Here is a 72,089-nt window from a genome sequence, read left to right as displayed (position 1 = left end):
TGTGTGCATATTTACGCGTCACTGGTCATTTGTCTGATGACGGTGATAGTGTAAATATCGTACTAGTCATCGAAACGTCGCATAGAAAATCTTATTGGTTGAGTAAAAAGTAAAAAAAAAAAAATGCTCTGTATGCTAACCTTATTTATACAAAAAAAGCACACCGTAACTCTATATTTGACAAAAAGTACAATATAGTCACATATGATCAGGAGCTCATATGTAACGTTTACATTCCATTTACGACAAAACTACGATTCCAAAAAGGTCTGCACCACAGGTTGAAATTTCCACGGCTTCTGAAATACTGTTGTTCATTTTAGCGGCATTTTCAAAGTTTTTTTTTTTAATTGCAGGTTTGTGTCAAGGTGGAGGTCACAATAGCCAAATAATCACCACATAACTGTATTCTTTCTCTTTTTGATGACTACAATTCATTGTTGACGAAAAATCCTTCCCGCACAGACCAGACCGCCTCTAACGATCCATCTTATTTGCAGTGTCAATCACAGGGACCTGAGAATTCGTTACAGCTACATTTGGACCTTACGCATGCTAGAGGTTTAGATAAACTTTTGTATATGTAGTTATCACTTTATTCGGGTGGTAATTTTACCGGAAGTTCGTATATGACGTCACTCAGAGTGTCATTTTACCAAACCTTGATCAAAACCCCTAAAACTTGTAAAAATTACTCTAAACACCCCAGTTTAGGTCCAAATATAGCTGTTACAATTCTCAGGTCCCTGTGCTTCAGACACGGATGTTCATTTCGAGCTTAAACACCTGTGATGAGTCATAAATGTCCTTACGGTGTAATGAAAGTTTAAGTTGTTTGTTCAAATGATGTGAAATCAGATATTTTCGTGGGGCCAAAATTTCTTGGTTTCCTGACAAAACATCATTTCGTGGGTAAATACTTGTGGAGACAGTGTTATGGCTCCGATTGTGGTGTTATTGTTATTTATTACATACTTACTAATAAATACGGGGTTTTTGTATATGCGATACGACACAATTGCTGTTACCCATATCAGCCCTCGCCGTATCACACCCCAAAAATAACAGCCCCCGCCGTATCACACCCCAAAACCCGTATCAGCCCGCAAAACCCGTATCACACCCCTTTTGGAAATTTTCGTTTTCAATATTTCAAAAGAAAAATATATCATAATATAGTAGCTTTTATTAGTAAGTATGTAATAAACAGAATAAAGCATGTCTTTTTCCATATCACACCCGGTATAAACCCTCGACCTATATCAGCCCTCGGGCTGATATTGCAGTCTCGGGTTGATACTGGGTGTGATATGGAAAAAGTCATGTATTATTCTCTATATCTTAGGATGTGATACCAATGTTACGGCTTCTAGGTCATGATGTCATTGTTATGGTTTACATCATGGTGTCATTGTTATGGTTTACATCATGGTGTCATTGTTATGGTTTACATCATGGTGTCATTGTTATGGTTTACATCATGGTGTCATTGTTATGGTTTACATCATGGTGTCATTGTTATGGTTTACATCATGGTGTCATTGTTATGGTTTACATCATGGTGTCATTGTTATGGTTTACATCATGGTGTCATTGTTATGGTTTACATCATGGTGTCATTGTTATGGTTTACATCATGGTGTCATTGTTATGGTTTACATCATGGTGTCATTGTTATGGTTTACATCATGGTGTCATTGTTATGGTTTACATCATGGTGTCATTGTTATGGTTTACATCATGGTGTCATTGTTATGGTTTACATCATGGTGTCATTGTTATGGTTTACATCATGGTGTCATTGTTATGGTTTACATCATGGTGTCATTGTTATGGTTAACATCATGGTGTCATTGTTATGGTTTACATCATGGTGTCATTGTTATGATTTACATCATGGTGTCATTGTTATGGTTAAGACTGTGGTGTCATTGTTATGGTTTACACCATGGTGTCATTGTTATGGTTTAGACTGTGGTGTCATTGTTATGGTTTACACCATGGTGTCATTGTTATGGTTTAGATCATGGTGTCATTGTTATGGTTTAGACCATGGTGTCAATGTTATTGTTTAGTTATGGTTTACATCATGGTGTCTTTGTTATGGTTTACATCATGGTGTCTTTGTTATGGTTTACATCATGGTGCCATTGTTATGATTTACATCATGGTGTCATTGTCATGGTTAAGACTGTGGTGTCATTGTTATGGTTTACACCATGGTGTCATTGTTATGGTTTAGGCCATGGTGTCATTTTTATGGTTTACATCATGGTGTCATTGATACGGTTTACATCATGGTGTCATTGTTATGGTTTACATCATGGTGTCATTGTTATGGTTTACATCATGGTGTCATTGTCATGGTTTACATCATCGTGCCAATGTTATGGTTTACATCATGGTGTCATTGTTATGGTTAACATCATGGTGTCATTGATACAGTTTACATCATGGTGTCATTGTTATGGATAAGACTGTGGTGTCATTGTTATGGTTTACATCATGGTGTCATTGTTATGGTTTAGACTGTGGTGTCATTGTTACGGTTTACATCATGGTATCATTGTCATGGTTTACATCATGGTATCATTGTCATGGTTTACATCATGGTGTCATTGTTATGGTTTACATTATGGTGTCATTGTCATGGTTTACATCATGGTGTCAGTGATACTGTTTACATCATGGTGTCATTGTTATGGTTTACATCGTGGTGTCATTGTCATGGTTTACATCATGGTGTCATTGTTATGGTTTGCATCATGGTGTCATTGTTATGGTTTACATCATGGCGTCATTGTTATGGTTTACATCATGGTGTCATTGTTATAGGTTACATCATCGTGTCAATGTTATGGTTTACATCATGGTGTCATTGTTATGTTTTACATCATGGTGTCATTGTTATGGTTTACATTATGGTGTCATTGTCATGGTTTACATCATGGTGTCAGTATCATTGTTATGGTTTACATCATGGTGTCATTGTTATGTTTTACATCATGGTGTCATTGTTATGGTTTACATCGTGGTGTCATTGTCATGGTTTACATCATGGTGTCAGTATCATTGTTATGGTTTACATCATGGTGTCATTGTTATGTTTTACATCATGGTGTCATTGTTATGGTTTACATTATGGTGTCATTGTCATGGTTTACATCATGGTGTCAGTATCATTGTTATGGTTTACATCATGGTGTCATTGTTATGTTTTACATCATGGTGTCATTGTCATGGTTTACATCATCGTGTCAATGCTATGGTTTACACCATGGTGTCATTGTTATGGTTAACATCATGGTGTCATTGATACAGTTTACATCATGGTGTCATTGTTATGGATAAGACTGTGGTGTCATTGTTATGGTTTACATCATGGTGTCATTATTATGGTTTAGACTGTGGTGTCATTGTTACGGTTTACATCATGGTATCATTGTCATGGTTTACATCATGTTGTCATTGTCATGGTTTACATCATGGTGTCATTGATATGGTTTACATCATGGTGTCATTGTTATGGTTAACATCATGGTGTCATTGTTATGGTTTACATCATTGTGTCATTGTTATGGTTTACATCATGGTGTCATTCTTATGGTTTACATCATGGTGTCATTGTCATGGTTTACATCATCGTGTCAATGTTATGGTTTACACCATGGTGTCATTGTTATGGTTTAGACCATGGTGTCAATGTTATTGTTTAGACTATGGTGTCATTGTTATGGTTTAGACCATGGTGTCATTGTTATAGTTTATACCATGGTGTCATTGTAACAGTTTAGACCATGGTGTCAAATGGCTCTCTGATCATGGTGTCATGATCCCTTGTGGTCCCAATGTTTCTTCCTGTAGTTCCATTGTTATGACCCCATCCCCCCTCGTTGTTCTAATGTCACATCCCAAAGAAATGATCTGATCTGGCTTTTTCCTCAAAGACAATTTATCTTCTCTGATGTTTTGACTGATTATTGTTCAGTTTCGTAATGTAAGATTATGTCCTATGCAAGAACCAAAACAGGATGTAACAGGTGTTTTTAACTGTCTATGCACATACCGTAATTACAGAAAATAACAAATACAGACTCGACAAGCTTTTATTATATACATTTATTAAACATCCATCACGACCTGATCAATATTGTCCTGACCATAAATAAACTGTTACTAACAGATGTATGAACACATCAACACTGTTACACTGTAGATGATAGTGTACCATAATTGACCTCATAAGCACCCACTTAACATTTTTTTATTGTCTGAGCACCACATTCCTTTACAATATTTACCATTTTCAATTACTGCTGATGTTCTGCAATCATTGTATTTTTCCCCATCCATGAAATTCTAAATGTTACACTTTCTTACATTCTATGCACCCCCAGAAAAGAATCCCGAGGCAGCATAGCGGTAAAATTCTCTGGCTCTATAGCAGGATGTAGCTCCTTTGTAATCTTCAAAGGACAGATCTGTATTAGCCTAGCTTTCGTGCCTTCAATTTTGTCATGACTGATTCCAAGGGTGCTGAGAACAAAAGTGAGTGAAACCCATGGAATTTTGAGGATGAATTTTCTCAAATTTCTTTGCGTGCAGCCAGGGTGTTTTTAGATCAAATATGGTACGTAGTACAGTTAAGTTTCAATCTGAATAGACAGCGACTCTTACAAACTACAAACATAGAAATTTCGGCAGTGGTACAAATGTAGCTATAAAACCTTAAAGCTAAACTCATATATATATATATAAACATGTATCATAGTTTACCAGTAATAAGCCCACTGCTCAAGTGTTAAGCCCATCCAAATTTTCAACAGATTGAAAAACAATCATGCCTTAAAATGAGACCCTTTCACCACTGTAGAACATAGTTGACTCATCCAGATCGATGCATGGTAGAGTCTACTTATGTCGCATAGGGGGTGTAAGGGTTAAAGTGAATAACATCATTAGACATTACTTATTTTATTTTGTAAATAACGCAACAAGGTTATTATCTGTAAATTATGATATATCTATATAATTATTAAATTATATAGTCAGAGCCCTTGGACATTCAGACCTGTACTTAGCCAAACCAGGAATCGTCACAGCTGTATCAAAGCTTGCTGTGGGAACCATAGCTTCTACGTCTGATCATTTTATTTTCATTTTATTTTTTTCTTCTTAAAAATTTCAGAATATGAAAAAATTCAAAATTAAATTAAATCGACCAGACCTAGAAGCTACGGTCCCTGCAGCCATATCACAGCTTGGTGACAGAGAGGGTTGAAGTAATATTGAATGTTTATGGCTAGATCCTTTATGGAAATATTCCAGACAAAACAGAGTCTGATCAAATAATTAATAAAAAGCACACTTGTCTGCATATTCCACAAACTAGGTTTTTTCTCTTTCTGATGCTATATATAGGCTGTCTCACTTGGTGTACCTAGAGAAAATTGATACACATACTTTTTCCATGTCCAATCAGGGGGAAAAAAACCACCCGAACAATCTCGGTGAAGGGCAAGTTCACTATCCACTTCTAGCAAACAAACTTACAGTATTGACTAATCTTAACAAAATTTAGTAATATTATAAATGGTAAAAAAATCTAGTCAGCGGAATAAATTTTAGAAAAGAAAAGGCAAAATGTTCTCTTAAATTTCTTTACCTTTCATACCAGGACATCATCTACACAATCAAAACCTTTGCGTTTATTTCAGAGTCTTGGATCAGTACAGTAAAACCTTGATATAATGCCGAAGTTTTCATTGGCCACCTTGTTTACTTGCAGCATATTTCAATGCTTCTTTTTGTTTCCCTAAGAATTCCTTTAAACTTTTCCTTCAATTTATCGCCAAACCTCCTTACAACACCAAACTTTATCTGGACAAACGGTGGCAGTATAACGAGGTTTACTGTATAATTTTAATTGGTATATATATATATATATATATATATATCATTGCAAGTGCCCATTCTGCCAACAGTTGTGTTGGTACTGTTTATTTATATAAAACTTGCAGTCTTCTTTATTGATATATACAGCACGTAAAAACCTACACAATAACATGTAAATTATGATATAACGTATGCAGCCGTACATTATTTATCAGAATGCTTCAACCCTTTCACCCCTATGTAACTTCTGTAAACTCTACCATGCATTGATCTGGACGAGTCCATTAAGGTCTACAGTGGTGAAAGGGTTAATTACGGCAGAAATTGTCCTGATAAACAAAACATGACTTGTGTAGATTTTTTTTGTAAATGATCCTGATTTGGTCACTATAAAGCATTTTAAAGACAATTTCAAATCTTGCGATACAGTTTCTGCGTCAAGAAAAAAAAATGAAGGGTTCTCATTATGCAACAAATGAAAGGTGATAAATACATGGAATACATTTATTGTTGAGTAATTATAAGATATCACATTAATCACAACAGAGAATGTACGATGTCCTTATTAGGGCTGCAACAATATATCGTGCGAGGATACAGTGTATATTGTTATATGTTGTATACGGTACGATTCACATTTTTTTTGGAGGTCACAATACAACTACTACTATATTTTCCAGATTTTGTTATTTCTGAATTTAGTCAACTCATATCCATTCAGACATGGCGAGTGACAGCTCCAGCTCGGCATGCATGTTGAAAGTTGTAATTTTGTAAAATATCTTGTCTCTTTGCATCTACTTACTGTTACTATGTATATCGTCAAACATATTGTATCTTGACCACAGTATCGTCATACGCATAATACTAATGTATCGTCATGTTCATGTATCGTTGCAGCCCTAGTCCTAAAATTGTATACTTTCTCCCAGTCAACTTATGCACATTTTCGATAAATTCCATATTCTCCCAGTGTTCATTTTCGCCCTTCAAAAGTTATCACTTAAAATTGTATGCTGTATATCAATATTCCCCATCATGGTAAATTTGAAAACCTTAATACAAACAGACCATGCCATGTTTTCAAATATTTTGTTATTGCCATAACATGAATGATGATGCCAAGTTTCATCTGTGTGTATATTTTGTAAAACAGATAAAAATCATCTTTAGCTTATTACAATCTGTATTTAATAGAATACTGTATGCTGGGAAATTCTTCTGGGAAACTGTGACATCTGAACAACATGCTAGCAGCACAGATAGAGGTCAATTTGCTGATTAAATATGAGGCTTGAGACACTTTCACACAATTAAGGACACACAAAATGGAACAAATAAAATCAAAATTTTGACAGCTATGACACAATGTTTTAATATCACACAATGTGATATTTTCTAAGAGGTAAAAATCAATAACAGGTAGAGGACTTCAAAATATGATGAAAATTACAATATTTATGTGTAATAATTCACTTTCATAATTTCTGCAATGTGAACTGGAATCTGTAAAAGTATCTCATGGTTCCATAGCCCCCCCCCCCTCTTCCCACTTCTTCATCACAAAAAAAAAGAAGATTTTTCTCCAACAATACATATGGCCATGCCAAAAGAGCCAACATCAGCCTCAAATGGACGCTTTCTTTGAGATGTTGATAAGTCCCATCCCTCGGCTGCCCGAGTCTAAAGTCCACACAGTCATCACCTTAAAGTCCGAGTATAATGATACAATATAATCCATGGATTTATTTCGGGTGTCCCGTCCTACGACTGCCAGAGTCCTAAGTCGTGCGCACCGTTCTCAGCTATAAGTCTGAGTATAGCGACGAATACAATATAATCCATGTCACCTGTAATTAAGAAGGATATATATGTATACTGAAAGGATTCATGTCAGGCCAAATACAATATTGGTAGGTTTCAGGTTATATTTACATAACTGAAAAAATAAGGTATGCCATGTGAGTTTTTTTTTTGTCTTTTTTTTTTATTTTGAGGGGTTGGGGTGCGAGTATTGGTTGCTAATTCAAGAAATAACAAAAATCACCAAACATTGTCATTCAGACCTATTGTATTCATTTTTCATACTTTTTTCAGGTGTTTTAAATAATAATATTGCATTTAAATTTGGTTTCGATACCTGCCTGTGAAATAGAGAGGTGTCATAAAGACGCTTACGAATTTCGATGCGTTCAAAAGAGATGTTTAAGAGCATTAAATTGTTAGTGTCAGAGGTAAAAACTAGGATGGGTAGCTTAAGGGTGCCTGAAACAGACATTTTTTTTTGGGGGGGGGGGGGGGGGGGCTTTCATGTAGGACTTAATTTTACAACATATTTCAATGATGCACAACCTTTAGTTTAGGAAAGACGTTGAAATTTATTATAGTATTTGTTCAAATAAAAATATTCTGAAAACATTAATTTTGAGAGTGATGACAACAAATTAGGTATATATTATAATATGAAGAGACACAACTTACTACAAATGTGGAAAATGAAGTCATCAGGCCTTCCTTTAGTATCTCGGTGGGTCCTCCATATTCCTCATCATCAACTTTTTGGAAAATTCCGTAGTATATATAAATTACTCCACAATTTATAGCAAAAAATCTGCAAATAGAGAAAATATGTTTAGCTCAGACTATAATATGCAGGTTTGAAGTTTGTGTTTTTGGTGGGTTTTTTTGCAACAGTTATTTTCAGGATAATTGCAATAAAATGAACCTTGATTTTTAAATGCAAGCAAATACATATAGCGTTCCCATTAGACAAGCAATACAGCATGAATGTTTATTTACTAACTTTGTTTTCTGGTTCATTAGATACAGATAGTACATGTACATGTATCATTAATTTAATTACATAAAAAAAAGAGAGAAAAAATTGGATCATTAATTTAATAATGAAAAGAGAAAAAAATAAGCAGAATTCATTCGTAACATAAACAGACACATGGTAAGCTATATGCATCACTTTCACTAAGTATTGGTACCTGTACAAATAGCTGGTGTAATGTCAATAGAATTTAATAATTATTAAAATTAAAAATGGTAAACAACATTTTTGTATATACTGACCAAATTTATTGTTCACATTGTCTACCACTATAACCAGGAATATTTTGATAACTTTTAAAATGTACATAGTAAGATGTACCATTAACAGAGGTAATTATTTTTTTCAAAGCCTCTGCTAGGAGTCCAATCCTGTACCTCTGATTTACTAGTCTTATGCTCTATACCAAAGGAGCTAAAAAGAAACTTTCCCTAGCCGAGTTGGTAGGAAGCGACTTTTGTTTTACTAGGGGGACAGGAAAGAGCATCCGCCAAGTTTTCCAGGGGTCATATCCCTTCTTTTTAAAGTAGATATATATTTGTCAATATTTCCCGGGTCCCTATGTGGGCACCAATATAACAGAGGTCATTGTTTTTTTTCAAATCCTCTGCTAGGAGTGGAACCCAAGGACCTCTGGTTTGCTGGTCTTACATTCCACTAAATGAGCTTAAGAAATTCCCTCTAGTCGAATCAGTAGGAGCTTGCGTCTAGTATTTTATCAGGGTGACATGCATGTATATGTAGCTGCGATAATGTAGCTTTCTGACGAGATTTTTTTTTTATATATTGCATTGTGTAGAGGAGGCCGGGTATTTGTATTAGTACTAACGTATATGTAGCCTAAGCATGTCTCCTGAACATTTGGGGGCTCCTTTGTACAATAGACTTACATAACTAAAGCTATTATTCCTTTGAGTGGAAACAGGCCCCATATAAGACCTAAAACCATTCCAATAATCTGTCTCATCCAATAGATAACATCCAGGAACTCATCCTAAAACAAAGACAAAATAATCATTATACAATATGATAGTCATAGCTTCACAAAGGGACCAGTCGGTCTTGAAACGTTGTGACAAGTTTAAAGGGGCTATTTAGTCAAATGACAACCTGAAAATAGAGTCAATACTGAAAACGTATATCTCCTAACGAAAATTTACGTAGTTGATACTGACATGACCTGAAGCCAACATCCAGTGTGGTCAAATTCATCTTTTGGGAAAGCCGTTGATTAAAATATAGCTACAACAAAAATAGCGCAATATCTGGGCCTTTCAGTGAGAAGTTAACAGTCATGTACAGCACTACGCTGTTGACCGACATCACAGTGTCAGTTATGAGTCTGATTTCACACATAACACATTCTTGAATTTACACTTTACATCGCAAGCAAGAATTATAAGTATCATAATATATACCTCTAATCAGATATTTCTGTTTACATTTGGATATGAATAAAAATGATGAACAAGTTTAATAAGAGCATGCATGCACCGAGAGGGTTCCGATGGGAGAATTCCAAACTGCAGAAAGTACGATATTAATAGGTTTAAACCTAAAATAGATCACTCATTTATAATGATGTTTGTGATGCTGTAGAAGGTTGATTTTGATTCAGAATGAATGCAAGCGCATGTACTTGTATTCCAGACAGGCTAGGTGAATAAAGCGAGAAGTTACTTTCTCTCCCCGGCTGGAAAGATATTTTTGCTGGCTAGAAATTCATGAGATCAACGACAGCTGCCAAATTTTGTGACAAGGTTATAAAAAAAAATACTGCATTAAATTGTCCCACTAATATCTACATTGTTTGTGTATACGGTAAAATTCTGTTATAACAATACATAGTTCCAAACTGATGAATTTTATTGAAAATTATCATATAATTTACAAACAATATATTACAGTACAAAGTTTAATGAATAACCACAATCATTTTCAGCCCAATAGCTCAGAATTATGGTAGTAGGTACATATTAAGCTGGTACATATGTTACAGGAAAGACAATAGTGTGCTTCCACCAGTGATTGAACTCGCAATCCCTTGGTTCCTAGTCAGATGCTCTACCACTGAGCTAAAGGGAAATTCCCTAAACTCAAAGCTAGTAGGTGACGCACTCCCCCCTCCCTTTTTTTAATGTGTTGAACCCACCCCAACCCAGGTTATAAGTTATAACTGTTACCGCAGGGAGGGCCAAGGACACCATTTGTAACAGGAGTGCTTCTATCAGGAATCGAACCCTCAATCCATTGGTTCCTAGTCGAATGCTCAACTGAGCTATAAGGGAACTTATACTTTTCTCTTTCCTATTATCATGGAATTAGATTAGTTTTGTTATCTAAGTCCATGCTATGATACAGATATATTATTTAAGCAACGAACTGCATTCAGTTGACATTCATGATCAATGTGAATGCCAGCTGGAAATAACAAATTCAACATGAAGTTCAACATAAAGCATAAGCACTTAATGTTGAATATGTAACTGGTATTCCCAGTTGGTGCTGTATTCAACTAGCACGCTCATGCATGGAATCTGTCATCTACAAACGCCCAAGCTGGCATATCCAGTCTCAGATTGACTTTTCTTCATTTCCCTACTCTTATAACCGAAATATCAACAAAACAATAAAGACACCGCAAAATGCAATGCAAAAGTGGGGCATATTAATCTTGACAACCTTGTCGTCCCAAGCGGCTTCAGCAACAAACGCCTTCGAAAAAGTAGCCATCACACTGCCATTTCCAGTCGATCCATTCGGAATTTTGCTTTCCACATTGCGTTTCTTTGGAGACGAAGACATTTTTTGGATTGTGTTAATGAATGAATGCAGCCTCTTTCTGTTAAAACATCATACAAAGTGAAACTTCAGTTTGACCAAATTTTCCACGTTGATACAGGTTAAAAGCGTCGTTATAACTCGAATCAAAGTGAGAATAATGTTTGAGAAAGAGTGTGGTAAATACTTGCACGGAGAAAAATATATGAATCCGGATTGCATGACGTGTGGTCGTGATTTTTTTTCAAGTATGACAATATATCATTTTATAGGAAATATTCTTCTTATAGTTCTGTTTTTTACACAATGCCAATGGTCGAAATGTGTTACGACGGACTAAGATAATCCCGTGGTGTTACATAATAATTATTGTGGTTAAATTTTAATGTATATGTCTCTTGTTGTACCTCCGCAGCCTGAGAGGGACAATTATTTCTTGCACATTTTACTTGTTATGTGTGTCAGAATTGTTTCTCTTATTATTTTAAATAATTATATTAATCTCTTGTTTATATATATATATAGGAAATCTTTGGGCAAAGGATTAAGTAACAACGACAGTGCAGACAAAGAAATGTGTCAAATTTTCAGGGCGATCTGCCCCTTTATCAAGAAAGGAAAACGAAAATTTACATTTCACAACATAAAACAGAGAAAAGCAGTCGATCACCATGTGACAATAATACAATACAAAATACATAAACAAACAGAAGCTACTAATATAAAATATGCTGTTGTAATTGCATATCCCCTCGGTTAGCTAGTAACCGAAGGCTAATTATAGTAAATAATTAATCTTAAATACGTGAGTTAAAGTGTGTAAACACGGCGCTAAAAAACTTTCAGTGACGCGGTGTAATAGCGGACGGGGTCAGGCCAACTCGACCAGGTATAAAAATGAAGTCAAAGATGGAATACCTGGGGTAATATGATAAAAAAATGGATACAAAATATTGGTTCCCGGGTTATAAATACGAATAAACATCTTATTTAGATTAAAAAGCCAGATAAACTCACAAACAATTTGTGCCGAAAATGTCGTGTACAAAATCAACTTGTCAAAGACAATTTCGTCCACAGAAACTCGCCCCAAAAGGACCACTAACAATTTCGGTCATACAAACACTCGCCCTAAAACTGAATTAAAAGAAATATGACAGAAAATCAGAAGATTGCTAACTTATAATTAAATAAAGATTTATTGCAGGGTTGTACTTGTTAACAGTTTAACAAGAAATATGAAAAAGGATGATAAAAGCAGTCCCGGTCAAGTTTAGGGTGCAGGCTCTGAGCCAACGATACTGTAATTGCTGCAGGGGCTCCCACATGACACGCCTCAAGGGGTCAAGTATATGACACAGACAGTGAGCCAACGATCTTTCAAATAATTAATTAGATGTTGACAAATAAACTGAAAAGAATAAATATGATAAGATAAATAACGTCCCTTAAAGTGAGTGAGTGGGACCTTCGGTAGCCTATAATTGTAACATACTGCAAATTTTGCTATATATAACAATGCATCAGAGTTAGCCTGAAACTGTTTTGTATACATGTGGCAGATCATTTTTCGTTCATGCAAAGAGGGTAGCTGGTCTGTAGCTGGTTGATCCAGTGTCGTTCCCTCAAGTCGAGGCGCTGTTGGTCATTCAAACTTTGGCAATGGTCGACGGGAACAACCTGCATGGCCTGCTAAGTGTTGAAATGTCTGGCTACCGGCAGGTCCTGGCGTTTCTGCTTGATGGAACTGCGGTGGTTGTTGATTCTGAGATTAAATGGAGTTTGGGTCTCCCCGACGTACTACATCTGGCATGTAGCACAAGTGATCAAGTAAATCCCATTGGCTGTCTTACATGACAGTGACTGAAGTATGCGGTACCTCTGTCTGTTGATTTCACATCTGAATGTGTTGGTGGTGTTGGTGTGCGGACAGAGTCTGCACACCTTACTGGGACATGTCTTGAATTGACCAGTGGTAGCAGTATAGTGGTAGACGTTGGTAACTTACCGCTGACTGCCATGTCTTTTATAAGTTTTTTTTGGTTTGTAACAGTTTTCCAAAAAATGCCAGCAAACTCTCCTCTGGATCTGCCTACTGTATATCATCAAACTGTTTGAAAGTATATATAAATATTAAAAGTACAACTTAATATAACAAATAGATCATTTCGATTATGTTTGAGTAATTATAAAGGGCGACCCAAGATAAGCTTGACGAACAGAATATCACCCTTGCGCTCTATATACACTGGTGTATGCTTTTGATTTAAACATATTTTGATTTGTATCTAATATACAAAAGGGATTGGGCACAAGTTGGTCGATCGATCGATATTCTTGTTAACGCACGTCTTCTGTAGTGGACATAGTCCAGTCACAAATGACTCTGGGTGATGACCAGTCACTTGAATATTAAACCATGGACTCGAAACATACAAAATCTTAATTACAAAATACACACAAACACCATTTTCTTTATTGAATTTTTGACAACAGTAGTTGTTTGTCTGTTATTCGCAATTGCATTCACTGGGCTGTTACTTTAGATGTGCTTATGTTGAAGTTTAATTTCGTCTGCTGATATTTTGAAATAAAGCATTGTGTTATTTTCAATAAGAGTAGCATCTGATAATGAAGTGTTAGGCATGTCGTTCACGAGGAACAACACAGGTCTAAGGACACTCCCCTGGCGGCCACCGCTGGTAAAAGTTTGAGTCTAGTCTGTTATTGATCCGTGGCGTCATATTTCTGCAAATTCGACCGAAATACTTTGCGTTGTAATCCGTAAGGTTCTAGTATGTAGGCGGGTAGTCCGAATTATTCTGACGTTTTATCGACTTTTATATCGGTCTGTCGTCGGTTAATCGACGACCCACCGATATAAAAAGTCGATAAAACGTCAGAATGATTCGGACTAGTAGACGAGCAGACCACATGAAACCTCTTCGAACGCCTTACAATAAAATATTAGCAGATAACGTCTGATGTTTGGATGAAAGTTGTCAGGTTCTACCTTCCTGTCATTCGCGATATCCAGGGGTAACATTCACTTTCGCTCTCTACATCCCTGGAATATGTCATCGAAAAATTGAAGGCACGAAGATAGCTGTTTGATTGGTCTCGGGTAAAAAAAAACCTAACCAATCGCTAGATTGATACCTTGAAGATTACAGAGGATAGACGCCCGACTTCATAGGCTGTCAATTTTACCGTTACATGACCGCGAGATTATTTTGATATACATCTTCTCGTCTCGTCCACAAGGTGGTGCACATGGGGCCTTCTATTTTGCTATGACATTTCCCAGGGGTGTAGAGAGCGAAAGTGAGCGTGACTGCTGTAAATCGAGGATGCCTTCCTGTACGGGTTGAATCATTTTATTGTTATGGTGGCAAATTCATTTACTATATTGTGGATTTTGTAAGACCACTTCTGACTTGGGGCCCCTTTCGCGTATCCAGTTCAACCAGTTTATTTGTTTTTAAAAGTAACATTTGCGGTTATACATCCTAGCGGATCTACAAAAGTTTATGCAGGCCTTGCAATGCTAAATGTCAAGGCTCGTCTGAAAGCAGCATCAGATTACTAGGTCCGACCTTATTTCATAATTATCCCGGACTGATTTTATGGATAGATTTATACCGCCGTCTTTTACAAACATACTTCCAAAGTTGTATAAGCGCTGGTCAGTTATCCCGTTTTGCCAAAATACTCTGATAGTGTCCACTAATGACTTGGTGTAAGATATGATGTGTTTCCTGATTGGCTTCCGGTCCGCTGTTTTTAATATTATCCACGGTGCTCTGTTCGTTGTTTGAAGTGACAGATGTTCTGTTGGTGTCATACGGTTTCTGGCTAGTTTGAAGTCTGGCAGTTGTTCAGGTCATATAGGTGCTTGTATCTTGTATTTCTTACACTTCGAATTAAAGTCAGATCTACAACGTATACAATGTTATATTTACATTTCCACTGCAAGTTCCTCTATTAGCATTACCATACCAATTGGATCAGCGTCATTTCGAAGCTTCTCTTCTCGCCTTCAATAGCACAAGACAACTGCTAGAAGCAAACTTTTTGATGACGTTTGGCTGTTCCATGAACCTCGTTTGAAATATAAGGGAACATTTGTTTTTAGGTCAATAATAAATAACATTTTAGAATGTAAATATAAGTAGTTTCTGTTTCTGTAGATTACTGGAAGACCTCAAATTTGAGTATATATTCCAGGGTTGGAGGAGTGCGCTTTTGGTTTATATTGTCTCAGTTTGTAGTGATGTCTTCAAGCTGTTAAGTTCTTGCGTTTTGACGAAGTCTTCTGGTAGGTTATTCCACTCTGTTGTTGTTCGGGGGAAAACTGATTTTTTGAAATGTCCGTATTACACTGGAAATGTCGGTAATTGTCACTAATTTTTGATCTGGTACGGGTGTTTGATGAAGTCAATATGTGATCTACAGGTATGACCACTAGCCCCTTTACGATCTCATAAAAAAAGGCAAGCCGATTGGCTCGCCTGCGATCCTTTAGTGGTGTTAGGTTTAGAGTGTCCATCATTTCTGTAACACTGCTGTCCCTTCTATAGTTTGATGTTATAAAGCGGGCAGTCCGGCGTTGTACCTTTTCCAGCGAGTGGATGTTGTTCTGCTGGTAAGGGTCCCATAGCGTGCAGCTGTATTCCAGGACGGATCTCACCAACGATTTATATGCGGTTAGCTTCAGTGACGCTGGGCACTGTCGCAGGTTTCGTCTTAGGAATCCGAGAGTGGAATTTGCCTTGTTGGTTGTGTTACGGATATGAGAGTCCCACTTCATGGAGTTGTGAATAGTCAACCCCATGTATGAATTTTCTTCCACTTCTATGAGTAATTGGCCCGACAGTTGGTAGTTGTAGGCACTAGGCGACTTGAATCTTGACGTTCTCAGAATATAACATTTCGACGCGTTGAAAGACATAACCCATTTCGTTGTCCATTCTTCCAAGGACTTCTGGTCTTTTTGGAAGTCCAGGTGGTCTTGAAGGCATCGAATTGGGCGGTATAACAGACAATCATCAGCGAATAGACGTACAGTAGATGTTACGCAGTCGGGCAAGTCATTGATGTGGCAGAGGAAGAGTATAGGTCCCAGGACCATCCCCTGGGGAACCCATGAATCTACCTTCACTCGTGTTGAATGGCTGCCGTCTACAAGTACTCGTTGGGTCCGTGATGTCAGGAAGGCCTTGATCCATTGTAGGATGTCGGGGTTCACACCAAAATTCTCTAGTTTGTACAGGAGTTTGGAGTGGGGAACCTTATCGAAGGCCTTGCTGAAATCCAGGATGGCAGTGTCCACTTGTAGCTTCATGTAGTACATGTTGGTGATGTCATAGGTGGTAATCAGCAGCTGGGATTCACAGGTGTTTCCTGACCTGAAGCCATGTTGTAAATGTGTCAGTATGTTTTATTCCTCGAGATGTTTCCTGAGGTGGCGGTAGATAATATGCTCAACCGGTTTACAACACACACAAGTGAGCGACACTGGCCTGTAGTTGCTGGGTTGATGGCGGTTACCCTTCTTAAAGATTGGGGTAATGTTGGCATTCCTCCAGTCATCAGGAAGTTCACCGGTCAGAATCGATTGTTGGAATAGTAAGTAGTTAACGGCATTTTCAATGTTCATGTCAGTATGAACGCAAATCAGTCACACATATATATACACATTTTCTGGAATAAATCCTGTCGCACCTGCAAATTAATATGAAGTATCATATACTTATTTGCGTTCATAACAGCATGAACACTGAAAAAAGTCCGTTCACTAGTATGATGTATGTGCATCGTGGAGTTTTGGATGTTATAATTCAAGGTGTAAGAAATACTATATACTAGCGCTTCTCGATCATGAAGGCTAAGTTTGTTTTGAACAAAAACAGGAATAGAATACTTATTTTGCGAGCTTTCGGAAGTGTCTGTTTCCTTTGTCAAGCAAAGAGTAAATGACAGATGCGTGTCTCGACTCTAAACCGCCGAAAACAACTCACTTAGCCACAGTGTGCCTCAGTAAAGTCAGCCGTCAAAAATTATAGAGACATTTCGCCCAATTGCACTGTAATACTGCGTAATGAGTCATACAAATGTTTTTGTGTTTCATCGCTGGCCTTTTTCTGACAGTACAACAACATTTTTAACCAAGATTTGTCTTTCCATACACTAACTATCAGTGTTATTGAGTGTAAAGAACGACAACTCTTTGTAGAAATTGGTACAAAGTTAACAATACAAATACACCCCATCCCGACCACCTTGAGACACACGAATGTTATAGGTCTATTGAATTCATTTGGATTAACAGTTATTTGTTACTATAAAAGTCGGCACAAACTAAATAGTTTGTTACATATTATCAAATAATGTACACTATCAATGCATATGGACACATTTGTATTAAAATATTGTAGGAAAAGGGTTTAATATAAGTTGTTAAAAGTGTGCCCAACTCCCATTGTATATGAATTACAATAAAATATGTTTAAAAAAAATATGGAAATGCACTCTTCCCTATTGGCACAGGATACGGAAGAAGAACATACGATAGAGGTAAAATAATACAAGAATAAACACTCACACAGTCATCACATATGTGCTATTGCCTATCGATTGAATGTTCCTACTATTACATTTTAATGAGTACACGATAGGAGCAGGCATACGGATAACTTTTATATCCCATCTGTAAATTAGAATCTCCGTGCGTATGAACATGTGAAAAGTAGTTCTCAAAAAAAATATTTCGCTATGCAAGAGAACATGCAGTTATGTTTTCCATATTGAATCAAGTTCGATACTCACAACTCACCTTCTCTTATACTAACAATAAACAGGCCTGATTGAAATAGTTTACAAAATAAAACACGAACTATTTTATTCGGATTTATATATTTGCTGATAGATGTTGTTCGGTCAAAATGGCTGCCTGTAGCCGACGTGTACTGCTCTTCAGCGTAATACTGTCATTTTGTGTAATTAATGGAGAAGAAGCTTATGTCAAGAAGAATGCCGGTGACAAAACATTGGAGAGATTCAAACGCAGAAATCTTGAACCGGGGCAAAATAATGTAATTCCTGCTGGAGATGCTGGTCAAAGATTTCCATACGTTAAGGCTGGTGATGGAGATCCGCAAAACCATATCCCAATTGTAAAAGAGAAACTAAAACAACTGGGTGGTCAAAGACCGGGCATGAAAAGCATGCTATTGCAACAAAATCCACAATTGGGAGCACAAATGGACCAAAACAACAACGGGAAAAATCCGGCAAGGCCGTTAAAGAAAGCGTTCAAACTTGCAGAAACTACAGAGTGCGCTGAAGACATCATTACGCACTGCAGCCGGAAATCAATGAAAAATAATTTTGCCGTATTAGATTGTTTACAAAGAGATCCAAAGGTTAGGATAAGTGTTGTATAATTGTAACTTGTATCACAGGAGTTTAATCAGTACGATCTGTATATAAAAAATACCCCTTAAACTACCAGGTATAAAAAAGTATAAGGGGTATTTTTATAGTTATATTGATTAAACGTTAGACTCCTTTGGCTATATTAATTTCTTCATGTATTTCATCCTGACACTAGGACCTATTTTTTGTTTAATATTTTTTTCTCAAAAAGGTCACGGGTTGGTTTAATATCGTGTAAATAACAATGTGAAATGTGACCACTTTGGTGGAAAATCAAGCCTCAAGGTGAATACTATTTGAAAAAGATCATGCAAAATGTCTTATTTTGTCAATTTACCCATTTCATATTTGTAATAGGAAAGAGATTAGTGTGCCACACTTCCTCCCCTTTAAATAAGATTGCATACAAACACGGCAACAACCGGCCAAGTTTTAACTCCATGTCATGACAGGGAGAGCCATGGACATCATTTGTAACAGGAGAGTAGTGTGCTTCCACTGGGGACCAAACCAAGACCCCCTGCTTCCAGTCTGCTACACTCGACAGATTGGGCTAAAGGGCAATTCTCTCAAAGCTAGAAGGCAACATATCTACCACATATATCACTTTCAGGGGTGTAAAGGTCCATTTGCCAAATACCCAGGAAAACAAGTTTTCACATCTGGACAAGTTCAGTTTGTTGCAATTTTGACTGGCTTTGTCAGGGCAAGTATGCTTTCAGCTTGCCACTTATGTCAGTAATATTTATTTGGCACAATGTTGACAGTTCACAAATTCTGATGGTATATGGCCCCTCCTGCTCTATGGCTAGTCATAGGACAAAGCTTGCTGGTGGTGGGATGGTTTGGTTTACTGGTTTTATGTCTTACTTCACTGACAGTGGTCTGTGTTTGGCCCACACATGGAGGTAATAAGTTGCTGCTTACCAGACTCTCTTAAGTTTCATAAAGTTCTCGGCTCGTCCAGGTCATGACACAAGGTTAGACTGCTCCTCAGATGCGGATAGGATGTCACAGCGGCTGTGTGGTCCCTGTTGTCCTCGTGTGTGTGGTGGTGGGATCTTACACCTCCTTTTGTGTACAGAATTAATCAGGGTCACACTGTCTGTGCTAGAAGAGCTATAGGGAATGGCCAAGGCTATTGATACACTGCCTGACTAGGGACCTGTGTTAGAACTTGTTAAGTTAGGAAATTGTGAAAAATTACATGAAATCGGGAGATGTACTGCTAATGGGAAAATTTAGGAGGTACCAGAAAAATTTGGGAGACTCCCACAGTTTTCCGAAAGGTTGACAAGTATATATGGTGTGTAAAGTCACTCATACATACTTATCAGTTTTCATTCAGACACTTGGCCAATCAGCAACTCCAATGTTACATCATGATTTTCCCGTTTTTACAAGATCCAAATATATATACTTATAAGCTAAATGTCTGATGTGTAATAATTCAATGAATACAGGACTTAAACATTTTAGGGCGTAAATTAGCGTTATTTCTCTCATGATTGTTGATGTTCTGATTTATGAACATTTAATTTATTGATGCATGTCCTATTTATCTTTTATTACCATTTTGATGATTTACCTACTCAACCTGAAATTCTCTGGTTTCTGACTGGGGAAAAAAGTGGGGCTAGTAAAATAATTAAACTCAGACAAGTGGCGTTTTGGTATCATCAATTACTTGACCTGGGAAATCGAAAGGGATATGAAATCTTTTTTTACACCTCTATGTTGACAAAAGAAGATATCATATTTTGCTCAAACTTTTGCATAGTAATTATAATTGTATTGAAAGAAAATGTATTCTTTAATGAATTTATATACATGAAATAAAGAAAAATATTTAAAGTCTTAATTATATAAGTTAAAGTGTTTATTTTAAAAGGTTGTAAATTAAATAGGACAGGGAAAAAGATGGAAACGAAGAAACGATCCAGTCTGACGAAAAATCTTGTCAGCTGCTTCAAGCATTGAGATAAAATGTACCATATTCATGACATTATATTTGTATTTTTGATTTGTTGTTTAGGATAAACCTTTGTTGTGTAATTGTAGTTTATATTACATGAAATAAAATTTTAAAGATTCAACGTACTTTATATTTCAGGTTGCTGAAGATATCAGCCCCAAGTGTCAAAATGTAAGTAATCACTTGGTGTGAATGCTAAAAAACATTTTTACTTGTGAAATTTAAGATTTCACCTTGAAATATAGTTAATATTTTTCTTCTGTGATAATTAAATAACACTTTTTGTTTCTTTCACCTCAACCAACCAATCAGAGAGTACTGTTAGTGTGAAAAATACAATTGGCATCGTCAGATGTGACGTCGGTGAGACCAACATTTTCCTGTTCTTACATCGAAATATATTTTTCCTTGTAATGTCTAATTGATGGGAGATGGAAAACATAACATCACTAAAATGTGTCCATGGGTCTTTATGTTGCAGTTTGTTTGGCAGTACAAAATGAATTTGACCAAAGATGACCGGTTTGAATATGCTGCTGATGAAGTTTGTGTGAAAGAGCTGAAAAATGTAAGTGATTAATTCTTGACATCATCTAAGATGTGTAGAGTGTTTGACAGTGTTTGAACCTTGGTTGTGCTAGTAGGTGCATATTTGTAGGAGTAAACGACGATTTTTGTATTTCATATTTAAAGACATATTTCTAAGAATCATTTCTTCTAACATGACAGATATTTTCACAGTAAATATTGGAAATTTTCACGGGTCCTGACATGAAGTCTACCAGCCGCAAAAGCACAGGACTCGTAGAATAATTTGTCACCCCTGGTTTGATCCCTAGTGTCGGAAGCAACTTGAGCCGAATCCCTTTACAGTGTCTGAAAATAATTGCATAGATGTTATGAATCTCTATTTAGCTAGCACAGCCCTTGGTAAAATTATCGCTTGTCTGTGTCTTGATTTGTGTTACTAATGGAATAGTTATGTCAAAAGTAACTCGGAAGAATAAATTAATGGTTTTGACAATTTTATGTTATTTTGGATCCGATTCGAAATTCATTGTGACAACCTTCGTAAAAGTCCATTTTGACTTAAACTCAAATATTACTGAACAGACATAACTGAAATTTAACAACAGTGATTGGTGTATGGTCCAGGTCAAATGTTGTTTTGGAGCCCTTTTCCATCTATTTTGAACTAACTCAAAACTTACGGACATAATTTGGGCAAATCCTTTTGGAAAATATCAGTAAATGGGCCCTACAAACTTTTGTTAATTTGGAGCCAATTCCAAATCTGATATGGCCAATATGGAAGCCATATTGTTTAAATTCTGTTGGAATGGATTTTATTGAAATTCAATTGGTCCATTTGTGAAGTCTAACTCTAATCAAGAACGCTGAAAAATGACGGTATCTATTAATCTTTTTGTTCTCTTTGATCTTTATTTTTACAGATACCTGAATGTGGAAAACTACAAAAGGGCGGGGGACAGATTATCCCTTGTCTAGTGGAAAACATTGAAAACATCACAGATAATAACTGCAGAACTTACCTCAACAAGATGGCAAGGATTGTCTTCAGTGATTTCCGCATGGTCTACGGCTTCGTTGATGAATGTAGTAGCGACATCCAGGCACATCAGTGTGGGAGACTACAGTTCGAGGATAGTAAGGTATACAAGATATGTAGGCTGGTTTTCTAACTTTCGAAAAAAAAAAATGGTTTCTGTAATTATTGCATGCGTGGAAATACATAAAATCCTGTCACTGAATTTCTGGAAAATGAAAAACAGAAGGAAAATGCACGGTAAGACTGATTCGAACCCCAGGACCCTTCAAACTCTAGAAGGACGCTCTACTGGGGTATTTACCAATGCAATCAGTCAAGATGAATACTCCAAACTCCTAACTAATGTCAGCTAGACAGTAGTCGGTATGGTCTACTTTGTCAATAAACTGCAAAGTTATGTCACATATCCGGTAATAAGCCCACTCCCTACCTTTTGACATATTTTCTTGCACAGGCCTCCTGGGCTTTTCACAGGTAAAATATGGTTAAGACTCATGATTGATGAATAATGTTTCTTTACACAGGCTGTTCATTCCCAAGGCAGAACACTGCACTGTTTGGCCAAGAAGATCAGCCAACTGAATCCTGTCTGTAAGAAACAGTTGTTGAGGATAGCGGAGCTTCAAGCCGACGACTACCATCTCGATAGGCCCTTGTTTTACGCCTGTCGTCTTGACCGCGAGAGGTTCTGTGAAAGCATTGTGGCTGGACAGGGAAGAGTCTACGAATGTCTGTTCAAACACAAGTTTGATGCTGACATGTCTGACGAGGTAAACATCAATAAATTCAACCTCATTTTCTATNACCCCCCCCCCCCCCCCCCCCGACACACACACTCACAAAAAATCATCTTGTTATGGCTCATATCTGTTCAATTTTCTTATTTCTCAAATATGACACATTTTTTTACAATTCTTTGGGGCTGTTCCAAAATTAATCGTAGGGGAGGGGTGAGAGGCACTTTCTCAGAGAATCCTGCCACCCATAAAATTTTAAAAGTGAATTTAGTATAAGGAATTGTGAGCAGATCTGGTTTTCACCCACCCATTCATAATGTATTAATCCATTCACCCTTTAAGTTACATTTGAACCTCACCAAATCAAAAACTGGGCAAGTCTAGTTTTAACATTTAGGGGTGAACGAGTAAATAATGGTGTCTCCTACCTCACCCACACAGTAAATTATGGAACAGCCCTTACTCTACGTGACTAGATAATATTCCAGTCTATCATTAGTAGGTATGTGGGATATGAATATTCTACCCTAGGGTGTAGTATTTAAGCAGAAACAAGGCTTTTCTGTGTTCGCAGTGTTCCTGATTTCCTGTGCACAAACTTGCAGAATATAAACCCTCTGAAAGGATGAAAAATGATATTTTGTTATTCATTGTTTGAAAGTTGTTCTCGTGTGTTTGCAGTGTCGGGACAAGCTGACAGTTAGACAGCGACTGATAGCAGAAGATGTTAAAGTGGAGAAGTCATTCTTCGGTGCCTGTCGATTAGACATCAAGGAAAATGGCTGCTTCTCTGCTGGGAACAACAACAATGACGACGATGCCAGGCGTGCATCTGTCCTTCTTTGTCTGGAGAATGCCCATAAGAGAGGTAGGTAATGCAGATATTGAGACAGTTGTGAAGGTTTGGTGCCTGGTTTGTTTGAATTTGTTTACTTAAATGAGAGCAAGATTGGCCAGTATTAGCTTGATTCAGTTATTATTTTGAATTGTAAGTGAGATTGTGATGAAGCTTTTTGTGAATATATTAGATGTTTGTAAAAAAAGCAAATGTTTATAACCCATACCTGGAATGAATCTAGACTTGATTCACTACCGTTTATGTGCTTCAAAATCCCCCTATTTCAACAAGAAGATATTTGTTTTTCTTCAAAATATTTCCCCTATATGTTTACTTTACAGTTCAACAGTTGAAATGCATAATAATTCATATATACATTTTCTTTGCATTATTTAAAAAAAAATAAGCTTAAAATTGTTTATAAATTGAAATATGCTGCTCACATGTATGTCAGACAAAACATGTATCTTTTACCTTCATGACGCTATAGCCTTGTATCAAAATTTTAATTTCTCCCAAATCTGAAAAAGGGTAGATTCCCCTAAAACCGAGATTGTTCCTGACAAGGCGACCTAGTGAGGAAAGTACTTTTGTCCAATGCATCCGTATTAAACAGATTGTGTATAAGGTGTCTCTGATGAACCCCAGAGCATATTAAGTTTATGTTTACGCCATAGTTTGGTAATATTGAGGTCTACACCTGATTAGATTTTAGTGGTCTTTGGTCAAGGCTAAAGGATCAAAGGTCAAGGTCAAAGAACAGAACTTTTGAAGTAAAAAGCTTGTGTACGAGATAGACATCAAGAACATATTTACACAATGGTATGGTTACTTGGAGTTCTAAACCTGATTAGACTTCAGAAGTCATTTGTTAAGGTTAAAGGGTCAGAGGTCACAGGCAAAGCGGGATGGGAGGGAAGAGGAGGTGGGCGTATATCTGATTTAAACATATGATATTTGCAACAATACAAATGGGATTAGACACAAGTTAAAAACTTCAAATATGTCTATGTTTGATTCCACTCACTTTGTTTCTGTTTCTTTGGTTACAGACACAGTCATCACGCCAGAGTGTCTCGCTGAGATGATGGACCTTCGTAAAACTCTGATGGCAGATTTCAAGATAAATCCTGAGATAGTGGCCTCGTGTGGTGCTGAGATCAATACAATGTGTGAGGGAGGGTTGACAAGAGGGGGAAAGACCATTCACTGCCTGATGGAACATGCCAGGAACCAACACAAGAAGGCTAGCCCCCAGTTGTCTCCACCCTGTGTCAGAGCTGTAAGTAGGACTTATCTAATGCCTGAAACATAGGGCTTGTGTGATCTTGAAACAGGGCTTGTTTGATTCTGTAACAGGCCTCATGTGATTCTGAAACAGGGTTCCTTTGATTCTGAAACTGGGCTCTTTTGATTCTGAAACAGGGCTTGTATGATCCTAAAACAGGGCTTGTGTAATTCTGAAACAGGGCTCGTGTGTTTCTGAAACAGGGCTTCTTCAATTCTTAAACAGGGCTTGTGTGATTCTGAAACAGGGCTCGTCTGATTCTGAAACTAAGGGCTCATGTAAATCTTAAACTGGACTCCTGTTATTAATGAAACCTTGAGGTAATGTAATACTAATACTGAATCATAGATCTCATGTTGTACTGAAACGTTGGGTTCAAACAAAGTGCTGTGCTTGTGTTTTGTGGATACATAAGTCTTATTTAATACTGACTGAAATTTAGTCTTTGACAATTTGGTCTGTTTTTGAGCTTTATTAGAGGATAAGATGTTAAATGGAAGTACACTTGAGAAATTTGTATACAAATGTGTATTTTGATGCTGGTAGATTGATGATGGGAATTAAAGCACTGTGAGTTGTAATGTGTGGTATTTAAATGGAAGGTAAGATACTGAAATCTGACTTTGATTATATCTCATAGCTGGAGAGCCTAGTGAGGGAGGCTGATGTTGGCAGTGACTTCCGTATGGACAGAAACCTGCAAAAAGCCTGTCAGGAGGTGGTCAATATCGTATGCAAGGACATTCATCCTGGAGATGCTGAGTAAGTACACAGGGAATAAGCAATAGCTGTTCTAATGACACCCACATAAGGGTGGTCAGATAGTACTGTGGATAGTTCGCCGATTTTTCACCAAGACAGAATTTTGGTTTCGGATTTGATGAGATAAGGTATGCAGTCACCTGCAAGGCCACATAGGCTTTATTCTAGGCGGTCTGGTGTCCTCCTGTAGAAAGACACCTGTGTACTTCATCTGTGCAAACTTAAGTGATTAAGATATGTTTGTAACTTGTTTAATACTTGTAATTTAAATTAAGTTTGCAGTCAGAAAAATTATCTTAATTTTTCAGTCAGAAAATTTGAAATATATACTTGTGAAAATTGCTACTCCCTCTCCTATTAGGTAAATTACATAAACTCCAGACTTTTACCAGTTTTTGTGTAAAAATTAAACTATCCAAATTTGTTTCCCAGAACAAAATTACAAATGTTTAACCCCATGAAGATAGAATGCTACATAGTCAGCATGATGCATCATTTAGCATGTCACTATTGGAATATTTTAAGATAAATTGCTGGCTACTGTTTTGTTTGCAGGGTGATCAATTGCTTAATGGACCACCTTGATTCGGAATATATGACTGACCTGTGTGAGGAAAAGTTGATGCAGATACAGTACTTCATCGTGCGGGACTTCAGGTAAGGATGTCACTACAGACATCAGTAATGCTGACACTTTTCATAAATACTCGGACTATTTACACTCTTTGGAGACATGTCTGACTGTAAGAGGGCAAGACTTTTTCTAGGGCCATTTTGGGGCCAAAATATAGTCCCATTCCCAACGCAAAATGTTGCTACTATTTCAAAAATTCTCATTTAAATCTAGGGTACATTCGCGTATCCGGTTGAAACGGTTGAACCGGTTGAACCTGTAAAGAAAACGACAGGTACAGATTTGGACCGAGGCTGACCTCAGTAAAATTTGGTACGTGTAGATTGAGGGGTCCAGACGTACCTGACCGAAACTAAACTGCTGAATATTGCTAGTTTGCGTTATTTCTTTCTAAAACAATGTCAAGCCACATGTAGTTTTTATGATACGTTATGTAATTTAGTGGACGCGTGAGAGAAGGGCATAATATTATTGATACATTGTTTTTTATTCTCCGAAACTGTGCATTTTTAGCTCTGCTTATAGAACGGTCCAAGTGTGTTCGTTTATCGTCGAAAATTTCTGCGCCACACGTACCGTTTCAACCGGTAACGCGAATGTAGCCCTATTGTCTAAAAAAAAAGGTCTTTTAGATGACACTTTGCAAATAAAAAAAATAAATATTTTGGTACGATTCCAGAATTTCCTTATTTGGCTTATCTTGTTTCCCAGTTCTAAAGTCACTGGGCCCCGTTCCCAAAGTGGTGAGAAAAAACCCATGGTCGTACCTAGGTTAATAATCCAGCTAACACTAAATGTATTGGCCAACCATTAGGTCTTGGTTTTACAGATAAATTGATTTTGTTTATAATATTGTCCTGGTATCCAGCTATCTCACAATTAACTGGACAATTTTTAGTTTTTACCTGGAACAAAAGTGACTGGATTATCTTTGATCCACTATGTGCCTCTGCAGAGCATTTTGTCCTTTGTGCAAGACACTCAACTGTTGCCTGATTTCCTGGTAAATTGTGCCACAATCTTTTGGAAAATGCAAAATCAGTTTTTCTATTATCAGTTTTTCTATTATCTTTCCAAAATGTTTTCTGAATTTAAGCATTATATCCAAGTTGCAATCGTCTATGAAGTTTCCTTAAAAACTACTAGTGAGAATAAATTTGAAAGAGTCGTGTCTGATTCAAAATATAAACTTCTGCTATGAATGTGCTTTGTTAGCGTAATTAAATGATAGCGTATGGTTGACAAAAAGGATGAATAATAAACACATCATGGCCCTGACAGATCAATCGTGGAGCCACTCTATCAGAAAGTTTATTCCATCTTTATTCACAAAAACAATTGTGGCTTTTCCTCTACAGATTACACTTTAATGTAGAGATAAGATTTTGAAGTTCAAAACACATTTTACCTGCTTCATATTGTACAGTTCAAATGTTAGTTTGCCATTTTTGATTTGTATCAAGAAAAGCGTCTGAACAAGGTTTTAAAATAAGAATAAGTGAGAACCAATCTGCAATGAAAAAAAAGTTGATTGTCCAATGACAAGAGTTATTTCCCCTTACGCACAGGCTGGATGCCACCTTGTACAAGCACTGTCACCAGGACGCTTTCAAACTGTGCCACGCCCCCAAAACCTGGATAGAGCAGGATTCGACAAATGTGGAGCTAGGTCCCATGGTTCTCCCATGTCTGTTCCGTTATATGAAGGACCACGACACTGATCCTGAACTACAGGTATGATGAGGTGTCTGCCAAGTTCGTTGGAATGCAGTGGTAAAAACACACATCAACAACAAAACAAATTCTTAGGAGTGGCCTGTATTGTTTTGTGCTGTGAAAATAAAGCTGTTTATGTCACTTCAACAGTATCAATTTTAACTATTACACAGAGAACAAATTATATCTTTGATTTTTAATATTTAACAGAAGTATGTTTATTTAAAAAAAAACACATCAATATTTGTATTAAACTCGTTTTGAGATATGCTATATCACAACAAGAGTGTAATGTGTGTTGAAACCTGATCAGCTAATGTCTTGAGTGAAACTAAACTTAACACTATTGACAAGACTATTGATATTTCCTTACTATTCATGCCTCTTAATTTTCTCTGATGTCTTGCAAGACCAATTTGCCTTTATTTAAAGTTTACCCGAGTCCTGTTGAAAACTTCATTTATCACATGTATTTTCAGGAAAATTTATAGATTTTGTTGAATTTGGAGGCAAAAATAACAGAAAGTGGAGCATTGATTTACAAATTTCCTATATACTGTTTATGCTTCTATTAGTGAAATTTGATACCCCAATCCTCCAACCCCTGGATGTGATTCTCTTACTTAAATATACTTCTTACTGACGCAGGTCACCAGGGCTTGTAAGCACGAGATTCTGAGAGTGATGAGGCGCCGGTCAAAACGAGTTGAGTTGGACACAGAAATTGAAAGGAAATGTGTCAATGACTTGGGACGATTCTGTTCTGATGGCCAGTCAGACAATTACGAAAAAGGGGAGGTAAGAATTGCAATAATAATAATAATATACAACATTTGATATAGAGCTAGAATATGCCACTCTAAAGCGCCTTACAGTACATAGATATACAATTTGTACAATCAATATACAATTAGCATATATACATAAATCAATACAATATTTGAGGAATTTGAAGGACCTACCTTAATAGAGGTGTACATCCTTCTTAAGACTTATACAGCAGTCAATACTAGAGTAATACAAGGAACTAGAAAATGTATATCATGATTTCCTGTTCATCACAAAGTTGTTTTTCTGTCCACTGGCTAGGAATCGGACATCAAACTCGTATAAGGGTAATTCCAGTATAAAGCTAACCAACCTCAGAGCTCGCAAAATAGATCACTTCTCTCCATGGACATGAGTCTCCTGCCTTTTACTTTTATGCAGTTTATGACTAAATTCTTTGTATGGTATCCCTAAACAAAACCTTTGAGTCCTGGGGTGAGTTAGATGTTTTACTGGAATAGCCCTTACAGCGTTTGGCTTAGCTAATGGATTTTGATTTTGGTTTAATCAAGATATGTTAGAATGTACTTTACTGATTTGGTTTAATACTGTTGACAGCACAATACATGAATTTAGGAATCTCAATTATCTGAAATAGCACAAACATAATTATATGATTTGTGACCAGGATATCTTTGATGATGACCTTCTCATGTGTATAATTGAGATTTACATTATAAATATATACAGGGTTCTCCCCAGAATTTTTTTAAGCTGATATGTTTCATTTGCAACGAACATTCAAGACGGACACGCTAATATAATACCTTATCAAACCTAAAGGGGGGGGGGTAATATTATGTTTAAAAAGTTACTTTAATTACCAAACTTCTTTTGGTGAACATTAAAATCAAGGAAATAAATAAGTGTTTCTTATGTCTGAATTTTCAGCAATATTATTGTTTTAAATATTCTAAAAAAAATACAATTGATAGAAAGGTGTATGAGTTTTGTACATTGAATAATAGATATGACATTTGTGACATTTGTCTCTTATCTTTACATTTGTATCCCTTACTTAATCCCCATTAAAAATAATTTAAAGAAGACATATTTAAAAGCTGTTTGTGCTTTAGGGGGAAACACTTACATGAAAAAGTTTATATCATAGTTCTTATTATTGTAAGAGAAAATGGTTTAATAAAATGTACAGTGTTTTTATTTCCTCCAAAACTGTATTAAATACTGCTGTCAGTTAATGTGATCAAAGATTAAAACAGCATTTTTATTTGAGCTCTTCTTCATTAAAAACGACAAATCCGGATTTTCATTCCCCTTTCCGGTTTGTACTTTACACAATCCAAGATGGCGACCATCACTAACTGAATACACACGCTATTTCAGCGTTGTCAAATGCAATCATATGGGAGTAAATTAATTTATAATAGATGTAATAAGTGTTTGTTTTGTTAATCCAACAGTAGGTACCTCAATTAATCACCTATTGACCATGTTAAAAGGATCCGGTGATAATTGCTTTAGGCTCCAGTGAGCACGCTTATTGCCGGACACCTGTGGGCTTGTCGTCCGGTCCCCCTCCCCACTAATTACAGGCCCCCTGTGGCAATACGCCTATCGTGCAACTGACCAGTGGGGTCATTGCTGGACTTGGGTCAGCCGTGTCATTTAATCAGTGTCAATTTCTTGTGTAAAAAGACCACCTTCAGTACAAATAACAAGGTGATACGGTTCACAGTTTAAGGTGATACGGGTCAATTAAGCTGATACGGCAGGGAGGATTTCAAAATGAAGCTGATACGGAGCCGTATCAGCTAAATGGCCTGGGGAGAACCCTGATATAAAATCTGCTTTACTGTTTTGATAAAACTGTTGATAGCGCAAAACATGAAATTCAGGAATCTCAACAATTCGAAAATAAAACAAACATATATATGATTTGTGACCAGGATGTTGGTATATAGGAAATGTTTGACGACCTTTTACAAGTGTTTAACTGAGATTTACATTCAATATATAATCTGTTGTCAGGAGTTGTCATGTCTACAAGACAACTTTAATCACTTTAGTTGTACATTATATGATCTTGTTGTCAGGAGCTGTCAAGTCTACAGGACAACTTTACTCACTTTAGGTGTACATTATATTATCTTGTTGTCAGGAGCTATCCTGTCTACAAGACAACTTTAAACACTTTCGTCGTACATTATATGATTTTGTTGTCAGGAGCTGTCCTGTCTACAAGACAACTTTAATCACTTTCGTCGTACATTATATGATCTTGTTGTCAGGAGCTGTCATGTCTACACGACAACTTTAATCACTTTAGTTGTACATTATATGATCTTGTTGTCAGGAGCTGTCATGTCTACAAGACAACTTTAATCACTTTAGTTGTACATTATATGATATTGTTGTCAGGAGCTGTCAAGTCTACAGGACAACTTTACTCACTTTAGTTGTACATTGTATGATCTTGTTGTCAGGAGCTATCCTGTCTACAAGACAACTTTAATCACTTTAGTTGTACATTATATGATCTTGTTGTCAGGAGCTGTCATGTGTACAAGACAACTTTAATCACTTTAGTTGTACATTATATGATATTGTTGTCAGGAGCTGTCAAGTCTACAGGACAACTTTACTAACTTTAGTTGTACATTGTATGATCTTGTTGTCAGGAGCTATGCTGTCTACAAGACAACTTTAATCACTTTAGTTTTACATTATATGATCTTGTTGTCAGGAGCTGTCCTGTCTACAAGACAACTATGACGACCTGGAGGATGACTGTCAGGAAATCATTGGTAACATCACGGAGAGCCAGGACACATACCTGGAGCTAGACAACCTTGTCATGAAGTCCTGTATGCCAATGATTAAGAAGTTTTGTCGAGAGGTCAGTTCTCAAATGGCTACCAGAGAGATGCTTCAATAAACGATAATGCTGTTCCTATATAGATATCAAAAAACAAAAACTTGCTTTGGTGTTGAAGCAAGTTTTGATATCTGTAATATAAACCTGGGAAAAAGGCATCTAATTTAAATTCAAGTATACCCTGTAATAACCACCCATTGAATTGCAAGTTAAGAGGGGCGGGAAGGGAAGTAGGATCAATTGTATTGGAATCAGGTTTTCTGATGGCTGTACATGTATAGACAATATTTTGTACAGACTACTCCTAAAGTACACACCAAATTTTGCACATGTCCTACTCACCTGAGTATATGTGACAACTATTTTTCCACTACGATTTAGAGAAGAGTTAATGCCCTTGATTTACTGCCTAACGAACACTTGCCTAGTTTACCACTCTTACATATAACAAGGATTTCAACAACAAATTCAATTTTTTTTTATGAACCATATACAGCTGTTTCTTAAATTCAAGTGAAAAGAAAAAAAAAACATTTGAAAAATGAAATAAATGTTTCATGAAGTTTTGTATAAGTCAAAAGAATGGCTATGGTGTTGATTAATTGTAGGAAAGTGAAAATGGTAATGCTATATATCAGACTGTACACTCTTTAACTCATTCACCCCTGAAATTTCATAATGAACTATTCCTATTCTTTGAATTGGAAAAGTTCAAAATGTGTCTTCAGGGGTAAATGAATGTAAACTTTTGTTCCTGGTTTGTAGGAGATGGAGGAGGATGCAGATGCTGAGGAGGTGATGGACTGTCTCATAGAGAACAAGCACGATCCGTCAATGGACGAGAGGTGTGCTGCAGGGGTGGAACATCATCAAATCGTGAGTTTTCTTACAGGATACGGTATCAGGGAATCAAATTTTTAAGTTTGAAGAAATGGTTGGTTAAGGTTGTATGCTATATATTATATTCCGTCACAATCATATGACGTAACAATCAATACCTGCTCCCAAGAGAAGATAACTCTGCAATATGCAAAGACGGAATACTTTGACATGCAATTTTTAATCCAAAAAAAATCCACAATACTGCAAAATAGAAATACTTATTGTTTGTTATATCATTTATAATTAGCTCTGACAGTTATTTTGTATTAAACTACCGTATTAGTCCAGTGATAAGCCTACGCCTGGTAATAAGCCCATCCATATTTATTACAGTTCAGTATGAATGCTGACAAACGCTGTTTCATTGTCCTGTAATAAAGCCCAGCTCCCTACTTTGAGTCAACAATTATGTGTTGGTCCCCTGGGCTTATTGCAGGATAAATATGGTACTGTAATAAAAATTTGTATCAATACATTTTTAGCTCACCTGGCACGTCGTCCGTCCGGCGTCCAGCGTCAATATTTTACTTTAAACAACTTCTTCTTAATAACCGAAAGGCCTAGGGTGATGATATTTGGCCAGAAGCAAAATGGGATGAAGGGCTACCAAGTTTGTTTAAATAAATGACCTTCATCTATTTTCAAGGTCACAGGGGTCAAATATGTTAAAAACTTTAAACAACTTCTTCTCAATAACCAAAATGCACAGGGTGTTGATATTGGGCCAGTAGCATGCTAAGATGAAGGGCTACAAAGTTTGTTCAAATGAATGACCTTCTCCCATATTCAAGGTCACAGGGGTCAAATATGTTAAAAACTTTAAACAACTTCTTCTGAATACCCAAAATGCCCAGGGTGATGATATTTGGCCGGTAGCTAGCTGAGATGAAGGGCTATCAAGTTTTTTGAAATGAATGACCTTCACCCATATTCAAGGTCACAGGGGTCAAATATTTTGAAAACTTTAAACATCTTCTTCTCAATAACCAAAATGCACAGGGTGTTGATATTGGGCCAGTAGCATGCTAAGATGAAGGGCTACAAAGTTTGTTCAAATGAATGACCTTCTCCCATATTCAAGGTCACAGGGGTCAAATATATTAAAAACTTTTAACAACTTCTCAATAACCAAAATGCCCAGGGTTATGATATTTGGCCAGTAGCATGCTGAGATGAAGGGATACGAAGTTTGTTCAAATGAATGCCCTTCACCCATATTCAAGGTCACAGGGGTCAAATATATTAAAAACTTTTAACAACTTCTCAATAACCAAAATGCCCTGGGTGATGATATTTAGTCAGTAGCATACTAGGATGAAGGGCTACAAAGTTTGTTTAAATGTATGACCTTGAATCATATTCAAGGTCACAAGGAGCAAATATTTTAAAAATATTTTAACAACTTGTTCTGAATAACCAAAAGGCTCAGGTTGTTGTTATTTAGTTATTAGCATATGCTGGGATCAAGGACTACTATGTTTGTTAAAGTGAATGACTTTGACTCATATTCAAGGTCACAGGGGTCAAATTTGTTTAAAATCTTTAAACAACCTCTTATGAATAACCATGGGTCCCAGGATGTTTATACTTTGCAAGTTGCATCCTGAGATGAAAGGCTATACAATGTGTTCAACATAATGACTTTGTTCGACTTTCAATCACAGGGGTGAAATGTTTTAAAAAAAAACCAGGGGCTTTTGAACGAATTTTAATCATAAATACTGATATTTTGCCTGGAGCTTTATTTTAGATCACTTTTAAGGTTACAAGTGAGTTTTATACCAGATGAGTGATGCAGGCCCATTGGGCCTCTTGTTATTTGTTCTTTTAGTCTTTAATTTCAGTTATATATAAACTCTTTAAAAATCAGTGACGTGTGTTGTTTTTTTCTCCAGATATCATTACAAGATTTCCGGTTTAGTCACAAATTCAAAGAAGCCTGTAAAGAAAATGTGATGATGTACTGTAAAGGGAAAAAATCAAAGTATGTATAATAGTCGAGATCTACGGGATAATGAATAGAAACAATGCAAACTCGTGCTTCATTATCACAAATGTCAGGGTCTTCTTTACTCCAATGTATTGAATACTCAATTTATCTAAGATTTGTTTAACCCTTTCACCACTGTAAGCCATAATGGACTCATCCATATCAATGCATGGAAGAGTCGATTTGAGTTTGATAGGGGTGAAAGGGTTAATGGTTTAAAATGTTTTTGGCATAACAAGGTTTGACTATGGCCACATTTGTTTATTGCGATCCAAACGATTGAACCGGTTTGACCAAGAGTTGTTCGTCTATGACATCAGGTCAGACCCAGTAATCTGATGCTGCTTTCAGACGAGCCTAGACAAAACCTTGCAAGGCCTACATAAACATTTGCAGGTCTGCCAGGATTTATACCTGAAAATGTTACATTTAAGAATAGGCAAACCGGTTGAACGGGATATGTAAAAGGGGCCTAAAGTTTTCCTGAAGTTAAGATTTAAAAAAATAAGATGCCTGTATCAAAAGTAAAGATTTAAAATAAATATTGCATGTATTGGATGTATTAGAATGCAGTAAATAAGATAAAACCTCTTTATTAATCAGAATGTAAGATGTATGGTCAACTTTATATCTATGTGCAGGGGCTTGACAATAAGGATAAAGCCCAATAGTCTGAGACTAGTGTAATCTCCAACATGTTAAAAACGGCTAGCCTGATTGACCAGTCAAAACTTGATATTGCTTAATCGTGTTGAATAATATTAGGTTAGTGGAATTTGCACATGGACTAGTCAAAATTAGAAACTTCTACCCAAATTGTGATAAGTGGTATTCAAAATTAGTTTCTAGTGCTGCATAATGTATGGTATTTGCCAGAGACTGAGAGAACAATTTCTTGTCCAGAATGAGGCTGTGCCAAATTCTGGACACTGAAAAATCTTGTTCTAGGCTTTGTAAAGTATACTGTATATAGGGAAATTTTCGCTGCATTTTATTGCAGAGGGCCAATTTATCATTTCGGCAACTTTAGTAAAAAAACATAATGTACATAGTTTATTAAATGTAAAGGTCAAAATTTAAACTTGGGAATATGGTTATTACTGGTGAAGGATGAAAGTTTTACAGGGCGAAATATTTCACTGTATACAGTTTTTATGCCCACTGTCAATCAATGTCAAAATGTTGGATATACCTGTCCGGTATAGGTAGGAAAAAGGAACGAGTAAGTGAATGTAGCCTAGTGAAGAGATACATCTAACACATTAATTTAACTATGTCTACTAGGTATGATGTGGTGGCCTGTTTGAGCGAACACGTGAGAAACGACACTGTCATCGAGATGAAACACAGGATATCAAAGGTCTGCCGTAAACAGCTGCGATTTGAGGTCCTTCAAAGGGTAAGTACATACTTCGACAACACAATTTAAAAAATAAATTTAAATTTAAGTACAAAAATAAATGTATTTTGGGTCAGACCGGCATGTTTAACAGAAGGACTTCAGTTTTAGATGAGCAAACTTTATATATTTTAACAAGCGGGTGTCGGTATTAAAGTTGGTTTCTGTCATTGGGAAGAATATCATCAAAAAATATCAATAGTCTACCAACACTTACTTCTTTTTCTACTATAGCCTGTGTATTCAAGGTGATGTGTTACTATATAAGAATAACCATTGATTATTTATATGGATAACACACAGGCGTTATGTGTAGCAAGCAATGTCATTGGCTATGAATAAACTCGTGACTGGGTATTTTGACCTCAGTACTTTCATTGACTTCACACAAGATACATTGTCAACAAATTGTGTGACATTATGTGCAAATCTGAGGCAGTGAAAGAATACATTATAAACGAGGGTTACTTGTTGTGAAATCTCGATATATAACAACGATGTGACCATGAACATTTAGGTTTATGTATGTATTCTTTTGATGTTCAGTTTCACAGATCTGTTTGTCCACCTACATACAATATATTGCTTTCAGGATGGATTTTGAGAGGATACTTCTTCAGAATTGATAGCACATCTGTATTTTTTTTTCAGGGAGAAAAAATTGACCTTGACCCAGAACTTAAGAAGGCATGTAAAAAAGAATTGGATACAGTGTGTTCTGGGGTGGAACATGGAAATGCAAAGGTATGGTGCTTTAATGTTTAATCAGCACAACATCATCCTTTCTGTAGATTTTAAATTCCCGCTAAATGATTTAATGATTTGTGTTTGTCTATGTCTTCTGTGCTTATTCCGTCTGCGTATTGCAGAGTTATCTTCTCTTGTGAGCAGGTATTGATTGTTACGTCATAGGTTTGTGCGAGAAAATTACGTCGTTTTCTCAAAAATTGATGACGTTACTCTCATAAACAAGTGACGTAACAATCAATACCTGCTCCCAAGAGAAGATAACTCTGCAATACGCAAAGACGGAATAATTTAAGGAAAAACATTACAATCTTGTTCAATGGTTCAGTGTTGTTGAATGGTTCAGTTAACACTCAGAACCACCGGTACTTCTATAAAATTGAATATTTATTTTTTTATGTCATGTGATCAACTTGACTGATAGATCATTTTTTTTATGTCATGTGATCAACTTGACTGATAGATCATTTTTTTTATGTCATGTGATCAACTTGACTGAAAGATCATTTTTGAATTATCACAAAATACTGTACAGCAGGATATTTCGACGATTTAGTGAGTCAGTAAAGTGTTTACAGAAATATGATCTGCAGAATAACATTACAAGCGTAAACGTGAGCCCCGAATGTAAACATCATGACCATACATCGTCATGAAATAGCGAGTGTGTGGCTGTAACGATTCATTTACATCAAGAGTACGGCAATATGACCATCATAGAGGTGCACTCACAACACAACCCGATGTCCTCAGTGAGCGGTGCTTTATTTACATTTAACCATATTTGTACGTGCCGACCAGTATGGATGTGGTTGAACGTAAATAAAGCACCGCTCACTGAGGACATCGGGTTGTGTTGTGTCGACAAACCCGAGGTATCCACGCCCAGACGACAAACCCGAGGTATCCACGCCCAGACGACTAACCCGAGGTATCCACGCCCAGAAGACAAACCCGAGGTATCCACGCCCAGACGACAAACCCGAGGTATCCACACCCAGACGACAAACCCGAGGTATCCACGCCCAGACGACAAACCCGATACATCAACGTAATGAAGCAAGGCGCTGGCCATAGTTCCTCTGCCCTTTTCAAGAGTATATCACACATGTTATAGTGCTGTTGATGATTGTTTAACAAAATACACTTACTTACGGTAGTTCACTCTGCTGTAAAAAAAAGTATTCATTTGACTATATGACACTCTAAATGTCCAGTTTTTTCTATCAATGGTACATATTTCATAATCTGTTTTTGTTTACAGGCAATAGAGTGTTTAAAGCAGCACCCCAAGAGACTTGGTGACAAGTGTTCCAAAATGATATTTGTCAGAGAGGTAAGCTACACCTACTGTTACATTTTAAGTTCAATTGTGAGTGAAATGATAACCAAGAAAGTATTATTTTGTACACTTTTTATGCCTGTGCCATTTACTGTGAAATCAGATATTTTCGTGGGGACCAAATTAAATTAGTATGTACTTGTTTTACTAATGACTACGAAGGGATAATCAGATTTCTTCATCATTTGATCCTTTGGATGACAAAAGGTGCAGGAGTCGTATCTTCAGATGTAAAATGTTAGTATTATTGCCATGAAAATGAAGCTTAATTGAATGGTGTACAGTATCTAATTCTCATTTACCCTTTGTTATTACAGAAGGACGACGTTTACATTGGAGACTTCAAGTTAAAGCAGGCCTGTGCTGGTATGATAAAGGTTTGTATTAATTTTCTTGTGTATACCGCAGATCTGTGAGTCTGTGTATAATAAAATTGAAAACCCAAATACATGCTGTAGCATATTTTCGCATTTGTTTCGTTGCTTTGGATGTCAGGTGCACCTCATTTTATCTACATCAAATTATTAAATAGAATAAAATTGTAAACTTAAATTTTAACATCAGAATTGTATATTGGGGCTAGAGTGTCTGTGCCAGTATCAAATGTAGTTCTTCTCACACCATTGAAAGTAGCAATCTGATTATCAGTGTTTTACTTTGGTGACCTTTGTTGCTACTTTGGTGACCTTTGTTGATACTTCGGTTACCTTTGTTGATACTTCGGTGACCTTTGTTTCCCCAGATGACCTATGTTTTACTCCAACGACCAATGTTCCATGCTTTTAATCAGTGTTTTTCTCTAGTGAGCAACACTTCACTGTCTTCGGTCCAGTGATAAACATTTCACTCTGAAAACCAGCATTTCAATAAATAGACCTTTGTCTGTTTAATGTTTGTGTTTCAGACATATTGTAAAACAGTGGTCCAGGCCAATGGAGACGTGATGCACTGTCTACAGAAACACAAAGACGAGACAGAGTTTGACAGGAAATGTCGAACGTTTGTGATTAAAAGACAAGTGATCCAAAATCAAGGTGAGAATAGAATTTTTTGTGAAAAAAAGCTTTTCACACAGGTTACTAGAGCTTATACACATCAATCCTCAATACTTGAGGGGTTATGCTCTTTTCACCCCTGGAATATGGCACAGCCAAATTGAAGGCACGCTGCTAGCTATTTTATTTATCTCGGGTAAATAAAACCTGACCAATCACTAGGCTGATGCCTGTCCTTTTACCACCACGCTTCCATGAGATTCTTTTGATGTACATCAAAGGATCAAACTAGTCTCGTCTCATCCACAAGGTGGCGCACACTGAGCCATCAATTTTGCTATGACATATTCCAGGGGTGCAGAGAGCATAAGTGAGCTTAATCCCTGGTGTAATGTGGATAATACACATCAATCTTATACCTATGTTCAGTTTGTACATCTAGACGTTACCAAAGAAAACGATATACAATAAAACCCCAGAAGTTGCTATTTAATTTCACAACCTAATTCCTAGTTAATCGTAGCCAATGTATGACCAAATCTGATAAAAATAGAATACTTGTGACTTAGAAACGACAATGAGGGAATTACTTTTTTCTCTCACATCTGAAAAGTGTTCTTTTGTTTAAAAGAATCTCATTGTCTTCCATCCAGCTATAATATCATTGTGATATCTTAGTTACAACTGCTACTGGTTCAGCATGCAGGGTCGCATTCGTATGTCCCGGTTGAAATGGTTCAGGTGGTGCAGAAATATTCCTCGATAAACGAAAGCACTTGGATCGAACTGAAGACAGAGCAAAAAAATGCACAGTTTCGGAATATGGTGACAAATAAATAACAATTATTCCAGAAAAATATGTCCTTCTTCAAGTGTCCATTAAATTGTATAACGTATCTTAAAATCTACATATGAATTGACCTTTATTTATAAAGAAATAATGCAAACTAGCAATAGTCAGCATTTTAGTTTCGGTCAGGCATGTCTGGACCCCTCAATCTACACGGCCAAATATATTCCTAAGGTCAGCCTCGGTTAAGATCTGCACTTGTTGTTTTCTTTTAGGTTCAACCGTTTCAGCTGGTTGAACTGGAGATGCGTAAGGGGCCCAAGTAATTCCGTTTATTAGGTCAATTAGCCCGTTGGACCTTGCTAACTTATAATAATAATAATAATAATTGGAGGTTCTTATATACCGCTTTATCACAACCTAGTTTGTAGGTCGTCTCAATGCGGTTCACAAATTATTATCCATGGTTATAGCGCCTTTGCAACCTGCCAATACCTTTCTAAACTCCCTGGGGAGCATACACTCGGAGCTGCCATTTCAGCGCTAACAGCTAGCATTCAACAATTCTAGCACTGCCCAACCACGTACTCATTTACAGCTGAGTAGACTGGAACAAGCAGAGTAAAGTATCTTGCTCAAAAATACAACACAGCGCCGTGGCGCGAACCGGCAACTCTTCGGTCACGAGCCCGGCTTCCTACCACTGGACTACCGTGCCTCCTAACTAGTATGTTTTGATTCAGATCCTTGGTTTAGATTTTATTGGGGATTTCTCAGGCATAGACCAAGTCTCCGTCAGCGCCTTCCTGAACAAATAGGTGCAAAGCATTGAGTGTTGCATTGTCATATACTGTGAAATCAGATATTTCCATGGGGCCCGAACGGGACAGAGAAATCAGTAACGGTTAAAAGGGGAGACAAATCTATAAGGGGCAGGAGGAAAGTGGTCACTGCCTGTTTTCTTTGTCTGTGTTAAACGGATTATCACAGTGGTTGTGATTCTGTTGTTAAGAAACACAAGTGAAATCTTAACAGCACCTTTTTGTTCTTTATAGATTACAGATTGAACCCATCATTGAAGAAAAGCTGCAAGATGGACATCGTCAAATTCTGCAATGATCTTGTTCGGACAGAAAAGAACGACGTTGAATTGGAGGGAAAAGTAATTAACTGTCTAAAGAAACAGTTTGCTGTTAATGTAAGTAATGTGTCTCGAGACTCATTGGATCTTGTGTAAAATGACAAGTTAGATATTTATTAGATAAGTTGGGAGAAGTAAATTAGATGTAATTTAGGACTGTTACAGAAATAAATTTAGGCACTTTTCTCTGACCTCTTACCACCAAGAGGTATTTTCTTCTGGTGGAGAGTGGGAAGGATAGGCGTACATCTATATGATATGTATAGCTAGACTTGTGTTTCCGTAAAATTTTCACTACCTGGGTATTTGCAAAATCATGATGTAGAAAAGTTAAGTGAAAACCTTGAAATGATATTGTATACTTTGTGGAAAAAAGTTCCTATTTATTAAACAATACATTACCAGCCGGTGACGTCCTAACATGACCTAAGCTGTTAATAGGACGTTAAACAAAACAATAAAACCAAACCAAACAAACGGGTGACAATGTGTTTCATCATTTTCTCAGCGATTGTCGCGGGATTGTAATGCAGAGATCAGAGATGTGATCAAAGATGCAGCACTGAACTACCTTGAAGATCCGGTTTTATCCAAGGCTTGTGAAACTGTGGTAAGGAACATTTTGTCTTGTAACTTCACGTTGCGTCACCCCTACCTGGAGCATACCAAATACCTCGTTCTTTCTTTACTTTGGACAGCTGCGGCATAGCCTAAATGGATAAGTTTACAAAAATTCAGTGAGTTCTCACCTGTAAACTGTAGGTCCGCCAGGATTTATACCCGAAAATGTTGCATTTAAAAAAAGACAAACAAGTTGAACCAGATACGCGAAAGGGGCCCTCAGTCTAAAAAATACAGCCACTGAAAACGAGTTCTGTGTGGTTCTTTTGTAACACCAATAAATAACACCCACAAATTCACAAAACTCACTTTTTACTATCACTTTCTGGATGTTTATTCACTGTGTATTATATAAGTCACTTAACAGGTAGTCTGCTATAGACGTACTGTTTATAAGGATATTTTCACCGATCAAACTTTCACCCTTCGCCCACGAAATCATTTTCTGTCCAGCGTCAAATTCTCCCTTCACATTTAATTACTATGTATATTCTGTTGTTTACTTATATTCACTGTGATAATAAATTCAACCTCATCATGGAGAGTGAAAAAGGTTGACATTAAACTGCAGCAAAAATGTCCCTGCATACAGTATATGTTGGTTGTGTTATTATTATCATCTACTTCTTTCTGAATATTTTTTTTTTTGTGTAGAGAGGTAAAAATGCTTTTTTGCTTTGTTGTCAGATTGCAACAGTTTGTGCAGATGAACACAACAAGGCGATGCAGAGCGAGAACAGAGTGGTGGTCACGGAGGATGGCAAGGGTGCTGTCATCGAGTGTCTTAAGAAGAACATCAAAAGTATCAGGAACGGCAAAAATGGTTTATCATGTGCCAAGGTATTAAAGTCTTTTGTACACACTGACACTACAGTATTTCTTAATAGTAGGTTCTTATATACCGCTTTATCACAACCTAGTTCGTAGGTCGTCTCAAAGCAGTTCACAAATTATTATCCGTGGTTATAGGGCCTTTGCCTTCAGCCAATTATCTTTCTCAACTCCCTGGGGAGTATACAGCCGGTGCTGCCATTTCGGCGCTCACAGCTAGCGTTCAACAATTCTAGCACTGCCCAACCACATACTCATTTACAGCTGAGTAGACTGGAACAAGCAGAGTAAAGTATCTTGCTCAAAGATACAACACAGTGTCATGCCGTGACTCGAACCTGCAACCCTGGGGTCATGATCCCGGCGTCCTACCACTAGATTACCGTGCCTCCTAGCTTCTTCAGCTCTTGTGAAAATTTAAGTACTTCCTTGTGTTATTATATGAAATAGAAATCTGTTCATGGATAAAGGGATACATGTGGTTTTTTGGCAAGCATTGTGTCAAGGCCACTGGTTCTAAGGTTTTATATTGTTTTATGTCCATTTTAATAATTACTAGTCTTTGTAATAATTTGTCTACTGTTGATCAGTTTTCCTTCACAAGATAATATAAGTAGTTCAGTTAAATGTATTAATAATTATCAGTAAAAAAAACTTGATCAGACACATTTAAAGGAGGCATTCACATAATCTGTTGTGAATTCAGATGCTTTTAGATGAGTCAAATTACACCGTATCGTAAGAGAGGATGTCGTTTTGCATGTTAAAACAGTATTCTAAGAGAATCATAAGGTATATATAGGTTGCCCGTACCATGTTGATGGAATGAGGAGACATCCTTAGTTAAGACACTAAGGATGCTTTTCAGACCAGACAGATTTGTATTGTCACAATATCTGGAGTTCCCTTAGGTCATACAAACTGGACATTTAGCAAGGGCTTCGCGGCCTAAAGGGCTTGATTATCATTGATGGCTATTTAGGCCAAATAAAAAATTCTGTTTGTTTCTGGTTACCCTACCTAAAGCTATTTTTAGTGTTTACTCTAAACTTCTTCTTATTTTTTTTAAATTTCCAAGGAACTGTTAAAATCAAGATTGCTCTCCTATAAATTGAAAATATTATTACCTTCCTACAAGGTGCAAATTTTTCAGACATACAACAGGAAACATGATTTTCTTTTTTGCCTTAATTATAGTCCAAACAAAAATTGTTAATATAAAGTAGAAAATCTTTAACATTGTATTTAAAGAAAATAACAACAAAAGTATGAGGTTTGACAACTTTATTATGTAATAATAATATGCTACTTCATCTAATATTTTTTGGCAAATGGGGGGCGACAAATGCACGAGTCCCCCCCAGAAATGTACATGTAAGACTAGGCTGGAGGTGGTCATGACTGTGGCAGTAGGGCGGATACCCACTGGAGAAAGTAGGGCTGTTACCTACTTGAAGTTTCATGACCATGGCGGAGCCCGAGACCAGAGGAAACTGAAGTTGCAGGGAGGAGAGATGATTGGAGCGAGTGCTGCCAACCAGACAGTCATGACCCAGTTTATCCAGCCTATTTTTAGATGAGAGATGAGCTAATGGGCGCAGACAATGAATATGTAGGAATATTTAATTATTTGAGGGCACCTATATAGGAATTATATAAGAAAGCCAGTTTGGAAGCACGAAGTATTGGCGATAAAGTAGAAATGGCAATGCTTCGTGAGTACAAAGCCCCCAATATTGAATGTCAAGTCAAGGAAAACAATCCGTAGAAGTATTAGTGTTGCCTTGACAGCAATACCCTTGAGTTATGTGTATTTTGTTTATCTCCGACAGGAAATAGCGCGTACAATACAGGAAGCTCATATAGATGTTGGCGTGGATCCCTTACTCCACACGGCCTGTCAGCAGGACTTGTCTAAACACTGTGGCCATATTAATCCTGGAAATGGCAGACGTAAGTAATTCACTGCAATGTCACTTAAATCCCGAACATTGACAGGAATTTCCATGGGGTTTTTGATTAGTCGATTTCATAGGTACTCTTTTTCCACTAATTGACAGGTCAACAAAGTTTTTACAGATTTGACATAAAGTCTGGCTTAAAGTCTTAAGATAATACATTTATGTGTTCCAACTTTTTTGTTCGTTTTAATTAATATTTTGATATGCCTGAGGATATTGATTTCCTCTTAACATGAGGATGTTCATTTGATGTTAACATAACAGGTTGTTAATTTTGTGTTTGACATGAGAGATTGCTGATTTTGTGTTTGACATGAGATATAGCTGATTTTGTGTTTGACATGAGAGATTGTTGATTTTGTGTTTGACATGCATGAGAGATTGTTAATTTTGTGTTTGACATGAGAGATTGCTGATTTTGTGTTTGACATGAGAGATTGTTAATTTTGTGTTTGACATGCGAGATTGTTGATTTTGTGTTTGACATGAGAGCTTGTTAATTTTGTGTTTGACATGAGAGATTGTTGATTTTTTGTTTGTCATGAGAGATTGTTGATAATTCTGTATTTGGCATAAGACATTATTGATTTTGTGTTTGAAATGAGAGATTGTTAATTTTGTGTTTGACATGAGAGAATGTTAATTTTGTGTTTGACATGAGAGATTGTTAATTTTATGTTTGACATGAGAGATTGTTAATGTTGTGTTTGACATGAGAGATTGTTAATTTTGTGATTGTTAATTTTGTGTTTGACATGAGAGATTGCTGATTTTGTGTTTGACAGGAGAGATTGCTGATTTTGTGTTTGACATGAGATATAGCTGATTTTGTGTTTGACATGAGATATTGTTGATTTTGTGTTTGACATGCATGAGAGATTGTTAATTTTGTGTTTGACATTAGAGATTGCTGATTTTGTGTTTGACATGAGAGATCGCTGATTTTATGTTTGACATGACAGATTGTTGATTTTGTGTTTGACATGAGAGATTGCTGATTTTGTGATTGACATGAGAGATTGCTGATTTTGTGTTTGACAGGAGAGATTGCTGATTTTGTGTTTGACATGAGATATAGCTTATTTTGTGTTTGACATGAGAGATTGTTGATTTTGTGTTTGACATGCATGAGAGATTGTTAATTTTGTGTTTGACATTAGAGATTGCTGATTTTGTGTTTGACATGAGAGATTGCTGATTTTGCGTTTGACATGAGAGATTGCTGATTTTGTGTTTGACATGAGATATAGCTTATTTTGTGTTTGACATGAGAGATTGTTGATTTTGTGTTTGACATAAGAGATTGTTAAATTTGTGTTTGACATGAGAGATGATTGTTGTTTTGTGTTTGTCATGAGAGATTGTTGTTTTGTGTTTGTCATGAGAGATTGTTAATTTTGTGTTTGACATGCGAGATTGTTGATTTTGTGTTTGACATGCGAGATTGTTGATTTTGTGTTTGACATGCGAGATTGTTGATTTTGTGTTTGACATGCGAGATTGTTGATTTTGTGTTTCACATGAGAGATTGTTAATTTTGTGTTTGACATGAGAGTTTGTTAATTTTGTGTTTGTCACGAGAGATTGCTGATTTTGTGTTTGACATGAGAGATCGCTGATTTTATGTTTGACATGAGAGATTGTTGATTTTGTGTTTGACATGAGAGATTGTTGTTTTGTGTTTGTCATGAGAGATTGTTGATAATTTTGTATTTGGCATAAGAGATTGTTAAATTTGTGTTTGACATGAGAGATTGTTAATTTTGTGTTTGTCACGAGAGATTGCTGATTTTGTGTTTGACATGAGGGATTGTTAATTTTGTGTTTGACATGAGAGATTGTTAATTTTGTGTTTGACATGCGAGATTGTTGATTTTGTGTTTGACATGAGAGGTTGTTGATTTTGTGTTTGACATAAGAGATTGTTAAATTTGTGTTTGACATGCATGAGAGATTGCTGATTTTGTGTTTGACATGGGAGATTGCTGATTTTGTGTTTGACATGAGAGATTGTTGTTTTGTGTTTGTCATGAGAGATTGTTGATAATTTTGTATTTGGCATAAGAGATTATTGATTTTGTGTTTGACATGAGAGATCGTTGATTTTGTGTTTGACATGCATGAGAGATTGTTGATTTTGTGTTTGACATGAGAGATTGTTGATTTTGTGTTTGACATAAGAGATTGTTAAATTTGTGTTTGACATGCATGAGAGATTGCTGATTTTGTGTTTGACATGAGAGATTGTTGATTTTGTGTTTGACATAAGAGATTGTTAAATTTGTGTTTGACATGAGAGATTGCTGATTTTGTGTTTGTCACGAGAGATTGCTGATTTTGTGTTTGACATGAGAGATTGATAATTTTGAGTTTGACATGAGAGATTGTTGATTTTGTGTTTGACATGAGAGATTGTTAATTTTGTGTTTGACATGAGAGATTGTTAATTTTGTGTTTGACATGAGAGATTGTTATTTTTGTGTTTGACATAAGAGATTATTGATTTTGTGTTTGACATTTGGATGTTAAATCTGATTCAGAAATGAACTGTCTGCTGATCGAGCTGGAGGATCGACCCGATGGAATGTCAACCGATTGTAGAAACTTACTGTCAAAACGTAAAGATTTGTGGGAGTTTTCCGTAAGGGTAAGGTTTCTTTTTCTGACTGCTCCAGATACACTACTAAACAAATCTAAGAAAATCAGTAGCAACTTCAAGCTTGAAATTTTATTCAAATCTGGGTTTGAGGGGGGATACCCTGGGGATTGGTGGGGGAGGGGATGGGCGGGTGGGAGGTTAAGCTGAAATCAACTTCTCTGTCTGACAATGCATCTGTAGATACAATCTTGTAAAGAAAAGTTGTCATCCAGTTTCTTTGAATCTTGCTAAGTTTAATCCCTATCATAAATCAGAAGGTTTATAATGCCTTGTTCACCCACCACTGCAGTGAACAGATGCCAAACTGATAATCATTTAGCAAAATTATTTGGGTTAGAACCTGCATTCTGCATCTTTTAAATTAACATTCATTAGAAAAATGGATTTAGATAATTAAATTAAGGAAGGTGTCATTTTCCCTGCTTACCCAAGACCTCTGTACTGAGGCATTCCTACTTGTTAAATCTCCATTGAGATTCCAACACAGGGCTCGCACAGTCTTTCAAAAAGCAGCTGAACCTTTTCATTCACCCGACACAAGTACAATGATGCTGTTTTGTATATCACATTTTGCCCCATGAAATTGCAGTTTAATATTTCTATTAACAATTTAAAGTAGTTTTGAAAAATGATTGATATTTTAATATAGCCCCGTTGCCCTAAAAGTAGAAGTAGCAGTACAAGGACATTGTAGAATGTTATGTGATGATCCAGACAGTTTGAAGCTCTGTGTTATCTGAGTATTCCAGTCCAGCTAGCAAATATTCAGCTATCAGTGATAAATCTATATACGAGCCGTGAGTCCTATACTTACAGAATTTTGATGGGCCTTGTAGAATTTCTGGAAATACTGAAATTTAACATTGTGGGACCAATTGTTTTAGACAACAATGCAGTTGAAAAGGACCCGTGAAAACAAATTGTAGATTGATCACTGAGCTATGCAAAATATTCAGATACAGTGGATTTAGGTGTAAATCAAATTATGAGTTTTGACTGACACTTAATTCCTTTGTTAATTTCAGGTTGCTCCTCCGGAAGGCTTTGGAGAAATTTACGAACAAATCAGTATATCTCCTGCTAAAAATTATATCTTAAGTATAATGATAGTAGTGCTAGGTATGATATTTTTAGTAGGTATTACGTGTGGGCGAGTAACAAAGCGAGCAAAGGGAGACAAGCGAAAATAGAGGAAGACACTGGGGACAGGAAGGACTTTCCTCTCTGGTAATAAAAGCTGAATGTGATAATAATTTAATATTCACTCACTGAAAAATTCAGTCCAGATAAGAGAAAAAAAAAATGTTAAGCTTAGAATTGAGAAGTTATGAGAACCAAGTTGTCAATCAAAAATATTAAGTGAAGCTGTCATACGTAAACAGCAGCAGCAGCAAGGCATCAGTGTCGGCACTGCAAATTCCATCGACTTGTCTGTGTGGTGTAAAGTGGCAAAGGCAAGGAGTAGAACTAGGGTCCTTTCTATTAACATTTCAGGGACCTTGAAGTGAAGAATATCCAGTCGAAGTCTTCAAATCAGAAAGTATAAAAAATTTAGAGGTTAACTCAAAATTTCAGGGATAAAATTTATTAAGAAGACCTGTTCTGGCCTAGAAACCCTATAAGAGAGGTTGAGTAGGCCAGCTGGTCTGTTTATCTTAATCATTCCATTATAGTCTAGCCAATTTGATTGTTTAATAGGAAGTGGCCCTAGACCTGGAGTGTGTTCAAGATCGCAGATTCTACATAGAGCATTACATTTAAGAGAAAGTATATTGCCGATATTGAATGTCTGAAAACTTCAATATGACAGTTTAAGGTCAATGAAAACTACTGCTTAGTGAATTACATCATTCCTTCATCAACGACTCAACATATTCTGATATGAGGTTATACATATAGCAAGAAAAATAACCTGCCAGCTATTTCTTGCTGAAAATGTATTTTCATACCCTTTTATAAAATCTGGAATAATTTTTTGTGGTACTTTTATGGGGGAAAAAACAAGATAAAATAAAATATAATCAACAACAGGGTTCTGAGAGGAAATAATCGATAAAATAAAATATAATCAACAACAGGGTTCTGAGAGTTAAACTAGACTGGGCTAGACTGGGATTCGAACCCGGGACTTCAGATTGTTGTTCTATCACTCTAACAGAAATGGAAATGTCCTGGCACAACTGTGCTTAAGTTATTTCCTAAATGAAATTAAGGGGAGATTACTGTATATATACAGAAAACAGTAGTGCAGTAGGACAGGGATACTTAAGAAAAAAAAAGCATGTCCTTTCTTGACCCTTTCACCACTGTAGACCATAATGGACTCGTCCAGATCAATGCATGGAAGAGTTTACTAAAGTTACGTAGGGGTGAAAGAGCTAGAATCGGTGATCATGAATGCACCAGGAAACTCACTCTTTGTGTTACTGTTAACACTGGTTGTCAGCCACAGATTCATGTATAAAATGACACTGAGTGTGTAGGTGTGCACGCCTGTTCATGCAGGGCTGGCACAGTGTCAGCAACAGTATTGCACATGATGTATTCAGCAGCGGGACTCGTGAAAGAGTCCTTTAAATAAATTCCTTTAAAGATTTATTAAATAAATAGAGCTTCTCGCCTTCTCTCAATATTTTATAAATTGTTTCCCTTTTACATTTAAGTATTGTTTATGTAAATCCTATGAAATTGATAGGGTGACTTCTATACATAGGGATATTTTCTCGATGTTTCGTTTCTTTATTAAAATGCATAATTTAGTTTCCATGAACTGACTAATGAGATTGAACTTATTCAAGAAACTGTGGTAACATTATAATCACTTTAAAATCATGTTTTTTTTTTTTTTTTAAATTGAAATATACAAGAACAAATAAGTGAGATTAAATGTATTTGAAAAAAATAAAATGGATGTAATTCATACATAAGTCCCCATTCTCGATAAAAACATCAGTTGAAATATTAAAAAAAAAAGTTTTATGTGTTCCTGGTATTACAGTGAAGCTGGTGTTGAGATGAAGCGTTAATAGTTCAACTAAAGACAAGAAAAAGTGTTAATGATTTGTAATGATCAATCTTTTATTATTTATTTTTCAAATATGCATGAAATGTTTTCATTCGAATCATGTAAGTTTGGAAACGCAGAATGTAAGGTCCTGAAACTGAATTTTTGATGTGTTAAAGGGCTTTGAAATTCATTAAGGACAGTTAAAAGTGCTTTTTTTTTATTAAGACTCAAGAACAAAGGACTTTAAAGTATTGGTGTTATGTTAGTTGGCAATTTGGCATCTGATCACGATTATATTTGTTGTTGTTTTGTTTTTACCGAATACTAAGTAGTAGAGTGTTTCCTGTCTTTGTTGTTGATACGGTCATAAGATACGAGTTTTGTTGGTCAGGAAACGATGTCACATTGCTTCATTTTTTTAATGAAATATTCATAAGAGGGATATGAAAAGAGAACATTTATTATGTGCATTTATATAGAACAACAAATTAAATTTATTTCGAAATCACATTATGCAAAATTCACATGCATGTACATTGGATTTTGTGTGATGTTACTCTCAATGTATTTGATACCCTGGTCAACATTATATCGTTCTAATTCATCGGGGTAACATTCGGGTATCCTGGTTGAAACGATTCAGTTGGCGCAGAACTATTCCACAATAAACGAACGCACTTGGACATAACTATATGATTGACATTGTACTATAAAGAAATAACGCAAGCTAGCAATAGTCAGCATTTTAGTTTCGATCCCCTTTAGGCATGTCTGAACCCCTCAATCTACACGTGCCGAAAATATTCCTGAGGACAGCCTCGGTTCAGATCTGCGTTTTCTCTCTAGGTTCAACCGTTTCAACTGGTTGAACCGATACGCGAAAGAGGCCTATGTGTTATTGTTTTGTGCTTACAGGTAGACTTACATCAGGCATTTTGGATTTTGTTTTCAACTCGCAAGTTCCCCAGTAACCATGAAAAATGATATGTTAGTTCAAAGGTTTGATGTTGTAATGTATATTAGTATAAATACAAAAGTGTTGTTGTACTATTTACATTACCTGGTAAAGGTAAAAAGTTCTAATAATACATTATTTATATACAATATTTGTAATACAGTATTCATATACAATAATAACGACATGTTTGCAAGTACATGTATTTCAAAAATTCCAGAACATCAAAATTTCATATTTCAGATATGTTATTTTGCCTTATTGTGAATATGAAAAAGGTGAAAAAAGGGACAATTCATTGAAGTAGTAAATAGTGCAGTTTTTAGGAGAAAGAAGAATATATGTAGTTAACAGTGTCAAGCATTATCTCATTCACCCCTGAAATTTCATAGTGAACTATTCCAATCTTTGAATTGGAAGAGTTCAAATGAGTCTTCATGCATAGGTGTTGGAGTTAAAACATAAAAAAGAAAATCACAAATATCAGTGCTTTCCCATTTATACAACGTGTGCAATCTAAGTTTAATAATCCAAAGAAAACATTTTAGTTTTATTGCCAAAAAGAGGCTTGTTCATCGATATCACAGCTATGCAAATTAACAGCTGTGGCGCAAAAAAGTCTACAAGTGTCCCCCCTGCCTCCCCCTTTTAATACGACATTAGTGGTACAGTCTGTTTTGAGATTCCATCATGTTTGTTTTAATGTTTGTCCTTTCAGTCTCGATTTTTTACATTGTGTGTTTTTTTTTTATTTATCTGAGAGCTAATTCTTCATATACACTTTTTTTTTTCAAAATGTAGAAACGTCAGTTTCTATAATGAATGTTAGGAAAACGTGCCATTTTATATATGACGTAGTTAGAATCTTGTATTATGGTGTGCTATTTTGAAAGTTTACAAGGCACATTTTAAAGTTATATAGAAGAGAATAAATGAAAATTCATGCCTTTATGTTTGTTCTGTACATATATTTGCTGCTCATCACCTGTCAAATGAAATGGAATACTGCAGTGTAAGGTGAAGTATATTCACGGACATGTTATTTTCACCAATTTATTATGCAGCTTGCTTTACATGAGATTTTGACATTTCTTATGGATAAATATATTTCAAAGCAAGACACATATATCGATGCAGTAAATGTTAAATACATTTGTTGACAACAGATAATGTCGCAATTGCAAGGTGCACTTATTTTGCCTTTATAATGTTGGAATGTAAGCAAAACATTTGAAGGGTTTTAAGGGGAAAAGTGTCCTCACAGATTTTGAACAAATTAACCAAATCCAAAATTCTTCTCCGTTGTCCTAAGAATTTTGTTTTTATTTGAAAAAGTGGTTTTCGGATTGATATAAACGTAAAAGAAAAGATTAAGTTACGATTTGTGTGTGTTTGTGTACATATGAGTTCAATAGTCCTAAATAGTGTGGGAGTAATGCGACAATTTGTACAGACAACAAGTATAACTGAGGATTGAGGCCTGACTAGGTTGGTTTGTGTTATGTATTATGAGGTTTTATGATGGTAGCACCTTAGTAGTGGATTACTGTATATAGCATGAAATATACTTATGTCCACCGGATGGGCATTATGTTGAGGTTGTTATTTATAATCGGGGTTTTCAGTTGACCCTTTAGAGCATTTATGAATTGAGATTTGACATTTTGAGTTTGGAAGGACATGTGTTTTGATCCTCCAAAATTCAGGGAGAATGTTATTTGACTTTTGAAATTGTTAAATGTTAATGGTCGACAGAAAATCCCGATCATAATCCATATTTTCAACAGTGTTTCCCAATTTCACTCTTGTTAAATTATATATTGGCATTTATTTATTTGGTCATGTGTCTGTGGCACCGACCAACTGTGGGTTTTATACACAATCTATCTAAAATTCTGTATATACTGGGTTCTCTTTTACCAATTAACAGTTTAGTGACGTCATTTGACCCTTCATTGTCGTTCAAATAGCAAAAGATAGCAGAATGGTAAACTTGTTTACACATAGAAAAAAAATATCTTTATTAATAATTATACAATTCATATTGATCACGTGCGTCATTACCTGGTCAGTATCCGTTTCGTTGTAATGGAACAGTATGTCTGGCATTTTATTTTCTCAAGAAAAGACAATTTATTAAAGATACTATCGGCAATGGTATAACGAGCTATACCAATATTCACAGAGTACATTTCAATATTGTGTACAGCAAGAGCTATTGATCCATACCTTTAACGACGAAAACCGAATGGTCAAAGGTGATAGATAGCCAATCTGAGTTGCCATTTGACATAATATGATATGATGCGCAATTGACAAACACATTGTTGACGGAACAGTATTTTGGAGCAAATTCAATTTTCAGATTGATAGAATGGTGGTGTTAAGCCACGTACGTCGAACGACTTAACTTCTCCGTTATCGTCGAGTGCTATCAAATTTATTAATGGGAAAGATCAAGCTGTAGCCTGTAATATGTAGAGGTTCATATATGAATGTATCATATTTTGTGTTGTTACTTTTTTAATGTACCATGTACCAGCGTTAATGCTGACGGCTTACGACTATATCTGTATATATTGTCCTACTGTTGTAACATTTAAGTGAATTGTGCCTATTTGTCCTAACATGGGAATTTGTTGCCTGGTGTACATCTTGACAGGCTGATCATTGTAATTTTTGCTTGTCCATGACTTGTTGAATGGTGTGTGTCTGCAGAGCATACCTGGATACATCGTTGCTTGGTTTCCGCTGATGTGCAAGATCATCGAAATACATACTGTATCATTTTCTTTTCCTTGGCCAGCGTTGTTGGTATGGTGATAAATAATATGCTGCAAGTTAAAACAAAAGTATGCATTTCATTCTGGATGAAATTAAAGCAAAATGTACGATATACAGGTTACGGTATTTAAGGATCCCGGTACCACTGCCAAAAAATGTAACCAAGTATTGGAAACTGTTTTTTTCTCGGCATGACTATAGTTTTGAAAATAAAAAACATACCTTGAGGGACTTCTATAAAGAATCTATGATGATGTTTTTTTTCAATTAATTGATATAGACAAAATTTATTTAATGACAGTGTTCTAAGGTTAAAAAAGATTCCGTGAGGCTAGACCCAGATTCGAACGCTTAACTTCAGACTGCAAAACTATCGCTCAAACTGAATTAGATGTTTTGTTGGGGGAAGTAATCTAGAAATATTGTTCTACAGTTACATTCAAACGGAAGTTAGGGTGAGATTAATGCATGTAGGGAAAACCACAGTACAGTGGGACAGGGATCCTTAATTATTTTAACAAAAAAATAATCTTTTTATATATATTAAATAAATGCATGTTTATGTAATGCTAGATGTCGGCTGTAAAATATACTGCTGCTTCATAGATGACTAAGTATGTATTTGACTTTTGTACATAGTAAATAACTCATGTGAATACTTACTACGATTACTATGCCGTAAAGGGATATGCCAGAGATTTTTTGTGGACTACATAAAATTGATTTCTTAAACACTAGTATACGTCTCTTCACTGATTGCTAAACATTGCACTGTTTTCAATGATAAAAGGGTTGTGAAAGCGTTGTTGTGACATAAAGTGTTACGATTCACGCTTTACTGAAGGGCACAGTTTTATGTTCAGATTTTCTCTGATTTAACCATGAACTATTTCATATCACAATCCCATCAAATAAAATTCATATTCTCCTACCACTACTTAAACAGCAATGCTCATCTCATAGTTCTTCCCCGAAATCCAGGGTCCCGTTTTCCACACAATTTCTCTTCTGCATCTTTGAAATATGTCGTGACAAAATGAAAGGCTCGTAGTGAGCTATTCGATTAGTTTCAGGTATAAACACCTGATCAAATGCTAGGCTGATAATACCTGTCGCTTAAAGATAACAGATAAGCAACACCCAGCTTCAAAGCCTGTCGATTGTACCGTTACGCTACCGTGCGATTCCTGTTATCTTCATTAAAGTCACCCGAGTTGTTTTCTTGTATCACTCCCAAGTGTAACATAAAGAACCTTATCTTTTTCATGACATATTCATGGAGAGGAGATATGCATATCGTGAGCGGAAACCCTTGGGTTCGGAGGATGCTCATCATGACGAAATAATAATTTGTCACAAAAAATGAATTCTGAGGATACTTTTATAAACACGAAAAAACTCTCAAAAATGTTTTAAGAATATTTACATTACCTTTTCCTTGGATGTGGACATTCCAGCATGCTGTAACTGGGGTTAGTGGCATGTTAGTCCACTGACAGCTAGAACAAACGAAGTAGAAACCCTGTATGTATGCCTGTATGTATGTGTGAGGTAAAAGTCAGCTGGCGTCAGTTACCAGACGGTTGTAAGTGTTCACGGGTTGAAAATTAAATACTCAAATCTGTCGACATAGTCTCATTGTCCTTTCCAAAATCCGGTAAACTATAAAACGCTTGATGTAATGGCAAACAAAATGTGTCCAATTTTGTACTTGTGTAGTGTAAGTCGCCGAATAGTGTTTATTTTGTTGAGCACTTGTGTTTTGGGATGAATTTTTTTTGGAATCATGGTAGAGAATTTGAGAAATTGAAACCTGTTAGGGCCTGCTTTTGATCAACTTTTAAAATCAAATAATTATAAAAAAAGAATTTACAAATACAAGTGACGAAAATATAACTTGTATGGGTGAAGGTTTTTAAAAATACGACGGATTTCAACTTGTAAAATTCTTTAAAGAAGATGCAGAAATAATATTTACCTTAAACAGTCTGACTTTTTCTAACAGAAGATTTGATAGCCTTTTATATTTAAATGTTTGCAAATTGTCCGGACTGACAAAAATATGAACAAGGATAAAATTATAAGGTTGAACGCACGGTTGTATGGCCACGCGTTCATCACAGGTTTTTAGTCGGAATATAGTATTTATTATGTTATAGCTTTTGGGATAAAGGGGACAGTATTCTTGGGGTATAGAGACGAGACCCATGGGGATGGGGGTTTAATCTTTACAAGTGTGAAAGTAGGGATTTTGACCGATGCTGGTATGACGCATCAGGTTTGGTACCCAAGCGGGCATGCTTGTATGACGTACCAATTTGGGTACCGAAGCGGGCAGACGTGCATGACCTATAATTGGAAATGTGAAGGAATGCTTTTATTGGATGATTCCTTACAGAAATATTTTAAGATATTTTAACACAACTTGATATCAAGAATCAAAGTTTGTTAAACATTATTTTGAATGACCAAGTATGAAGGTATTAAAAATCAAATCTGATCAAGAGTCATCCTTAGGATGAGCAGACGTAATGTTGTACACATGAAGGATGCGATTGTCCCATTAGCTCTGGTGGTTACAATGTAATGGTACGAAACTGTAGGGGCAATTGGGTTAAAAGACTGCACCACAAATATATCTTGCCATTAATTAAATAAGCACACTGATGATTCTATAACTATCAAAGTTAAAACTAAAAACTGTTTAATTTGGAATTTAAAAACAAAATCTTTTGAAAAACACTCCATTGGCTGGGAGGAGTTCGATTTGAGATTTTGCTTATTGTGATGTATAAATAATGAAGGTATAATCAAATAATTGCATACTAACCATTATATACTGTTGATTTATGATGCGTTGTACAATGGTGACATCTTTCCTCAAAGCTGATGAGAGCTGTCATTTGATTTATTAGGAAACGAAGTTCCAAAAAACCTGTTCACATTAAAAATTAATACCATCCTACTAAATAAAATGAAAAAATTGAAATTATTTTGTATATTTTTCTCAAAGAAACTCAAATTGGATCAGGAAAGCATGAAACGCCCCGATTTCTGGAGAATCTTAATGATGGGTTTCGCTGGGAAATATGACACCATTGCGTTTTATGTAGTGGTTAAACTTTTAATGTACTGCAACCATCGGTCATGAAATCTGTTATTGAATGTCATTGTAAAAATCATCAGTAACACTATTTTTGTTTATCAGAACAACATTTTGCTAATAAAAATAGTAAAAAGCAGTATTTTGTTGAGCATTATTTTAGTTTGTTACCTGATGTAATTGATTTCTCTCTAATTGCAAGACCAGTGTGTCCTTATGCGCTCTCGATTGGTCGGTTGGGAGTGATTCCTGCCTTTCTTTTTGCTGGTACTTTTCCTTTGTCCCATTACGTCCTGCAATGTAAGAAATGCTTGAATCATTTTAAGGCAGCTAAGGTTGGGCATAGAGCCAAAATCAAGGATTTCTTTCTGAGTGCTTTTTGCTTTTGGACTTAATAGCCAAAATTGACGCGGAAAAATCAGAGTCAGATGCACAACTACAAATTGTTCTGATTATATATGTAAAGTATGATAGGACTCCCATTAGTAGTCCCTGAGATTAAGCGCGGAAACATACATACACCCACATATTCACACACCCAACCACGCGCATGCACATGTAGATAAAGGAAGAGGGAGAGATAGGGGGAGTAGTATTTCGTCTGTCCTTCTGTTACAGTTGCGTTATTAGTTCTCTGTCGCTTTTGACACAGCTACCATTTATACATTTTAACGGTGAGGCCATTATGCCGTAAGTACATGACATTACTTGAATTTGACTGAGATTTGCATGGCGGGTGTCATCGATGACGCAGACGACACTTACCCTTCCGTAGCACCCGGTCTTGTTCTTGTCCTTTTCAAGGGTCTCCATGTACATGTAAATCTTTCATTTGTTCATGGTTTGCCTTTGTTTTATCGATATAACACTTCCATATTATCTTTATTGTTTTATTGCTTTTCATAATTGTGTATCGGCAGTTCGTAAAAACACTTGACCATATGTCCAAAAGTGTTATCGAACTGTTTACTATTTTTTGTCTCGCCTCCACGAAGTAGCGGAGGCAAGATTTAGGTGTTGCTTTTCCGGCGGCGGCGTCAACACTTACATTTTCGCGTTTAAGTTAGTTTCACTGAAAATATAAGTGCTAGACCAACCAAACTTGGACCATAGATGCATCTTGGGAAGTACACCTCAACCCATGCTGGATGCGGCCTAACTTTCATTGTCCTTTGACTTTGTCAGTATCTCCATCATTATAAGGTTTCTGCGTTTAAGTTAGTTTCTCTGAAACTATAAGTACTACACCAACCAGACTTGATATGTCCATTGATGGTCAAAGCTGGGCACAAGCTACATTTATCAATCCGAATGGTTTGTTTTTTATTGAAAATGGATTGTACACTAAATATATATGAGTCGTGTCGTCATTGCTTTGGTTGAGGAGAAGTTCAAGAGGCCTCGGTGGCCAGTGGTTAAGGCGTCTGACATTCTGCTTCCACTAGCCCACCACAACTGGGTCATGGATTCGAGGCCTACATGCGTCAGTTGCCAGGTACTGACAGTTGGTCGGTGGTTTTTCTCTGGGAACTCCGGCTTTCCTTCACCATCAAAACCTGGCACGTCCTTAAATGACCATATAGCTGTTAATAGGACGTAAAACACAAACAAACCAAAAATAAAACCAAAGCTTTGTTAGATAAGCAGCTTATGCTACTAGTTTATGATTCCAATTCTCACATTGACTTGAATTGTCGACTCACCAATTACGAGAGTTATCATGAGGTAATTCTCTGCTTATTAAAAAAAACCTTGTACAATTAAATAGTATTTATGTATGGAAATGTTCGATGATAATTTATCAAAATTGTAATAATTTCGTTATCCACATGTTACCAAATCAAATATTGGGATGGGAGTTAAATAGCATAATTTACATGGAAATAATGCTGTTTGGTATTTCAATTTTGATAAGCAAAACGAAATACATTTTCAGAATACTTAAAAAGGCATCCGAGTCCATAAAAAATTGCGATTTCATACCCACTGACCTTATCGTTTGGATCTGGGCGTGTAGCCTACTTGACTCAATCTATATAGAGAAAGTGACAAAAACCTATTACTTCTCTTAACCAAAAGCATACATTTAAACGCTGATAATTTGTTGCTGACATTATTCCAATAGAAAAAAGATGACGGTAAGACTATTTGACTTCTTGTTGTGCTTCCATTCCCTTTTGAGTGGATGCTGTGCATGATGCTAGTGGTACGTTTGAAAGCTAACCAGTGTTAACACCTTGATGAACACATATGTTTTTAATGAAATGACATAACAATTCTGCAACCCTTTATCATTTTTCTAACCATAGCTCCACCGCATACTCATACAATAAATGAAAGTATTTCCGGCGGTGGCCAACTGGTTAGGGTGTCTGACATTCTGCTACCACTAGCCCTCCACCACTGGGTCGCGGTTTCGAAACCTACGTCGGGCAGTCGCCAGGCACTGGCCGTAGATCGGTGGTTTTATTGGTTTGGTTTAGTTTGTTTGTGTTATTATGGGTTGGGTCAAAAGCAGAAGCCACATTAAGCTCTTTCGGCCTGTACACATGTGTGATGTATTATTTCGATGTGCTTGTACTTAAATATTAACTATATGTTTTAATGATTATTTTTTTTATCACAAACGTGGTAGTTGATTAGTTTATTGAGTACAATTCTGTTACCGTTTCCATTTTAGTAATTGAGTTTTTTTCTTTGGAAACATGCAATTTGATTTTTTAAAGAATAATTTGCGTTGATAATAAAACAGCTATCCACATTATTGATTTGCTGTTCAAAGGAATCCGTTAAAGCCAACACATCGATTGACGGTTATACGCACGTGTTTTAATTAAAACAAATACGAATATACATTTTAAAATAGGCTTTGCATTTATCAGAAAGTTAGATGTCAATGTGAAATAATTCTATCAAAATTGTGTTAGAAGCAGCGTACTTAAAACACTCTGGTCTAAGTTCAATGGACGATTAGAATATCGACATTTCCACGCAAAGTGTCCGTCAATTTAATGTTACAAATATTCAGATTCAATACTAAAATAGTATCTATAGATGTAAAAAAAACACCCCGGTCATCTACAGACAGAATTCTTTTCATTTTCAACGGTATCGAGTTTTAAGTAATTTTTTCTAATGACTCGTTCAGCTACACATTTTTTCAACAATTGGATACCTAGTTTTCAAGTTCTAATTGGTTCAAGAACTTAGGTTATTCCATATACATTTTTCTGAACTGTGTATATTTCTGTAAGCAAAATGTATATTGTTTTCTGAACGTAGTATATCATATTATTCAATACGTCTATTAGTTTTTGAGCTTGATGTGTTCCAGTTTGTAAACTGTCTATTGATTTCTGAACTGAGTGTATTCTATTATAAAAAAATATCTATTTTTATAATTTTGTGTATAATAGTATGCAAAATGTTATTGGTTTCTGAACTTAGTGTATTATAGTATTCAGAAAGCCTGTTGGGCTCTGAGTTTGATGTATTCTAGTATACAAAGCGTCTTTTGATTCACGAACTTGGTGTATTCTTGTAAACAAAACATGCATTGGTTTATGCACGCAGTGTATTCAATATATCTGTCGATTTCTATACATCTATAAATAAAAAATAGACATCGCGTTATGTAATAATGATCAAAGTTGATAAGTTCGTCCCGATAACGTTTTCAATAATCACTCCATTCATCATAGAAGCGCCATCGCCCGTAGAATGATTAATGTGCCCGGACGTTTATGTCCCGACAGCAATGATAAGGCACGTCACAGCTTGTACCCAATCACCCGGATGTACACGTCATTTACTCCCACGAATTGGCAACAGCTGGTTGTTGCAATGCTTCATGAAATACCCTAAAATCTCGATAAAAAGGCTCGACTTATTGTCATCTTTAGTAAGGAGTCCCAGGATTATTTTTGAAGCCGGCTTATTTTCGAGGAAGTCTTACTTTCGAAGTCATTAAGACAGGAAGCCTTCGATGGCATAATTTCAAGTCGCGTGAAAAACAAGGAATCATAAGTGTTTTTTTACGAAGTTTAAATATATCTATCTTTTTTTTTTATCTTTTTTTCAAACTGTTGCAATTATATATCATACAATGTTATAGATACACATAAAAGCTAATAGCTCGCCAGGGAAAATGGGGCACCTGTCTGGAATCCAATGAATATTTTCAGGCTTATTTTCAAAGACGACTTCTTATCAAGATATGTATGGCATCCAAGGCTTATTTTCCATGCCGTTCTTTTTCAAAGACGGCTTATTATCAAGATTTCTGGGTATATACTTTTATGTAATTATTATACTATTAAGCATTGCGACTATACGTTTAGTTTAATAAAGTTGGTTTTCTTTATTAAATTGCTGTTGCGATTGAAGCATTTAAAGTAAGAATTATTTCTGATTCGGCAAGTGTTGGCATTGGATTTAAATTACAACAACTTTGTTTTTGGTATATATTCTCTTTTTTTATTATCGTTTCCTACCTCACTACACGTCTGATGAAAAGCCCGAAAATTTACATAACAAAGATGAAAGTAAAAATCTAAAAGAAAAGTTGCGTAGTGTGTTCCAATTTTTCAAAGCAAAACTATACCATTTTAAATGTGAATTTTTTCAGCCTCTGAAAGTGAAGTATCTTACCATTTAAATATAAAGACAAAATGCATTTTACCCTTTTAGATAAGAAAAATGATATGGAAATCAAATCGCAACATCGTGTCTTTTTCTAATACCGTGGTAATGCTTATATGGACCAATCAAACACCATATCATATTTGGTCAACTGCATGCCATTCGACGATATGACCCGAAGTAAGTTTGGGGACACGTATCCTCTATATATTTCTACATAAATCGAGTTAAATTGGAAGAATTTCAAGTAAAATGATCAGCAACTGCTGCGAATATTTCCCTACGAAAAAGTCTTCTTTGGAGATTATGTTAAGCATCTTATTAATAAGCTTGCCACGAGTCACAGTTTAGGTGCCTATTGTAATAAGTAAATGAAGTTAATTACGCTAAGCGTGCAGTAGCGACGCATAATATAGATTTAAAAAAAGCCTTTGACATGGTAGATCATGAGGTTTTAATTCAAAAGTTAGCCATATATCAATGTGACAAATTATCTTTGAGCTGGTTTCAATCTTATCTCTCTCACCGGTTTCAAAAAGTTACAGTATCTAATCATATTTCTAAAAGTAATCAAATTACTCATGGTGTTCCACAGGGTTCCATAATAGGTCCCCTGATGTTTCTTATTTTTATCAATGATTTACCTCTTGGGCTAAAATCAGGTACAGATATGTATGCTGATGACTCGACTCTGAGTGCATCTGGAAGTTCTATTTCTATTGTACAGGATGAGTTACAAGCTGATCTGATTAAAGTCCAAGACTGGTGTAATGAGAATAAAATGATTCTAAATAGGAATAAAACGAAATGTATGGTTATTGCCACAAAACAGAAACTTAACAGAATAGATGATGCTCTAAGCCTAATATTAGATCAGGAATGTATTGAACAAGTAAAGAGTGAAAAACTCCTTGGTGTAAAAATTGACAACAGTTTATCTTGGTTAGATCACATAGCATCTGTTGTTTCAAAGATTAACAGTGGTTTGGGTTTACTTCGACGCATCCGTCAATATTTACCACTTTCAGCTAGACTTAAATTTTTTCACGCATGTATTTTTCCCCACTTCATGTACAGTAGCACAGTATGGAGCGGATGCTCTTTAAATCTTCTACAAAAACTGTCAAAAGCGCAGAAACAAGCTGCAAGATTACTGTTGGATGCTCCATTTGATACACCATCAGTAGAAATGTTTTCTTCATTAGGGTGGTTACCAATTGGCGAATATTTGAAATTCAAAAGAGGTGTTATGGTGTACAAATGTATAAATAATCTAGTTCCAGGATATCTTTCTAATCAATTTAATTTGTCTAACAACAGATATACTAGATCAGCATCCCAAAACTCTGTCAAGGTACCCAAACACCGTACCACATTTTATTCCAAACACTTTTTGGTACAAGGGAGCCAGATTTGGAATAATTTACCGGTTGAAGTAAGACTCTCTTCCTCCTTGACAAAACTCAAACAAAATATGATTGGTAACATTAAGAATGCGGTTTAATTGTCTTTTATTTTTACTATTATACTTTTTAGATACAGCTTTGATTTGTTTTATTTTCGCTATATTAGCGTGTATTCTGTCAATTTTTAGCTTTTGCTACATTAGCATATATGTAAATTAGACAATTTGTCTTTTAATGAAAACCATAATGGGTTAAGCACGGAATATATTTCGTGCTTCTGTGATAATTTTATTGTAATTGTATTGAACGACCGTTTAAATTATGAAATAACTGTGATATGAATTGCTGTTTTAGTAGACCAACAATTATTTTATGTACATTTATTTGATGTGATACTACTTTGTCTTTTAACTAACCAATTTTACTAACAGAGGACCCTGTGGAAGATTAGCTTTGCTAAACAGGTTTTGTATCCTCAATAAATAAAGTTTATTATTATTATTATAATACAACGCTGATTCATTAAGCATTTTCGCTACACTAAGCTTTGCAACAATGTAATGTTATGAGGAAATGACAAGTAAAAACCGGTCGGTACAATGTCATATATCAGAAGTTCAACCAATTTATAATTAAGATTAACTTAACAAGTAAAAGTACTGTGAAATCACTCATTTTCGTTGGGTTTTTAATTTCGCTAACTTCTTGGGTAATCTTCATCCCCGAATTCATAGGTCCAAGAAGTAATTACAAGTTTGACATAATGCTTTTCTCCGTATGGATGGGTACTGATAATCCACAAATTCATGCACCCACTAAATGATATTTTGTCGGGAAACAACGCAGTTTTATGCATACGAATATTTCAGATTTCACAGTACTCGGGCAAAGAATGATGATATTACTCTTTATATTAAGTGAAATATTGACTAAGCAACAGCGTGTAGCATTTATCACAAATATTACAGCAGATCGCCATTTTTGCTTCGTTTTGGGATTAATTCTTGCCAAAATTGACATGCAGCATTGTCAAAGAAATTAAAACATCACATTATTTTGCAGTGTAAAGTTACTCATTCGTCGGATATATTTTACCGACATCCTTATTCTATTTCTTTGTCCATCCTATTGTCCTGAATGGGTTGGAACTCTCGCGAGGATATGCACAACGTCACACACTTCTTGTAAACCTTGATAGAGTGTTACATTACAAGTAAACATTGTATGTAGGCACGGTAGTCTAGTGGTAGGACGCCGAGCTCGTGACCGGGGGGTTGCGGGTTCGAGTCACGGCACGGCACTGTGTTGTATCTTTGAGCAAGATACTTTACTCTGCTTGTTCCAGTCTACTCAGCTGTAAATGAGTACGTGGTTGGGCAGTGCTATAATCGTTGAATGCTAGCTGTTAGCGCCGAAATGACAGCTCCGGCTGTATGTTACCCTGGGAGTTGAGAAAGGTATTGGCTGGGTGCAAAGGCCCTATAACCACGGATAATAATCTGTGAACCGCTTTGAGACGAATCACAAACTAGGTTGTGATAAAGCGGTTTATAAGACCCTCGAATTATTATTATTATGTAGATTAAGAGATAAAAAACAAAACCAATGACATGATTGATACTGATCCAGACTTTTTATATAAAAGATGCAACATTTCTTTGACGCCAGGTTCATTCTTGACTTACTTCCTTGCTTGATCGTTCTATTGTTATAATTTTTTTAATAACCTACCATGTCATAATCTTTTAATGGAATTAATTCACTCTAACAATGAAGGGATTTTACAGTCGTGCCTGATTAAACATTGAGGGATTTCTTATTCCACTATGACTAGGGAAAATGTAACTGTGCTGTTGCCCTACATACATTATCGGATTTGAAGGAAGACGTCAAGACGGCTGCCTCATGCGGTACATGTCTTAATCAATAAGGGGTACTTGGTTTTGCCTTTTAATGTCAATGTTTACAATGTCCCTCTGTTTTGATTTCCCCTAGGCTTCTGTGTTTGTAATTTTGTTTCCAGTGTATGAGTTCCTATTTTGTCCTTGTGTGTTGACGTTAGGGTATATTTTTCTTGTTGCACTTTTCACACTGGTAATTAAACATTAAATGCAAGCAGAGCAACATCAATCAGTTGGTCCTGTATGCAAATGAGATATAGAAGGCATTCAGTTTGTACATTGTATTTGAGAATCTCACAAGGTACCAATCAAAATCAACTATCGTGAATGGTTTCTCAAAAAGCGCTTTAAAGGGAACGAAAATATATACTTTCACCTGCCATACTTATAAGTTGCGGATCGAAAATTGTTAGCATATCTGACGTTGCAAGTTGGGTAGGTAGAACAAAAAAATTGTCAATACTCAAGTGAAAAACCCGAGCTCAAAGTTGGTACATAAGCTAAGGAGAAACCAAAACAAAAGGAAAGACATCATGAACGCTATGTGATACCATTACACGCGGTTTTTGTATCAGTTTGAGATAAGCAAATGATATTGCACAAGCTGGAAGTAATGAAGCCAGCGTAGCAGTTACTAATACTATATAAGTATTAGAGAAGGATATCTGTAGGTCAAATTTCTGCAAAAAAAGTAATTATAAATAAGCAGTATACAAAATGTGTCCTAATCATTTTGACGATTTCAAAAGTTTTCGCAATTCGTATACTTCCATTTCTCGTGCTAAGTAAAAGATATATCAATCTATATTGCCTGAAAATGGTAAACCCCGATATTCCAATATACTGTTCGCAATGAAAATAAAATCAGTGTTTTTTTTTTTTTTTTATATATATTACAATGCTAGCAAGAAAAAATATACAGAGTATGACATTGTCTCAATTATCACATTTTTGGTGAATAACAGAGTTGTGAAACTTTTAAGAAGAATATACTTTATCCCGGGAAGCTCTCGCACAGTCTAATTTTCGCCCTTAGTCGTAAAAGTCCGTATTTTCCCAGTGTTCCTTTCGCCTTTCATATTTAACTACTATAAATGTTATGCTGTTTACTATCATTCGCTGTATTGCGAAGGAGCTAAAAGGCGAAAGTTAAACTTTAAAATATTTTAACAAACTATATGCATTCCAGGATGGAATAAATTACCACTACTTTTACCCAATCAGTCTTATATGTTTACTCTGATGAAGCTCGATTAGTACAAGGCTATGTGAGAACTAGCACGATACTTAATTTAAGGTACTTTACTTATTTTCCCCCTTGAAATAGAAGAATTATAAACACCTAATACCCCCCCACCCCCAATAATTTTGAAATTAAATAGGATGCCACATTCTCGGCACCATATATCGTCATTTTTCTCCCGTGTGACAAAAGTAGTAAAATCACTTCCAAACTCGATGAAGTCTCTCATTTTCCTACAATTAACATTCGTAACTCTCCTTTCACCAGAAGCAACATACCAATTTCCCAATAGTTGGTTTGCTACGCCGGAGACATTTTTGAATATCAAGATGTAATAAAAAAATCAGAATATATCAATTCAATTCAGTTATTTATTTATTTTTGTTAAAGCAAAATAATCTTACAACAAGCAATGCTATGATACTGTTTACCGGAACGCAATGACAGTGAATTTATCATTAGTCAACAAAATAATGTGTATACTTTAAGCACTGTATCCATGCTTGAGCATGGGAACGGTTTCATAAATATGGACCCCGGGACGTCTTGGTTTATTAACACGAAATACGACAATGCATACAACGGACAACCAATCCCTAAATTTCATACTTTAAAGGATAGATCCATCACACGTTAACCGTGTCTAATCCAGGAGAATGGACGCTTTATAAATCTATAAATACTTAATAATAAGTGTAATTGTGTATATAATCAGAGTTCTATTGGGCCGGGACCAGTTGCCACTCAAGACTGTCAGAAGTTGCAACGACGCCATAGACAAATCAATAATGCATCAGCAATATCCGTTACAAGCCAATTCATTTATTAGTAATTCAAATTAAAAGCAACACGAGATATTATTAAAAATGTTAAATTAATTTCGAGATAACATAAACCATCAGTCAAACAAACACAAAACAACATGATATCCAATAAGGTGTTTTTGTTTATTCTTTATTATAAAGTTATTCCATCTCGTGTTGACAAACCCGTTTCGATCTCGAGTAAGCTCCTGCTGAACGATGTAGTTCTGTAGCCTTGTAACACAAAAGTCGTTTGATAACAAAATGATCAAACCACTAACCGTGTAGTCAGACCACAGAAAGACAGCAATCATACAGACATTACCGGGCCATTATTTCACCCTACCGGAAGGAGACCAATGGTGCCGACAGCAATATACAGAACCAAATCCGGACAACCGAGTCACGGATAAAAAGCAATCTTATGGATTGACAAATCGTATCCTTAATTGTATTTAATAACATTTAATTGGGACATTTTACCTCTTTCTTGCCGGCATGGCTTTTCATGTTTTGTTTAATTATGAAATATATCGATAATTGTTTGTGCAAAAAGCTGGTCGTCCAGTTAACAGAGCTGATTGATTGATTTTATGATCACGAGGTTCTTTTAGAATAATGTCTGAATAGAAAACACGTGTAAATAACGTTAACGCGAGATCACAGAAACACTCGATTGGAACACAAAACAAACGTTAAAACATCAAAGAATGACGTGTATGACAATTACGTTTGAATGGAAATTAAAACGTTCAACGTTAACGCAGGTGAAAAATAAAAATAAAAAATTCTGAAAAGAAAACCGTGCGTTCTCTAATATACGTTTATGCATAAAAATATATGTCATCAATGGTTAACGCTCTTGTACAATTTATTTTTAGAATCTTAATAAAAAAAAAGACATTTTGCAATGATGTTCACTGAGTTGGGGAAAACTTCAGAAATATTTTACCGTTTGCTCATATAAGGCGAATAATGTGCCGAATCAGGATATTTTTACTTCCGTGTTTTCTGTTTATTGAGAACTCTGAAATCACTTATTTTCGTCAGGGGTTTAAATTTCGTTGATGCCGTGGATAATCTTCATCCACGAATCCATAAGTCAACGAAGTAATTACAAGTTTCATATAAAGCAATTCTCCGTTTGAGTGGGTTCCCGTAATCCGCGAACTCATGTTTCCATGAAAATGTGTTTGGTCGTGAAACCACAAAATTTTGGCCCCACGAAAATATCTAAATTCACAGTATATTGGAGTAACCAAAACTACTGATTGTCTGTTTCCATAGTAACGTTTAGGACATTTATCTCCTCTTTTCGCTCTAACCTACTCTTTCGTTTCCGCGGTGTCTCCCTAGGTTCGACAAGCTATCCCGTTGTCATAGTGATGTGACAAAGAGGAGTGTCATGTAACCGTGTCCAGATTATGACATTTCAGTATCATGACATTATAAAGTGGCCGATCAGTAACCCGGGCCCGTCTTCTGTGGACACCATCTTCTTATAACATTGGCTGTTGCAAGAATTTAAAGCAATGGACATTTGTTTGGAGTTGAACGTCCTAGCAATAGCCATGTCATAAGACGATGATAGCATAGGAAGACACTTCCGGGAGGAGAAGATAGTGGCTGAAAGAGAGTATACAGGAAAGATAGGAAACAAAAATGTCCCAGGTGTATGATGTCTAAATAGAACAGACATGTAAACAGGGCTTTTGGTTTGTTTTACGTCCTATTAGCAGCTTTGGTAATTTAAGGACGTGTCAGGTTTTGGTTGTGGAGGAAAGCCAAAGTTCCCGGAGACAAAACCACCGACCTACGGCCAGTACCTGGCGACTGCCCCACATAAGCCTCGATCCCGCGACCCAGTGGTGGTAGCAGACTGTCAGACGCCTTAACCACTTGGCCACCGCGGCCCCCTGTAAACAATGCACGTGAATGATAAACATTCTATATGAACAGTCAAAACGTGCATAACAAAGGCTTTCATTTATCCAACCCCAAAATGAATCTCCGACATAATTAGAGATGCGGAACTGGTTCTTAGTGGTTCCAAATACTAGAAACATTAGTATAATTTCCGATGTCAACTGTTCCCTTTTAACATTAATTAAAGGGAAATCTGGATATGGGAGCAAGACACATTTTTACAGAAGGATGTCTAGAATCCTAGCATGAAAATAAGTATACTGTATATAGGATTGTTTCTGTGGCACTTATATCTTAGCAATGATAACGATAGGAAGAATACTCAAATTCAACACAGCAATGGACATTTTTGGTAAATATCGATCATCTACAAAGCAGAAATTCATTTTTTTAACACAAAAATATGACTCTGTTAAATCAGAGCTGTAGTTTGTTTTGGTGACATAAATAATAATGATAATTCGAGGTTCTTATATACCGCTTTATCACAACCTAGTTCGTAGGTCGTCTCAAAGCGGTTCACACATTATTATTCGTGGTTATAGGGCCTTTGCAACCAGCCAATATCTTTCTCAACTCACTGGGGAGCATACAGCCGGTGCTGCCATTTCGGCGCTCACAACTAGCATTCAACAATTCTAGCACTGCCCAACCTCGTACTCAATTACACCTGAGTAGACTGGAACACGCTCAAGGATACAACACCGTGCCGTGCCGCGACTCGAACCCGCAACCCTTCGGCCACGAGCCCGGCGTCCTACCACTAGACATCCGTGTCTCCATAAGAGGGTGTAAAGAAATCCCTCTCGCCTACACATCAACAAATTTGAACAAAACATTCAGCAGATTATCAACATAATAAATCAATGTTAGACCGCACGGTATAAAAACGGTTAACAGTAAATATTAAGGTTAAACTAGATATTGAAAAGTTGAAGACAAAAGCGAAGATAAGCGTCATAATCCCAAAAAGTATTAGGAGTTTAGCCAATTGTACCACTTCAATGTTCACTAAGCCCTTAAAACACAAACTCTAAATTCGATTCTGCAGGGGGCCCCTGTAGTTGCATTTTATTATCATGCATTCGAAGGAGAGGGGGAATTCATTTGTTTTCTATCGAATCTACAAGGATACAAATAACAACAAATAAATGCACCCATCGGGGAAAAGATCAGGTGTTGCTCTTGAAGAAGTTGTGATGACATTCTAGTCAGAGCAATGAACTATGTATGTTGTTTTATCTGTAATAAAAAGTTCACCGTATTGATATTTTATCAAATAAAAAAAACAAACCCACCTTAATGGCAGATACAATAAAATCTATTGAAATAGGAAGATCTCGTGCGATAATTACAGCTATATTCATGAGTATTGCATTAACAAATATCGAGATATAATACATATTGTCAGGATTGGGCGATGTATCTGAAATAGGCCAGTGTACTTAGAGCTCGCTGTCCACAATCGATGGCCGGTAATGCTTCAGGAAGTACATGTATTTACAAGGAATTATGATTGACACACAACAAGACACCCACTTGTACAGGGTATTATACGATTATCGTACCTCCGGTAGCCTGTGCTTAAATACAGCTGTTAACACACGGAGACACGTACGTAACTATCTCCTCCTAATGGATGGTACATGTGGGAAAATAGTTGTTTTGATATACAGAAATAAATCAATCGCTATTTCATAAATAGAAAGGAATAAGATAAGGTTTATTAAAAATAATGTTCTCTTTTCTGATGGTGAAAGAAAGTGACAAAAAAACAACAACAAAATGTACCTTAGGTCGAACTCGAATCGATGAAATAGGGAAATATTAAACACGTTATGATTGCCATGGGTGCAATTGAAACAAAATACAAGAATAAGACCAGGTGTTACAGAAGGACAATCGTCTACTGCTTCATCGATACTGTCTTGTAAATATTTGTGTTGATTCCAAATCCGTCCCAAATTAATAAATAAGCCCTTCATTTTTGAAGTGGATTTGACATATTTCTCTATCATAACCACTGACAATAAGTAATTAAAAAGTCACTTGTTCGTATTTAGATGTTGTTAACGTTGGTATGTATTTTTAAGGGATCTCTCGATCGGTTGCATATTGTATATACTTGAAAAACAAATTAAGAACAATAGCTGCTGCTCTTTAAAATCCTATGTATAGGACGGTGGCCCAATGGACAAAACAGTCTCAGTAATAGTAGTTTCTTTACAGCCAGGTTGTTTATTCCGTATTGCAGAGTTATCTTCTCTTGGGAGCAGGTATTGATTGTTACGTCATTGGTTTGTGCGAGAAAATTACGTCGTTTTCTCAAAAATTGATGACGTTACTCTCACAAACAAGTGACGTAACAATGAATACCTGGTCCCAAGAGAAGATAACTCTGCAATACGCAAAGACGGAATATTGAAATGTTAGTTGAAAACAGATGATAACCGCAGACAGATGGAATTTAAGTCGAGTCTATTACTATATTGATATTTCCATATTGCCTTTATCATTTGTATATAAAGTATCTCCACGACATAATTCCAATCAATCTTCTGCAGGATCAGGGAGTCTTCTGCTAAGGGGAACTTAAAGCAAACCGAAATTGATCTGCTGCATTCGTTGCCACGAGTGGGATACCTATGTATATTTTTTCTTTTCTCAATTCCCTATTTGTTCTGTACGGCAGTGTCACCCGTGTCTTCTTTTGTGTTTAGCTGTTCAAACCCAAAAGAAACCCACAAACAAATAGAGAAAAAAAAATCCATTCCCGAAAAGATAAAATTTTGAGGGCATTTAATTTTTACTTTAGGGTAGGAAAGATGC

General features: G+C 36.1%; 2 protein-coding genes across 2 annotated transcripts; one reads left to right on the top strand and one right to left on the bottom strand.

The window, feature by feature from the left end:
• Positions 1-6,463: 6,463 nt before the first annotated feature.
• On the bottom strand, positions 6,464-11,658 carry LOC110457467 (uncharacterized protein C20orf24 homolog). The gene is made up of 4 exons (XM_021508764.1): positions 11,414-11,658; positions 9,622-9,725; positions 8,377-8,506; positions 6,464-7,745 (listed from the first exon to the last, which is right to left on the bottom strand). Exons 1-4 carry the CDS (start codon positions 11,534-11,536, stop codon positions 7,701-7,703), a joined length of 402 nt encoding a protein of 133 aa, XP_021364439.1. The 5' UTR covers positions 11,537-11,658; the 3' UTR covers positions 6,464-7,700.
• A 6,780-nt stretch (positions 11,659-18,438) lies between these two features.
• LOC110457468 (Golgi apparatus protein 1-like) lies at positions 18,439-49,768 on the top strand. Its single transcript, XM_021508765.1, has 25 exons — positions 18,439-18,936; positions 21,063-21,095; positions 21,406-21,492; positions 22,379-22,597; positions 23,019-23,264; positions 23,913-24,099; positions 25,122-25,351; positions 25,998-26,119; positions 26,675-26,776; positions 28,322-28,487; positions 29,118-29,267; positions 32,002-32,154; positions 32,899-33,009; positions 34,911-34,999; positions 36,290-36,404; positions 37,056-37,148; positions 38,416-38,487; positions 38,811-38,870; positions 39,398-39,527; positions 41,334-41,476; positions 41,928-42,029; positions 42,728-42,880; positions 44,704-44,824; positions 47,373-47,479; positions 48,517-49,768. The coding sequence occupies exons 1-25, from the start codon at positions 18,457-18,459 to the stop codon at positions 48,679-48,681; spliced, it is 3,636 nt and encodes a 1,211-aa protein (XP_021364440.1). The 5' UTR covers positions 18,439-18,456; the 3' UTR covers positions 48,682-49,768.
• The last annotated feature ends 22,321 nt before the right edge of the window (positions 49,769-72,089 follow it).

The sequence above is a fragment of the Mizuhopecten yessoensis genome, unplaced genomic scaffold, assembly GCF_002113885.1.
Source record: "Mizuhopecten yessoensis strain PY_sf001 unplaced genomic scaffold, ASM211388v2 scaffold9157, whole genome shotgun sequence".
In the NCBI taxonomy this organism is placed as follows: domain Eukaryota; kingdom Metazoa; phylum Mollusca; class Bivalvia; order Pectinida; family Pectinidae; genus Mizuhopecten; species Mizuhopecten yessoensis.
This window is presented reverse-complemented; position numbering and strand designations above follow the sequence as displayed.

What these genes read in the sequence shown, in the direction of transcription:
- LOC110457468 (XM_021508765.1), top strand. Translation starts at nt 18,457, where the DNA reads ATGGCTGCCTGTAGCCGACGTGTACTGCTCTTCAGCGTAATACTGTCA. An exon ending in ACACTGATCCTGAACTACAG is followed by an intron (nt 28,488 to 29,117) that starts GTATGATGAGGT and finishes TTACTGACGCAG; the next exon opens with GTCACCAGGGCTTGTAAGCA. An exon ending in AAATGATATTTGTCAGAGAG is followed by an intron (nt 38,488 to 38,810) that starts GTAAGCTACACC and finishes TTGTTATTACAG; the next exon opens with AAGGACGACGTTTACATTGG.
- LOC110457467 (XM_021508764.1), bottom strand. Translation starts at nt 11,536, where the DNA reads ATGTCTTCGTCTCCAAAGAAACGCAATGTGGAAAGCAAAATTCCGAAT. An exon ending in GGAATAATAGCTTTAGTTAT is followed by an intron (nt 8,507 to 9,621) that starts GTAAGTCTATTG and finishes CTCTATTTGCAG; the next exon opens with ATTTTTTGCTATAAATTGTG. An exon ending in CTTCATTTTCCACATTTGTA is followed by an intron (nt 7,746 to 8,376) that starts GTAAGTTGTGTC and finishes TCTTAATTACAG; the next exon opens with GTGACATGGATTATATTGTA.